Here is a 68,579-nt window from a genome sequence, read left to right on the forward strand (position 1 = left end):
AGCCTCCATAGCTGCTGCTATCTGTCTGCCATGTTCTCCCTCTCTAGCAGCTTTTAATATTCTGTTCTTATATTCAATTTCTGGGGCATTGATTATTACATGTTTGGGTGTAGATTTATTTTGGTTGTGGCTAATCGGAGTTCTATATACTTTAGTTATCTGTATGCTAATTTTTTCCTTATGGTTGGGAAATTTTCTGCTATTATGTTTTTTTAAATATCATTTGTGTTGCCACCTTCTTTCTCATATATACCTATCAATCTTTATAGTTTTTTTGCATCATCTTGCAGCTGTTGAATTGTTATTTCATGAGTCTTTGCTATTTTTAAAAGATCTTTCCTTTTCTGTTCACCAGCTGAAATCTTGCCTTTGAGGTCTGACAGCCAATCTTTATGTTCATTGAGGCAGTTTTGCCAGATTTTGATGGATTTTTTAATTTCCTGGATAACTCTTTGAATATGTTTCATGTGTTTTAATTCTTTCTTGTATTTTTCACTCAAGGTTTCCATTATTTTGTGGTGCTCCTCTATTTTTTAACTATGTTTTCTTTAGATGTGTTCAGCATTTCTTTCATTATGTTTATCATTTCTTCTTTTATCTGGGAGATTATTTCTGATCTGATCCTTTATAGCTTCGTGGAGTTGTTTATTTACTTCATTTGCTATCATTTCAAAAATTTCAGGCATGTGACTTAAACTTTCTTCTCTGTCTATGTCTCCTAGGCTTGTTTAGAATGGACTGGAGGTTTGAGATTGCATTTTGCTCTTTTGTTTTGTCATTTTTCTGTATTTCTTCTCTGTCTATGTCTCCTAGGCTTGTTTAGAATGGACTGGAGGTTTGAGATTGCATTTTGCTCTTTTGTTTTGTCATTTTTCTGTATTCCTCTGTTGCAGCTGAATGCAAAGTTTCAGTTGTTTCTTGGATTGAGGATGACTGTCTGTATAGGAGGGGGTTTCCTCAGCTGAGTGGAGGTCCTTAGGCAGGCATTACCAGGTCCCTAGGAGCAGTCAGAGGCTTCCCAAATGGGAGGAATATGCTAAGTATACTTTCAGCACTCCCCACATGGCACACTGACACTTCCCAGCAGCTTGAGGTTGCTGGACAGGGGCCTACTAGGTTCTGAGTGGCTTATCAAGGCTGAATGGCTAGATGGAATATGCTGTGCAGGACTTCAGCTCATGCCACGTGGCACACCAAAGCTCCCCAGCTGCTTGGAGTTGCTGGGTGGGACCCTACTAGGTTCTGCATGATGCACCAAGGCTGCATGGCTAGGTAGAGTTTGCTGTACAAGTTTTCAGTTTATGCCACATGGTGCACAAAAGCTCCCCAGTTATTTAGGGTCACTGGGTGAGGCCCCACCAGGATCTGAGCAATATATTAAGCTCCATGGCTCTTTGGGGTTTCTGGGAAGGGCCTTACCAGGTTCTGAGAAATGTACCAAGGCTGCATGGCTAGGTGAAGTTCACTGTTCAGGACTTCAGCTCATGCCACTCAGTGCATGGTGGCTCCCCATCTACATGGGGTCCCTGGTGGGGTACCAGGCTCCAAGTGACATACCAAGGCTGCACGACTATGTGGATTATGATGTGTAGGCTTTCATCTCACACTACAAGCTGCATCAAAGCTCCCCAGCTGCCCCAACAAGATGATTTAAAACATTTTGAGTTTGGCCAGAAAGGAAGCTACAGTAAAGCTATGGACTGCAAAGCTAGAGCTGAGGAAATCTCAATTGTTGAAAAGGAACAAGAGAATTTTTAAAATGTCCTGAAGGCATCACAAAAAGCAGCAAGTCTTGAACTTTTGCAGCCTCAAACCTGCAAAAGTGAAAGACTTTGCTTTGAGATGCAAGCTGCAGAGCACCATGTTCCAGAATGGTGGCAGTGGCCACATCAGGTTTCAGAATGGCAGCAGCATAGATAAGCTGTTCCTCAGAATCAGGTTCAGAGTGCTTATTGATCCAGGTACTTGATCCTCTACAGCCAAGAGAGAGGAAGGCCTGGCTACTGCTCCCACTGGCAGCAGACCTCAGCATCATCTACATGGCACTGGTTTTTAGGTGCATATAGAATGCACAGATTCTAAGGCTTCCACTACAATTACAGAAGGCCTAGGAGGTCAGGCAGTGTACTCTGAGAGGGCAGTATGTGAAGCTGTGAATGTGAAGCCAAAGATGCAGTGGAGACATCAGCAGTTTGGAGAAGTGTGGATCATCTAAAGGAAGGTTCAAGGAGGGAGCAAAGCCAGCCTAAGGGAAAAGCTGTGGGATCTGTAGCCACCAGAAGTGTTGTAGGGGTGGAACCACACAAGCTCTCTTTGGAGCACACAATTTGCCACAGATTGCTTCAGATGCTGAATGTGCAACTACAAGACTTACTGTTTGCCTTGCTGGATTTTGGACTTGCTTTGGTCCCAATGCTATGTATCCCCCTGTTGTACTCTTTGGAATGGGAATGTTTATCTTGTGGCATTGCATGTTGGAAATGTTTAACTTTGTTCAGGGGCTTGCAGCTAAGGTTTGCCTTACATCTTGGAGAAGACTTGGGACTTGGACTTTTCAGCAATGTTGAAACGGTTAGGACTTTGGAAACTTACAGATGGACTAAATGCCTTCTGCATAATGGGATGTGCATGAGTCTTTGGGGGGGCCTAGAACAAAATATTGTTTTTAATGTAATTAAATGTTGATAGACTTAATGCTGGTTCTTAAGGACTGTTAAACGTGTGTTATAATGTTCAAGTTGTGAAATGTTAAGAATAAGCATGTCTTGTATCTGGAAACAGGTTTAAAGAAATGTGTATGGTTGCCAAGTTGACAAGGAGTGGTTTGCTATGGTTGATACATTGTGTCAACTTGAGACTTTTAGAAATTTAATTAAGTGGTTCAGCAAAGGGCCAGGGTCCTTAATTTGTAGCAGCCTCAACCTGTGCAAGAGGAAGGCATGTAGCTGGTGTGACTGCTACACCCACACAAGGCAGGTGTAGCCTGCTTACAATATGAGAGAGGAGAAAAGGCTTGTTCCCTCACCCTTTTGCTCTAGCTGCTTTTGTTAGCTGCTGCCTTGAAGTGTTGTCTTGGTGCCATGCCATCCTGCTTTGGAGCCAGCTGATTATGGACTGAAACCTCCACAAACAGTGAGTTAAATAAACATTTCCTTCCTTCATTTTGGGTGTTGAGTATTTTGTTCCAGAAATGAGAGAAAAGTAACCAAGACACTATCTACCTATCATCTATTAGCATCAGTCATAGATCTATCTGATCATATATCTGTCAGTCTATGTAGTGTACCCAGCATGAACCTAGGGGAACGGTCAACTCTGAAGTGGTTCAACTAAAGAGATTGCCTAGCTTCCTTGGAAAATGTCAAAAGTCATTCATTTGAGCTTCACATGGTTAGCACTGGGAACCATTGAGGGTAGGTGACTTGTATCAGGTTTCACAAGTCAGAAAAGCAAGGACAAGAATTAGAGACATTCACTTTGGGCATCTGTCTAATGGTAGTACTACTTTTTTTGATTGCAGGGATAAATTTAACCCACAAGAAAATATGGAAGCACTGTTGGCTCCTCTTCTCTCACATACCAAATTCCATCTTTCAAGAAATCTACCTGGCCCTTTCTTTAAATTCTATCTACTTCAGCTACCTCTCATAACCTCCAGAGCTTTCTCCCTGGCCAGGCTCCCAACCTTCTTGAGCTCTTCACTGTAACCTCACCTGTAGTCTTCTCTCAAGGAAGCAACAAGTGTGACAGTGTTGACATATCGGCTGGCATCAGTTCTCTGTACACACCTTCCAGAGTGCCATGCTGAGCCTTCTGGAGCACATGTGGCTACCCTGTGGCTACTGCCCTCACTGATCTGTTGCACCCCCTTGGCTCTGTACTTGCCTGAACCCTTGCTCTGAAATTTTCCTTCTTCTTTTTTTAGTGTGAAACACGCAGACCTCCTTGTTTCCTCGGGAACAAATGTAGTCTTTTGCACTAGCTCTTTTCTTGGCCCATATAGCTCATACTCTCACACCTCAAACTTTTCCTGAGTATCACTTTTGCAGTGAGGCCACTTCTCACTGCTCTGTCGAAAGCATACTTCACTTTTCCCAGCTGCCAAGGTTCCCTATTTCTTATTTCTTTCCTGTTCCCATGGAACTTATTCCCATCTAATATAGAATATATTAACTTGCTAAGTGTATCATTGATCTCTTCCACTGGAATGCAAGGCCACAAATGTAGGTATCCTTGTCTATTTTACTTACAGACACATCTCAAGTTCATAGGAAGGTGGTTGGCATATAGATGGTGCTCAATAAATACCAGTTGACCAAAAAAGGAAACCAGCAGAGTCTGACCTGAGACAGGTTGTGCAGAGCCTTAGTTTTGTGTGCTGGTTTCTGCATTGCCCACTTTGTCAGAGAGTGTGCCTCTCACTTTTGGACACACTCAAACTCTTCCCTACTGTGCTTCTGTGGGCATCCATCTGGCCAAATAATAGATGGCATAATAGTTGTTTGCTTTTCTTTTTTTTCTTATGTATGTTTTTGTTAGCACATGTTTGCAATACATAACGATTACAGCCTTTGTGGAGAGTTGGTTCAGGTAAACAACACATCTTCATTCTTTTCTGTCCCCTTTCTGCTCTCATTCCTCCCTGCTCCTTAGAACTCTTGAGTTCCTCCCATTTGACAAAATCTCTATTTCCATTTTCTCTTCAATTCTCTCCTTTAAAAGTTTTTGCCACCCCCTATCCATCTCTTATTCCCTTTCCCATTTGAAAGAAGATCTTCCTACTTCATGTATCTATCCTTTATTTTGCTTATATTTTGGGCTTCTCATATATGAGAAAACATAGTATTTAAACTTGTGCAGCTGGTTTATTTCACTCAATAGCATGGTCTTGAGGTTCATTCATTTATCTATGCATATCTCACATTTATCTTCCTTCTGGCAAGGTAGTTCTCCATTGTGAATAGATATCTCATTTTCTTTATCCATTCATCTCTTGATGGATATAGAGGCTGCTTCCAAGGTTTAGTTATTGTAAATTGTGTTGCTATAAGCATGGGTATGCATGTATTATAATATGATGAGTTAAATTCTTTTGGGAAGAATCCCAGAAGGTAAGTAGTTTGGTCAAAGAGTTGCTTTTTTTTTTTTTAAATAGAAATCAATTTATAGGTATCTCCCTGTCCTGCCCCATTGACTTAGTTCACTCCCAGAGCTCTGTCCTGCAGACTCAGGGACAAGGCTATCTTGCTGATGCTCCCTAGATTCAAGTTGGGCCCCAAACTCTCTGTATTCATCTTACATTCTTCTCATACAAGGTGATTCTGTTATCTGTGTCTTCTGTGAGGAATGTATGTGTGTGTGTGTGTGTGTGTGTGTGTGTGTGTATGTGTGTGTGTGAGGAGGGTGTGTCTATCTATTTTCTTGTGCCTCCTTGCAAGCCTGTTTCTCTGAGGGGGACTTCAGAGGTTGTTTTTCATTTTTGTCTTCACTCACAGAAAACTTCACCCCAGGCCTGGGGGCTGGATGGTTTGGTAGGGGTTGTATTGTATTCTAGCAAAAGACAGGCATTTTCTCCTACTGCACCCCATTGCCAGGCTGTCCTGGGCATGGCACAGAGGTGTCCTGTATGTTGAGGAAGGAGGTGGGTCAAACAGCACCTGGCCTATGGCCTTGTCTTTGTGAGAGATCTCACACCCTGATAATTTCTCCAGGGAAGAATGCAGGTGAAGGTAGTCACAGGAAGGCTTTGAAGAATTCCTTTGCGTGTGCTGGCCTGGAAGCGTGGGACAGTGGGCTTGAGTGGGACACAGGACGCCTTGGTCTGCCCATGTGGGATAATGACCCCTTGTCCATTTACAGTGTTGGAGAGAGACTAGGGGCTTGAGATATGTCTAGGCCTGTGAGGTTGAAATATCAGGGGGCAGGTTTATTGTGATGCAGGCTGTCCTCGAGATGTCCATTAAAAAAGGCAGGTTTCATCTCTGCTCTCAGGCTGCCTAGCAGGAAGTTCCCATACTCATAAATAGTGTCCATAGCTTTCCCTGACCTTTTATGTGGTCAGAATTCCTTTCTGCTGCCTGATAAAAGGCAGATGCAACAACAGACCTTAGAGAGAGCTCTGGTTCTTCAGTCCCCTCCACCTTCCCTGGTCTGTCTGGGATAGCAGAGGCATGGCGAGCCGCTCCTACCGTGTCAGCTCTGGCTGTGGGGTCAGGAACTTCAGTTCCTCCTCTGCTGTTGTACCCAAGCCTGGGACTCATAGCAGCATTGGTGCTGTGTCCTACCATGGGGGCAGTGCTGGGGTGCCAAGCTATAGGCGCCTTGGGAACTTTGGTAGCCGGAGCATGTGCGTGGTGGGGTCACCTCAGATGGCAGTGAGTTACAGAAGGCCCCTACGCAGTGGTGGCAGCTTTGGTTACCGAGCAGGTGGCCTGTGTGGGCCCAGCCTTCCCTGCATCTCCACTGTGATGGTCAACGAGAGCCTCCTCACACCCCTCAACCTGGAGATTGACCCCAAGGCGCAATGCGTGAAACAGCAAGAGAAGGAGCAGATAAAGTGTCTTAACAATAAGTTTGCTGCCTTCATCGACAAGGTGGGTGTCCTGGATTGCACTGTTTCTGAACAAGGTGGGTCTGTGTGCTGTTCTCTGGGGATGTGGCTTAGGAAGGGGCAAGGGACTTGGATCCTGATGATAGGTAGGAGAGTGCGGGTGGGAGCACAGTTGTCTTAAGGAGATGCTGCCATCTTTGGCAAAGAGATAGGGGCTAGGACCACGAGGGGCCAGAGGCTCATTTTCTTCTTCTTGGTGGGGGCATTGCAGCAAGGCTATGAATCCTCAGTGCTTCTACTCAAGGCACCTTCCACCCCTGAACTGCAGATAGAAGACAATGAATTTAAAAATGTAGAGGCTGTGAAGAGCATGCTGAATTGCACTTTGCTCACAATGAAGTTTTCTGTTGTGTAGATACTGCTGATTTCCTTTAACCTAACGGTGCCGCTGTAAGTACTCACTATCTTTGGAGAACACCAGCCACTGATATTTAAGGGAGGAAAGGATTATCTTCCAGGGCTGACTGGTGTGATGCCCAGGGCCATAGACTGTGTAGGGAAGGATGGGCCAGGGTGATAGTGATGGGAGCTCTGGTCTCAGACAAACACCATCCTCAGCAAGTGTGCTGTACTTCCATTCTCAATACGCTACAGCCACTCTGCCCTTGCATTGTCATCATGAAGCTGATCGTGTGGCTAGGCAGTTTGTCTGTTGCATAGGACACACACCCAGAGCCAGGAAGGTGGATATCCAGCCCATGACTTGCTTATGGGCTGTGTGCCTTGGCAGGAGCTGCATCTGTGCACTGAGGGCCCTGAACATGCTGATGCAAAGAGATCTTTGCATATGGCCTTTTGGATGTCATCCATGGCTGCTGCTGTCTCTCTGTCTGGCTTTACCATCTCTGCGTTGCAGACTGCAGGAATACGGTTGGTTAGTACTGTAGAGCAGCAAGCGGGAGGGCTTCCCCAAGCCCTTGGCCTGCATGGTGACTCTCAAAGCAGGCACCTTTTGGATAATCAGGATTTTGTTTCCTTTCTCACAGGCATGGTCAGATGAAAGTTCTTTGTATGAAGTTTAAATTCCCAGGGGGTTAGGCTTGAGAGAGCATCATCTAGTTGGGGGCTGGCACTGGCAAACTTAGGTGCGTGCCTGGAAGGTCACATAAGTGCAGCCGAACAGAGAGGCAGGCTGGCCTGCTAGTCAGCACTAGCCTCAGGCTTTTACTGTTAGAAATTCTGATTTGTCAAAAGGGTCATAGATCCAGATTTTTGTCTTAAATCACGTAATTACTAAGTGTTGGCGACTGGTCAGGTTTCTATAGAACCGTGTGTAGGCCAAATAGGCCTCAGCTATGGGCCTGATAGAGCTGAACAGCTGCCAGTAACTAATTCCTGTGGTCTCAGTGTACAGTGAGGCTCAGAGGGAATGAGATAAAGTGGCCTGGGTGGTGGCACAGTTAGGGTGGCAGAGTTATTCTAGTAGGGGCAACCCATCTTGGGCTCCCATGACCAAGATCCAAATGAGAGGCATGGTACGTGTATATTTTTTTAATTGCAGCATACAAATTATCAGTTTAAAGGAACACACAGTTCCCTTCCTGTGAGGCTGACAGCTGCACGGGAGAGGGCTGTGTTTGTTTTTTGGAGATCCCAGAGAGAATCCGTTTCCAGAGGCATTCAAGCTTTTGGCAGAATTAAGGTCAAAGTTGTTGTAGGGTTTATGTCCCTGGTCCTTAGTAGCTAGCTACCAGAGATTGTTCCCAGTTTCTAAAGACTTCCCACAGTCCTTGGAAAGTGGCCCCTTCTTTATTCGTCTTCAGAGCCAGTAATAGTGGGTAAGCTCCTTCTCATGTGTCAAATTTTGTTCTGCCTCCATATGAGCATCTCATTGACTTTTGTGGCTTCCTCTTCCACCCTGAAGGAGTCCTGTGGTACCTTTTGCTCATCTGAATAATCCAGGGAAATCTCACATGTTCAAGTCCATAACCTTAATTTCAGCAATAAGAGTTCTTTTAAGGTCCTCATGTAATATAGGGCATAAGGGAATAGGGCATGTGTATCTCTGAGGAGTCATTGTCCCATCTGTCACATGGAGTCTGCAGGATGAGGTAGTGTTTCATTTGGTGCACAATGAGTGGACAACTGTAAGTTGTGCGTTCTTTCTAGAAGGTGAAGACAGGTAGAGGGAAGTTATATGGGGGATGATTATGATTTGCACTTTCAGATTTTGCCACCGATTTGACCTCTTTGAGAAGGTCACAGGTGGCTGCAGAGTATGGGCCATCCCAAGGGCTAAGAGGCCTCGGGGGACCAAGCCCCCTCCCCAGGGTCCTCATTGAGTCTCTTTCCTTCACCTTGACTGGCAGGTGCGCTTCTTGGAGCAGCAGAACAAGCTGCTGGAGACGAAGTGGCAGTTCTACCAGAACCGCGAGTGCTGCCAGAGCAACCTTGAGGGGCTGTTCCAGGGCTACATCCAGACACTGAGGCGAGAGATTGAATATGTAGAGGGTGATGCTGGGAAGCTGGCCTCGGAGCTCAATCATGTGCAGGAGCCGCTGGAGGGCTTCAAGAAGAAGTGAGCAGGACAGGGTGGAGGACAGTTATTGGGAGTGGTGTCGGTTTTAGATGAGGCTAAATGGCTGTCCTGGAGGCAGGGCTACAGAAGGTCGGGGTCACCCTGGTTCCTACCACCTGGTTCTACTTTACAGCCTATTTTGTTTTGCCTCAACTTCTGGCTCTCACAGCTCTTTCTAGGCACTAGGGTAAGAGTTGAAGAGAAGTAGAGTCCCAGCCTGAGAGGGATGGAATACACTCTCTAGGGCACAGACAGGGAGAGAGAGAGAGAGAGAGAGAGAGAGAGAGAGAGAGAGAGAGAGAGAGAGAGAGAATAAAACAAGAGGCCAAGGCCAGGAGGGCTGGAGAACAGACAGGAGCAGCCAACCCCAGGTATAAAGATAGAGGCAATGGGAGAGATTTCTTGAACGTAATCTGCCAATACCACTCAAGGTATTCAAGGACTTTAGATCATTTTCTCTTTTACTCGGCAGATAAACCATCAAGCTTTCCTTGTGCAAGGCTCCATAATTTAAATACAATGTAAATCTTTCATTTCAGCCTGGTTATTTAGTTTGGTCATTGTGTAATCTAAACTCACTATTAATATTCTCCTTTATACATTGTAAGATATGGACAGAATGAAAGGTGATTTTGACATTAATTGGTCCTGGTCATTTTAACCTTAGTTTTCTTCAGAGTTCTGGTCTTAGAAGATCAGGTTTTGCCAGTCAGAGGGACATAGCAAGGATATTTTCTTCCCTTGTAGTGAAGCAATGCAGATATCCTTTTCAGGGCCCAGGTCAAGGTGTACCTCCCGCTCTTGGCATGTGAGATCTGGTAATTATGGAACCAAGAGTTTATTATAAGTTGCAATTTCCCTGTAATTAAAACGTCGTAGGCACCACTCTCTGAGAACTCTGTCATCCTTGCTGACTGCTTCAGGGAGGAGATCCTATTGGCTTGGAGAAGGGGGCGAGACCAGTGGGGGAGAAATGCCCCTGAGCCATGGGTTACTTCCAGGAGGAACTCAAGTTCTGGTATATAGGGTCAGGAGGAACAGAAGTGGAGAGGGGCTGTCTTTAGAGAGCTTCATGTTTTGCTCAATTTTAGAGTTGAAAGACTCTGGAGAACATTTGTCTGCCTTTCACTTGGCCCACAAAATTTGCCTTATACCTCATCACATAGCAGGTGATTTAAACCGTGATACATCACTGGGCTCAGACTTTGCAGTAACTTCAGCCCAAGTGGCTTTTTGTTGGGTTCTTCTTGGCTAGGAAACAGAAGTTCAGAGAGGCCAAAGCTCTTCTCCAAAGACACACAGAAAATAAGCGGAAAGCCAGGGTGTTTTGCAGCCCTGGCCTCCAGCTGATCGGCTTTTCTCTTGTCTACTCTCTTCAGATATGAAGAGGAGCTGGCCCTCCGGGCCACAGCTGAGAATGAGTTTGTGCTGCTAAAAAAGGTGAGTGACTCCTGTCACATGGGGAAGAATGAAATGTTAAACACTGGAAACTCTGCTACTGGGTGGCCTGTCACATTCCCGTAAATCCAGTTGGTGGTGGCAACGACTTAAAACTCCTGACAGATGACAATGGGCTGGTTTGGCTGCAGAAGTCATGTTGACCACTATTTAGTACCCAGACTGTGTTGATGAGCGTTCTGGAGAAAAGAACCTCCTGGTGCAGTGCTGTTGGGCATCTTCTATGCAGCTGGGTTAGCTGAGATGTGCACTATGAAATCTGCCCTGCTCTGGCCTGGCCACAGCCTATTCCCACCATACTACATGGGGGTGGGGTGGCGTGCTGGCTGGTGGTTTTTAACTTGCTGAGATTTGTGAGTCTGTGTGCATTTAGTAGTGATGGCTGTCATTCAGTGCTATTAGAGAAGATGGAAACACCAGAGGGTAAAAAGCTACTCATGGAATTTTTTTTAAATTTCAAAGTGATGAGTAAAAGTATATGGATGTGTTCTTCAGCAAATAGCCTGCTTGCCAGCCTCTGTAATGTCAATTATTGTGGAACTGAAGGAGAGCTCATGAAAATCTGGTAGTGCAGGTCTCAGGCAGAAGAGTCAGCTTGCTTTACTCTAGGGACAGCTTGGCTGAGATGAAGCAGCCTGACTTTCTGGGCTACGATAATCAGGCTTTCTGTTCAGCAAGATCCTCAGGAGTGAAGAGGTGAATGGCTCTCCACTTCCCTTCCCCTGGCAGTCAGTTCTGCTGCATGCGATTTATCCCACAAGAGGGAATGTGAGGGGCAAACAGCAAAGAGAGCCCCAAAGGGGAAGACAAAGAGTCCAGGTTCCAGCTGTGAGTGCATTAGCCCTGCAATTTGGGGAGGAGGAGGAGGAGCATGCGCATTCCCCACCCTCTCTGGTCCATCTCCCTTAGGACATAGACAATGCTTTTCTGCTCAAATCAGACTTGGAAGCCAGGGTGGAACTGCTGATCAGGGAGATTGCCTTCCTGCGGTCCCTGTATGAGGAGGTAAGAGGATGGGGAGGGGAGATGGGAAGGGATCTCTTGAGCTGTGCCCTATCCTGGTTCCTGGGTTTTCTGGTAAGTTGGGCATTGCTTACCTTCTTAAGCCCTGAAGATCTTTCCTTCTATAACCAGAGGGTGTTCCTCTGGCTTCAGGCCTCCTTTCCAAATGGGAGCAGGTGAGGCTCTTCTTTGAAGATGATTAGAAAGACTGGCTTATCCCTTGTTCACTCAGCAGGACATAACACGAAGATTTGACAAGTCATTTATTGATTTGGCCATTGTAAAAACTCAACTAGAAAATCCAGAAGTTTCACTTTGGGTGTTCTCTGGTGGATTATATTGGCACAGATGGCTACAGCTGATCTGGTAGCTTGGTCCTTGAGGTGGAGCGATCCAGCCACTCTGCATATATCTAAACCTGTTTTGGTGATGCTGACCCAGGCACTAGTAGAATTCTCCCTCATACGTTGCATAGGCTCATAGCCCAAATTCCAGCCTTTTCCTTTAAAAGTCACGCTTTTACAATTGATGGTCATTTTCTAATTTTTTCTAAGGTGTCCTAGTTGGGGCGGTTTTGAGGATTGCCTGAGAGATGGGATGGGAGTAGGATTCATTGCCAAGGGCTGTGTGTTGTCTTCTACAGGAAAACTCCGTCCTTCAGTCACAAATCTCTGAAACCTCAGTGGTGGTGAAGATGGACAACAGCAGGGAGCTCAACATGGATGTGGTTGTGGCCGAGATCAAGGCTCAGTATGCTGACATTGCCAGTCGCAGCAGGGCTGAGGCTGAGGGCTGGTACCAGACCAAGGTAAATGGGAGGGCTGGGCTCCCCACAGAACAGGCAGGTGGCTATACCCCCGAAGCTCCCCTGGGACAGGTGCTCATGCACCGCAAAGGGGCTGTGGCTGGGAGCAGGGCAGGAGGTGCAACTGTGGCAGACGGTAGGCAGGTTGGCCAGCCTCTCCGGGGACATCACACTCTGTCCTTCAACTGCTCGGTCTATGTGTTGTCACACATCCTGCAGTGCCAGGAGATGAAGGCTACAGTGACCCAGCAGGGTGAGAACCTCCGCAAAAGCAAAGAGGAGCTGAACAAGCTGAACCGTGCGGTCCAGAGGCTGACGGCCGAGGTGGAGAACGCTAAGCAGCAGGTCAGGAACACTCAGACTCCACCTGGGACCTGTGCTTCTCATCTGGTTCTCCTTTGCTCCTATTTTTGGGGGCTGCTGCTATCTTTAGAGTGGTTTGCATTTTCACTGCGCCAGAGATTTTGCCATTTGGCTTCTTCCTGCATTTTTGGTCACCAGATTTTCCTCTTTTTGTAAACCTGGTAGATGTAAAATTGGAGTTTAATTGTTTTCATTTTGATTAACTGGTGATATGGAACTTCTCCTCACACACATACTCGTCATTGGTGTTTCTCATGCTAAGAATTGCCTATTTATATCATCTGCCCATTTTCTAGTGGGATTTCTGTCTTTTTGTTGTTGTTTTGGTGGCACTGGGGGTTGAACCCAAGACTTTTGCACGGAGTTACATCCCAGATCTTTATAAATTTTTAAAAGTTTTGAGACTGGGTCTCACTAAGTTGCCATAGTATCGAGGATGGGCCCAAACTTGCCATCTTCCTGTCTCCCAGATTAATGGCATTATAGACCTGAGCTCTCATGCTTGATTTTTGCCTTTTTTCTTGGTGACTTGCAACACCGCCTCATGTATTCTATATAGATTATGGCCTACAGTTAATTGACTTCTCAATCTGTTATAGTTAATTGACTTCTCAGTCTGTTGCTTGTCTGTTTGTCTGAAATCTTAAGCCTAATATGGCCAGGCGTATTGTTTCTTCCCTTAAGGGTTTATGGTTAGAAAGTCTTGAGATAGCAGAGATATCGTCTCATATTTTTGTCATCTATTACATTTATAAATTTACCTCTCACATCTTTACTCCATTTGAATTTTATTTTTTTATATACAGTGAAAAGGGTCCTAATTTAATTTTTCTTTCTTTTTTAAAAAAAATTTCTATACAGAGTAAGAAAACAAATAATGTGATCTCTTTCTCGGTACTACCTCTAGCACAATGCTGAGGTCACACACACACCTGGCTCATTTTCCATGCTCTCTCTTCTGTGTGGCTATTGAATGCAAGATACATCATCAGTAACTTGTTGCTCATTGTAACTAAATTAATGAAACACAAGAATGTGTCACTTTATGGAAGTGAATTAAAGAAGACTTGAATTGTTGTGCCTCTTAACCTTGCTGGTGTTCATTTGCATTCCACTGTGCTGTGTGATGGGAGCCGCTGTGCTGGGAGTTTCTCTTTCAGTGTGCTGAGCTCAAGGCCAAAGAATGAAACCCGTGTATGTGTGCATGTGTGTGTGCGCATGCGTGCGCTTCTGTGTGTGTGTGTGTGTGTGTGTGTGTGTGTATGCGTGTGCTTCTGTGTGTGTTTGTGGTGAGGTGAAACCATGTATGGAGATTTTAGAAAACCTGGGCTTGTCACTACATACTTGGAAAGCCCAGGACAAGTTGCATCTTCTCTGAATCTCAGTTTCTTCATCTGCTTAGTGGGAATCGTAATGCCTGTTCTGACAAGCCTGAAGGATAACTTTGAAGGTCAAACAAGACAGTACCTGTGAAAATGCCTTGTAAACTAATCCAGATATATGGCAGTAGCACTAATTATTATCTGTGCTATTCTAATGTTTATGTTTTCTCCCTCTAGGCTCCCGTGTAAAACTCAAGTGAATTTTACAGTGAAGTGGTACAAAAATAAAGAAAAAAAGCTCCAAATGAACTATTATTTCCCCATGTAGTTAATTTTCCAAGGATACATTTCATTTAAAAAGCATCAAGTTCAAAAATTGACCATTTTAAATGGAGGCAAAATTGGTGATCAAGACCGCTGGAAGCCCAGCAGCCACTCTCACAGGTCAAACCCTTTGCAAACTTCTTCCCTCCTCTCTTCCCCCACAGCGCTGTAAGCTGGAAGCTTCCATAGCTGGCGCAGAGCAGCAGGGTGAGGCAGCCCTCAGTGATGCCCGATGCAAGCTGGCCAGGCTGGAGGAGGCCCTGCAGAAGGCCAAGCGGGACATGGCCTGCCTGCTCAAGGAGTACCAGGAGGTGATGAACTCCAAGCTGGGCCTGGATGTGGAGATTGCCACTTACCACAAACTGCTGGAGGGCGAGGAGAGTCGGTGAGGATAGGGACTCGGAGGTCCCTTTACATTTCCACTCAGGACTGGAAGAGCCCAGTTGAATTATAGCTCTCCAGGCAGAGAATGTTCAGACTAAGATCAGTTCAAACTGATTATGGGATTCAATTATCCCCCCCCCCCATTTTATAGATAGGGAAGCTGAGTCCAGAGGGGGAATGTGTTTCCCCAGTATCAGAGCCAATTGATGGTACACTAAAAAAGACATGGGTCTGGTGCAAACATAGAGGAACTTGGTTCTGATGTTTCTCTTCCTCTTCCCCTGACCCCTGCAGGTTGTGTGAAGGTGTGAACTCAGTCAACATCTGTAAGTTGAGCATATGTAAGCTTGGCTCTCTTGGGTATCATCAATCTGGCCATCAGGTCACATCAAACTGAGGACCAACTCTATCTATGGGCACTGGGTGAAGAGGTCAGAGTTGGAGACTAGGAAATAAACAAACTGGTGATCCATGATATTTGGTCCCCATGTAGATTCATCTGGAGTGTCTGTGAAGCATGAGTAAATTAATGTGGCAAGTTCTGCCACCTTCACGGTTTCTATAAAACAGGTTTAGCCTTTCTGTTACACACAGAATACCCTTCCCATGGCCCCATGTTTTAATAAGAAATACAAAACTTATATTCTGATCACTCGGGGCCTCTGATCAGCTAGCAACCGTGATGGTTAGAATTCTACTGTGTACACAGCCCCTACGGCAGGCGTCTGCTTTTGACCATCCATTTCCTTCAGTTTTGTAGCACCCATATTTCTAGATGATTCCTCTGGTGTGATCTACCCATTTGTGCCCAAATTGTGCATGAACACATCTCAACACTAGTCTAGTCCAAGTAGAGTGAGATGTTCAATTTGCTACTCACGTTCCTTCAAGAAGCAGATGACAATGGGTTTAGGCATGTCTGTAATTTTACAAGTTTCATGTTGATGGTCCCTCAAAATATGAAGAGAATGAATCATTTGTGTAAGCAGACCCTGGGTCATACCGTGTCTGGTATGGGAGAGACTTCTGACCTGTCTCTTTCCACAGGTGTGAGCCGATCACAAGGTGGCGTGATCAGTGGGGATCTTGGTTCCAGTGTCTCACGGAGTGTGGGGGCTGTGGCCAGCAACAGTGTCCTGTGTTCCCCCTCTGTCATGGGGCCCTGCTCCAGTGCAAGGTCTGTGTGTTTTGCATAGACAGGCTGCACTCTAGACCAAGTAGGTCTTCTGGGGGCTGGGGGGAGAAAACTTTTTTCTTGTGACCCCAAAGCTACTTCACTGGCCATAGAAGTAGCTCTCCAGTTTCCTTCTTATTGGAGTTATGATTTACTTTTTGAATGTAAACCCTGGGCTTGGTAGGGAGCTGGGTGGGGGGGGTGTGCAACATGAGGGGTCATCTTTGGGAGGAGACTTTGCTCTTGATGTGAGGAGCTGTAGGTGCTGCCTCAGCATGGAGGGGACAGCAGAGGCAGTGGGGCTGAGGGAAATCCTTCACCTGATCTGAGAGATTGGATATTCTGGGAGTCCCCAAACTATTTGATATGACAGAATGAGAAGACTGGCTGAGGTTAATCAGTAGAATCCATGCTCTTGGTTGCTTGGAATTGTTCAGAATTCGCATGATTCCCCACAAGGCTCCTCCTTTATTCTTTTGATGTTCTTGATTAAATATTGATGGCTACAAGTTTTTCCTTACTGAATTCCTTTATTACTTTCCCCACTCACCCAGAGCCCTGATTGTTTTGGTGGTTGTCAGAGTATGACCCATGGGTGACCACCTGCATCTGGATCCCTTGGGGCTACTTGTCAAATATGCAGCTCCTGAGCTCCATCTAAAATGTGAAGTTAAGTCCAGCAAGCTTCTGGGAAATTGCTATACAATGCAGGGTGTGAGGACCACTATTTCTTGTGGGCAGAGGTAAGAGAAGGGTCAAATAATTTTAGAAATGGAGATGACTTTCCCTCTGATTCTCTCAGGATCATGTTAGTTCTTTTGCATCCTTCCTTTAATTATTCTGAAAGGTCAGATTCATATCCTGGTCCCCATACATACCAGCATAGGGTACATACAGTAAAGGCCAACAAGAGGAGGAGAAGGGATCCTGCATTCAATTTAGCACCTGCTAAGTGTTTGGCATGTAATATATGCATTTTACTCATGTTTTTATAGCAATAGCATTATTATCCCTTTTTATGGGCAAGAAAATTAAGATTGAAAGAAGTGACTTTACTAAGATCATAAATCTGGCCCAGAATGTCCACTCAGATTAGGTTTACATAGCTTTACTCTACATTCCCTGATTACTCCTTCAAGCTCAATGCTCTGGTTCCTCTGGTGCTGCTGGATGACGGTTTCTACTTGGTTTACTAGTTGTGAACATTTTAGGAATAAGAGATGGGAGAGGATATAGAGACTCTTGGTGTCTTAGTTACTTTATGTGCATCGCTGAGACAAAATACCTGATGCCCAAGTTGGGAAAGGAAAGGTTTATTTCTCACAGTTTTTGGAGGTTTCAGTCCACACTCAGTTGGCTCCCAGGCAGGTGGGCATGGCTGGGGCAAAGTTCATGGCGGCTGCAAACAGCAAGCTGGAACCAACAAAGAGAAAAACACACCTTCCTCCTGCCATTACATCACATCCTGGCTCCACCCCCTTGTGGGTGGAGCACTGACACCATCAACCAAAGCGCTAGACAATGAACGAATAACAAATGCACAATTCAAACTCATGAGACCTGAGGGACACAAACATAAACCATGACACTTGGGAACATTTGTGGAAATATTTTCTATAGCCCATGCTCTCCAAGAATCATGGACAGATCATGTAATAGGGTGGTTAAAACAGGTTTCTTCTGGGAGAACCCAGACTTGAAACCCAGACTTCTGATTGGAGGCCGCTTTTCTGATGGCCTGTACAGAGACCGTGGATTGGCGAAGTCAACGTCTAGCTTGTCCCTGGACTGACAGACCTGGGGGAGCCTGCCCAGAGTCTCCTTTGGTGCTGGGCGTCCCACTCTGGATGTGATGAGATGGAGATTGGGATTTCAGGTGGAAGGTTTTTTTCCCCTTCTTGTTTCAGGAAAACACTACTTCTCCCACTTTATTTTATTTGAGAGATTTTAGAAATGAGGTCTTTTTAAAGATAATTTTACCATAGGAATATATACTTGACTGAGACAGAGAGAAGCAGTTGAACAGTATTCCCTGGCACATGCAATCCTTCGGACACCTTCAGATTGTGTTCCCCAGGGCCTCATGGTCAGACTATTTGTTATAGGGAAATTCTTATTTTCTCCATACATACCAGCTTAGGGTACGAACAGGTTCAAATTAAGCCTTCTTAGATGAATTCACAACACATAGTAACAAGAGAACGAGCATAAAATTTACTAATATGCCAATGTGCATGGGAGCTACACACAAGGTAGAGACTCAAAGGAATGACCAGATGCTAAATAGCATTTTGAGCTACAGAAAGACAGAGGGGACTGAAACTCCTGGCGAGAAGTGGCAGTGAGTTATGGGAGGGTAAAGGGAAGAAATGTACTTCGGAGGAGTTGTCTTACTATACTGACAAAACCTCCCAGTAATCCTTCAGAGTGGCTTTCAGAAGAACAGATGAAAAGCCTGTTTCGGTGTTAGTGACCTTTAGTATTTTTCTTTTTTGGTAGTTAATATTTCCTGGTTATTTAATGAGATTCATAGGGAGAGGGTTTAAAATAATTCCATTTCTTTATCCTCTCTTTCTCCTCCTCCTTTTCATTTTTTAAAGAAAATTCTTTAGCCAGATAAAGGATTCAAGGAAGACCAAGAGGCATCGGGGTCAGGGAGGTTAGAACATTGATTCTAAGGCTTTTTCTAGTTTGGCAAGTCAAAGTGTCACCTTTTAGAGTATTTTTTTTTTCTTTTTGTGCTCTAGCACAATGCCTTGACTGGGAAGACTAAGTACATATTTCTTAGCAGTTCTGTGCCCCCTGGCCTTCCACCTCTCACATCAAGAGGCTCTCACAAGGGCCTGCATCCTGGGTGCAGCATGGTGTGAATCCCACCAAATTTGAGCACATGTAAAAGCAGGTTTAAAAGGCCACTGGTGTAACTCTGGGGAAGGAAGGGAGTCCCATACAGTGCTTGCTCCTGGAGTTGGGGAACATAAACTGGAGAAGGCCTGTGTTTCCTTTTTGATGATGGTGGTGCTGATGGTGATGGTGGCGGTGGCAGTGGTGGTGTTGATGGTGGTGATGATGGGGATTTTGGTGGTGACGTTTGTGGTGATGGTGATGATGATGACAGTGATGTTGATGGTGGTGATGGTAGTGGCGGTGATGATGATAATGGTCATGTTGGTGGTGGTGGTGTTAGTGGTAATGGTGATTCTGGTGGTGATGGTGGTGAATGGTGTGGTTTTATCAGTTTTCTTGATTTTTTAATGCCTAAATGGATCCGTATGTGTTGCCCCTACCCTATTCCATGCCTTGGCTTTTTACCTTTCACAATCCCTGCTCAGTAGCAACAGAGTAATTATGGTGGTCACATTGCCCCCCAATTCCCTTGAGTTAATTGGAGGCAGGAAAGTTGCATGAAGCAATGTTAAGTAACCCTTTCCTCACTGCTGTTTCTTCCAGGCAGATCCCCACACCCAAGGAGAGCCGAACTCAGGTCCTAGTTTCTCTAGCATTTAATGAACAGAACACATGGTACAGCCTCCACCCCCGCCGTAACATTCTTATTCCCAGAGAGAAGCAGTGGTGTGAATAAGCTAGATGAGGGGTAATTCCCAGATAGTTATTTCCATGTCCGTATGAAACACAGTTTCTAGTTTTCTTGATAATTAGTGAACTTGTATTTCTTACTATGCTTAGCTCAGGTGAGTAGTTATACAAAGTTATACTTCCTGAAATTCTAGAAATTGGAGCAGGAAACAATCAAAGATACTAGGCTCAAAAAAACAAATGTCTTGGGAGTGTTTGTGAGGATGATTGAGACAGAGGCTTGGTGGAAGAGTCTTAATGGCTTAGAGGGGAAAAGAGAAAACAGCCAAGCCCATTTATCTACTGTTTAGGAGGGACTAATATCTACACTTTTTTTTCTTCAGTACTGGGATTTGAACTAGGGTCTTTGCAGTGAGCTACATTCCCAGTCTTTTTTATTTGGAGACAAGTCTCTTGCATAGGCTGGGCTTGAACTTTGGAATTATTGAACTTCCTGCCTTAGCCTCCTAGAGTGCTGAGATTACAGGAATGCAGTCCTGAACCTAACTCATACTTTTGAATCCTTTGGAAAGTGTTTTGGAAAAGTATCAAAGATTTAAATAAGAATTGACTAGAGAGTTCCGATTTCTCTGGTGAAGATGTTAGTTTGGCTTGTTATGTTTCACAGGAAAGTGAGCTTAGGAAAGAGACTGGAACTTGCTCACAGATCCTCTTTTGACTTGGAACATTTACTCTTCTGACTTTTCCTTGATCTTTCAATTTCAGATCACTTGACTTTGTTGAAATTGTTTTCCTCATAAAACTGCGACCCTTAGTTACTTGGATTGCCCCTGTTGCCTCCTTCAGGGAACCGAGCTTTTATAACGAGAGGGCTGAGGGAGTCCCAGAGTGTTTTGAACCAGAAGAGCTGGCTCTGGATCTTTGAGTGGGTTGTAAAGTGGGGCTGGGAGATGTGCCTGTACTTGGAAGCCAAGGGCACCCCTGGCTGGCTAAATTGGTTGATGATCTTTGTACACTAAGCATAAAAACATATTAAAAATCTTATTGATATCTTCCAGATCTTGGTGTCTTATTTTTTGTGTACTGGATTTGACATTTTACTTTTTTTGGCCCTGATCTGTGGTGACATCAAGTTGTTTTCCCCCAACATGACTCTTTCTAGCCACCCAGAATGAAGAAGTTGGCAGAGCTGCAAAGGATTCAACTTTCTCATCTTAGAGATCCCCCTCCCCAAAGCAGGGGAGCTCATATCTGGTCTAAGCCAGAAGCCTTGGGAGGATTGGGCTCAAATCTACAACTTCTGACTTCTTAGCCTATGACATTTAGCCTTTCTTTTGGATGAATGATGCACCCAAAGTTGAATATTGTTCTATTGTGATCATATGCAGGTCCTTTGGGCACAGAGAGCCAGGAAAAAGGAGGGGGCAGGCAGGAGACTCAGAGGAGGCCTGGCTGATGTCACTTGCAAACTTTAAATGAACCAGTAGTGTGAGGACTTAGAAGAAGCCAATAGAGGGTCTGGAATGAGGTTGCAGCCAAATGCATAAGGCTTTAACTTTTCTGGGAAAGAGGCTGGGTGATAGGGAGGACATTAGAGTGGCAGATAGGCTAGTGGACAGACATTACCCAACAATAGTGAATCTCATTGTTTTCCCCTAATGGAAAAATGGAACTGAGTCCAAGAGAGCTGGATGTCTATAGTTCCTGTCCTCTACAACACATCCCAGGCCTGGGATGTCTTAAGGCTTCTTCCTGGGATCTCATAGAGATTCAAAGTCAAGAGGAGGCACTTTCTGTCTTCCAGAAACTTTAGCTTGATACAGGCTTAGATGTGCTCACTGACATCCCTGGCCCAGAGCCACAGAACAGGACCAGAGATCCTCAGGATCCTAGGGCCGTGTGTGTGTGTGTGTGTGTGTGTGTGTGTGTGTGTGTGCACGCGCGCGTGGTTAGGCACAGACAACAAAGAAGACTGTTGATCAAAGGCCAATGAGAGGAGGAATGTGGACTGGCTTATACAGCCCGATAGGATGGGAGAGAGAGTAGTCCTGGGAGCCTCAGAGTATGAACTTGTACCTTTGGATGGAGTCCAGGTCTAGGAGGATCCTTGCTGGGCAGAGGGGTTGGACAGGCTGATGAGTAGGTGGGAAAGAGGTGATGGAAGGAGTTGGCTCTGGCATAAGAGGTCTACACTTGTGCTGGAATGTGGTTTGGAGTAGAGTTCAGGCTGCTGAGCCGTGGAGGCCAAGGAGGAAGACTTTAGGGGAACTGGGGCCGTCATCCAGGCCTACATGTACTAAGGACCAACTAGAATCAGGCTAAGGAGTAGGACAGGAAGAGGTGGAGTCACTAGGGAAGCGCTGGATGGGGCTGGACTAGAATTGGTGAGTTGGTGTTGGGAAGAGAACAGAGACACTGTAGCTCACAAGACCATGTATACTTGCATTGCAGCAGCATTTATTGAAACACAGATTGGGACAACTCAGAAGACAACTCACTCACAGACATAACCAGAGGGGGACCCAGGAAATGGCCTTATGTTCTCATTTACCAGCTTTGCACTGGACAGACCCCTCCTGCATCTAGCAGAGGGACATCTGGAACAGCCGTGGAGTCTTTGAAATGTATAAAGGTGCATTGTCTCCAAAGTGTCCTATCAGGAGGCTATAGGCAAAAGGATTCTCATGAAAATGAGCCTCTCCACTGCAGATCACATGAGGAGTTTGGGCTGGAGTAGGGTCATTTAGAGGCAAGCAGGGAAGTAGAGAGACAAGCAAACACAACCAAGAATAAACTGGCAGTGTTGGCCATCTACTGGGGATGGGACACTTCTCTGATTCCCAGTTTGTGGGAGCTTTGGCTAGGTGGCTATAAACACACCTTGACTCAAGGAAAGGCAAGCTCCCACACTGTCCCAGCCATTTTGGGTGACTGATAGCATCCCAGAGAGCCTGGTGGATAACACACACTGGTCACAAGGGTCTGGAGACAAAGTTGGAGTTAAGCAAAGGGCTGGGAGTGAACCTTCTAACTGAAGTGGGGAGAACTAGGGAGCAACTCCCTAAAATGAGAAGGTGGAGGAGAGTGACCCAAGGGTCTTCCCTCTAGGAACATCTGGAAGATTCTGGAAGCAAGCACACATTTTCCATTCATGCACCACTCAGTGCCAGGGAAGACTGAAGTGAGGCAGAGGTCCCCACGCTATGCAAAGCGCACCGACCGACTGCTCCCACAGCTGAAGCTGGAGGCACGGGGCTGGCAGGGACTGCAAGAGTCTGGGGCCATCACCGTGATGCTGCCCCCAGTTGCAGAGGGGCCAGAGGTGATCTGGCGCCCTGGAGTGGTGCCAAATGTGAGGCCTCCACAGGTGACTCCACCACGGGAGCTGCTGACACCTGTAAAAGGGAAGACATGCGAGGTGAGGAGCTCGCTGGGGTCTCCCTCAATCTGTGATAGACCCTGGGTCATCACATTGCAGGAATCACCTTCTCCTCTTCCTTTAGTGGTCAGTGACAGAAGACCTGGTGCTTGAACCTCACCACATATCTAGAGGAAGTTAGCACTGGGGGACCCATTTCCATGGCCTGCAGTTTGCTGTGGCTGCCAGTAAGGGGCGCTCAACTCTTTCCTCCACTTTACTTGGTCTCCAGTGAGGGGCCCAGAGGACCAGAGGCTCTTTGTCAGTGGGGAGAACATTCCGGGATCAATGGATTAGGCCAGTGGGTTCAGCTTCATCTACCACTAAACCCAGTTTCTAAGGGAATTTCAAGCAGATACTTACAGACATTCACGGAGCCCACGCCCTCGCACAGCCTGGGGGAGAAGAAACTCCATTAGTTTTAGGGCCTGAGCTGAATTCATTGAGACAGATGGTTGCTTGGGGACAGAAAGGGTCATCCTGTTCCTGTGTGTGTAGTCAGAAAGGGTTCCCCCAAATCTGTGTTCAGTGAGCTCCTTCTTTTGTGGCTCTTCACACATGGATGCCAGCACTTCCGGTTCCCAGCAGTAGGGGATGAGATCATGGTGTCTGTGTGCTGCCTCAGGTCTGAGTGCTTACCCTACCCCAGTGCCAATGGTTTCACAGCCAGGACGATGGAACCAAGCTCTCCAGGGTGTGTGTCAGGGCCCAGTGGTGAAGTAGAGCTATTTGCCTACGGGTTGCATTGTCAGTACTGTGCCTAAGCCCATGTGGCGGGTGCAGCCCCACACAGACGCTGCATGACAAGCATTGGTTGTCGAAGTGCAGGAACTGGGTTCAGGTCCCAGCTCTTCTGCTTAGTAACTGTAGTTATGAGCAGGGCACTGAACACTAAGGCTATTTCTATATCTTTGGTTGGGGAAAAAGAACACCTACTTCATTGAATTGTGAGGATTACCAAAAAGCACATTTAGCACAGAATCAGCATTTGATGGCTTGTTACTACTTTTGAAGCTGCTAGCCTGATTAGCATTACAGGTCACACTGGGGCTCAAGATGGGTCACTCTAGAAGGATCAGGGATCCATGTTCTCCCATCCAAGTACTCACTAGATCCAGTTCTGCTTATCTGCTAGGATTGGGTACATTCAGGGCAATATGACTCTAGACTAGACCACTCCCCTCAACTTTCACAAGGTTTTCCTTAGCCTCACCTGTGCTCCTCTCCCTCCAGCAGGCGCCTGTAGGTGGCGATCTCGATGTCCAGGCCCAGCTTGGAGTTCATCACCTCCTGGTACTCCTTGAGCAGGCAGGCCATATCCTGCTTGGCCTTCTGCAGGGCTCCCTCCAGCTCAGCCAGTTTGCAGCGGGCATCGTTGAGGGTTGCTTCACCCTGCTGCTCTGCCTCGGCCACAGCAGCTTCCAGCTTGGCTCTCTATGAGGTGGATACATGAAGATAAGAGAGAGAAAGAGAGCCTAGCTCATCCAAGGAGACAGAGCTGGGATGGGGTACAGGGGTAGAGTCTTAGAGGGCATGTTTGGTCCATGCCGGGTAGTTATAAGGCTGTGGACATGAGGAAGTGAAGGGCAGGCTTTATACCATCTCTCCCTCATGGTTGTTATAGGGCTGCCAAAGAAAGGCTCCATTGCTTTTTGGAAACCAGTGTTAGGGCTCATTCCAGCTCAAGTGCTGTGTGCTGGTGGGGAGCTCTTGCCCTAGGTCTGGGTCACTGTTATTTGACTGTGCGGTCTGAGCTGAGCCTCTGCTCTCCTGTGGGCAAAGGGCCTGGTGTTACAGGCCACCCGTGCTGGGCGTTTGAGTCTTCCCTGTAACCTGCCTGGCACTTGGCATTCTCTATCTCGGCTGTCAGCCTCTGGATGATGCGGTTCAGCTCATTGATCTCCTCCTTGGTGCGACGCAGGGTCTCCCCATGGCGGATCACCGTGGCCTTCATCTCTTCACACTACAGAAAGCAGAGATGCTCATGAGACTTAGGATGGGACATCACGCTCCTTTAAACACCTTCAGTGACTTAGAGGTGCAGGTTGTATAGGGTTCAGCTCATGGAACCACTCATGGTGACTGTGGCCTGTTACATCAACCCTTTCTAATCATCGTCAGGGTAAAAGAATCTTTTCTAATAGAATCCCTCCCGTTGCCATGCCTAGGAGGCTGGTGTCCTGAGCCATTCACCTTGGTGCGGTACCAGGACTCAGCCTCGGCCCGGGTGCGGCTGGCAACATCATCATACTGAGCCTTGATCTCGGCAACAACACAGTCCATGTTCAGGTCCCGGCTGTTGTCCATCTTGACGATCACTGAGGTGTCTGAGATGTGGGCTTGAAGAACACGAATCTCCTATGGGACCAACAGCCAGTGCATTTGAGTCTGGTGTCTCACCTGAGCCATGTGCCCCACCTCTGGAGACATGTTCACTCCCTGGAGGCCACTGGCCAGGCATGGCACATGACTCCCACCCCTACTACTTTCATTCATGCACAAGTCCACTACAAAGCTACAGAGCTCTAGAGGGCCTTGGCCCTTATCTGGGGACAGCCTCTGATCTAACACGGACAAACTGAGGCCCACAGTGTGAAAAAGGCCTGATCCAAAGGCACCCACTAGGGGGGCTAAATGCCAGGCAGGGTGATCTGTTCACTAGTTAAGCCCCTCCCCATGCAGTGACCTACCCCTGGCCAAATACACACACTTTTGTACCTATCTATAGACCAAGACCCACAGAGATCACTGCAAAGATGTGCTCACTCTAGTTTTCAGAGCTGCTCATAGACACAAAAGAGACAAGCATACGTGCTTTCCATAATTCTCACACATGTGAACAGAAACGTGATGTTTAGGTGCACACAACATGCTCTGGACTGTGGGCCCTCTCATATGTGTGTGTGGTCTTTTCTCATATATCACACTGGCAACCACAGGACTCACAGACACTCTGTTCCCCTCCCACACCTTACTGGTTGGCAGGTGTCCCTCACCTCTTCATAGAGGCGCTTCAGGAAGCTTGACTCCTCCACTAGCGCCTCCACATTGGCCTCCAGGTCTGATTTGCGCAGGTAGGCACAGTCCACATCCTGAGGTGGAGCGAGGAAGAGGAGCATGCATAGGGAGGAGATGCAGGAGGGTGCTTGGTCAGCATGGTGATGGTGCCCCACCCTGGAGGTGGCACTGATGGGTCCCCTCCCTCCTTCCCTTGCAACCAGCCCTCTTACTTACCTTCTTTAGAACCACAAACTCATTTTCTGCTGTGGCTCTCAGAGCTACCTCCTCTTCGTACCTGGGCATGGAAGAGAGAAGGGCTGGAGCTGATAGTGTGGACCTTAAACTCCACCACAGTTCCTGGCCAAGTCTTCCAGGATCTAAAGGGATACCTTCTCCACCTGTCACCTTGACTTCTCCATGATCTACTTGTGTATCATTCATAGGCTAGCCCTCCTCCCAGCCAGGATTCACACCTCCCAACTGGGAGGAGATCAGGGTGTATTCCTCAGGTCTAGTACTGGCTGTATATCCTAGAGAGTGAATGCCATTGGTGGGGAAGGCACAGAATTCACTGCACACGAGAAGAGGGTAGGAAAGAGGCAGATAGGACTCTGCTGAGCTCCTTTTTTCACTCCCTTGAATACTATTTTGAAGATTCACGGGAACTTTGAGAACTATAGGGAACCTTAGAAATTTGCGGGGGGTGTAAATTTCAGAGGAAAGCTCCTGTGGGTCTCTGGCAGCCTGGTTAAAGAGTGGAAGGCAGAACTTTCCAGCCTTCCTCTGAGTTGGTCAGCACACTCACTTCTTCTTGAAGCCCTCCAAAACCTCCTGCACGTGGTTGAGCTCTGCGGCCAGCCTCCCGCCATCGGCCTCCACACACTCGGCCTCCCGCCTCAGCGTCTGCACGTAGCCCTCAAACAGCGGCTCCAGGTTGCTCTGGCAGCACTCACGGTTCTGGTAGAACTGCCATTTAGTCTCCAGCAGCTTGTTCTGCTGCTCCAGGAAGCGCACCTGTTCATGGGAGGGAGGAAAGACTTAGTGGAGAACAAGGGGAGGCATCTGGTTTTTGGATGTTAGCTGAGCAGGGCTGAGCTATGGGGTTGAGGGTTTAAGATCCAAGGGACCCCATTCCTAGGCTCCAGGGAGGCAGCTGTGAGTGTGAGAGACAGTGACCCAGGCTTAGTGCAAAGACAAAGGTCTAGTCCATGTCCCAGTTCTGCCACTTGAAGTGGGCAAATTTGATACTGGGTTTTCTAAAGTAGAGATAACGGTGATAGAGTTGTTGGGAAGACAGAGCCAGTTAATACACGCAAAGTACCCAGAACCACCCCTAACTGTCAATCAGTTCAGTTACTGAAATAACCAGCTGTCCTTCATTTACTCATTCATGCAACAAACTCGTATTGAATATTCACATAGATATGTCTACATCCAGGGCATCTTTCCATAGATTTCAGTTACCACGATACTGTGAGGGGATATTTGTCCCATGTTACAGATGGGGGGACTGAGACTGCTGAGGTATGAAACAACCAGCTCATGGTAGGTGATAAAGTAAGAATTTCATGTCCCTTGAGTCTCTGTCTACTGCCTTCACATGCCCACAATATTTCTGAACAGCTCACGTAAACAAGGCTCCAATTTACTATTGAAAAATGAAGGTAACACATACGCCATTGAGTCATACTGAGGATTAACTATGATCACTACAGAATAAGTGATAACAGGATAGTCACACTCTCAACCCCCAGATTCCTGATCCAACAAGGCTGGTCCTTTTCTCTTCCCACACCTCACTGGGAAGCAGCCTCCCGGCTGTGCAGCCAACCTCCCCGGCTACATCCCAGCCCTCCATCCATAAAGAGGCTGCCAAGCCTGGGTTGGCTAACTATTCCACCTCTTCACCTACTCCCGTCTTTGGAAAATAGTAACAGCTGTCATTTACTGAGAGCTGTTATTTGCCAGCATTTTCCATGCACAAGCGCATCAGCCCTCACCACAAGCTGGTGAGGTGAGTCCTTGCTGTCCAGAGGGACAGACTGCTCCTGGTCTCCTTGTTGAATGGCTCAGCAAGGACTTGGGGAGCAAAGTGTCCAGAGCCCACGCCACCACTTCTGCTGCTGCCTGGGCCATAATCCATAGTGCTTTTTGTTCTGTTATCTTCTACTCTCCCCACACTCAATCATCATTCCAGTTTCCTGGGGACAGCTCTGTCACTGCTGTGTATCTTGTCGGCTGAAACACAATCACCCTTTAGGGCACAGACTCAATTTCTAGGCCATGCCTGGACTTCCACAAACTTAGCTAAAGTTAAGTGATGACAGTCATCTTCCTAGCTGTACTGGTCTGCATTTCCTCCCTCTGATGTCTCAGACCTGGCAGACTGGGCCCTTCTGTAGTGATAGGCAGGGTTGAGGTCTTCTCTGGACCATTTCTGGTCTCACTGACCTTGTCGATGAAGGCAGCGAACCTGCTGTTGAGGCACTTGATCTGCTCCTTCTCCTCGTGCTTCACGCACTGCGCATTGGGGTCGATCTCCAGGTTGAGGGGTGTGAGGAGGCTCTCGTTGACCGACACGCTGGTGATGCAGGGCGGGCTGGGGCCGCACACGCCTCCAGAGCGGTAACCGAAGCTACGCCCGCAGGACCCGCTGCGGAAGCCCCCAACGGCCATGCGGGGCCCATAGGAGCTGGGGTTACAGAGGCTGCGGCTGCTGAAGCCAGTCAGCCCCCGGTAGCAGGACACCCCTCGGTAGGGGGCGGCGGTGATGCAACATCGGTTGCCGGTTCTAGGGGCCACAGCTGAGCAGGAGCTGAAGTTTCTGGTGACCCCACATCCTGAGCTGATTCTGTAGGAGCGGCAGGACATCCTTTGGGTCTGAGCGGAGTCTGAGCAGTTGTGGAGGTTGGTGTGGACTGCCAAGTGCCAGGCTTAGGGTTCTCCTGGTCTCTGATCCTCCCGGGTCCTTTTATTGGTGGGGAGAGCTGGCGTTGGCTGCATAAAAGGAGTGAAAAGGCATTTTATGTTGTTTATTGGCTTGGGGAGTTTGCCAGCAACTCCCAAGGACTCGTCTTAAAGGTGAGCTCAGCAGTGAGTTGGGCTCCGTAAAAGTATTGAAGATGTTATTAGGGACATTGTACGTTTGCACTTTTCATCTTCAAAGCTGGTTTACATACATTAAGTAATTAATTTTGCAGTCTCTCTGTGAGAGAGCTGCAACCCACACTGGGAGACAGATTTGAACTCCACAACAGTGCGGGGGTGGGTGGATTTGGGATACTAGTGGAGGCCATTGTCTCGTGGGAGAGGTTCTGGGTCCTAGGCTGGGTGAACCCTGGAAATTATTGCTTCTATCTACCTGGCTCTTTGTAGGACACAGTCTCAAGTATATCACTGTCTTGAGGTGATAGAACAATAGTATGCACAGGCATCCAGGAATCATGGACTGGAAAGTGGTTCAGAGGGTCCTTCTGCTCATGCTATTTCCAGAGACATGGAACAGATGGTCATTTGGAACTTTCTGGGGTTCAGCCCAGAGGGCTTTGTTTCACTTGTCATCGAGCAAAAGTACAAACCACTCACTTTTCAGTGGTTACAGTAATGAGCACTTGTGGGTAGTGGGGGAGACTTCCGTTCAGCCGCTTTCTTTCATGTGAGCAAAATGATGGAGAATGCCCTTTTAAGCTTGCTCTAGACACCTTCCCTTTGTTCTTTAGGAAGAAACAGGTCCTGTGAGTCTTTCCTTCTTTCAAGACCCTGGTGGAGGAGGAGTTACTGTAGTTTGCCTCGCCAACCCAGAACTGTCACCTAAGACGAATTCCTGGAGACTGCTCTGCCCAAGGTGGGAGTGGGACGTGGCCCTGTCTAGCTGAGAAAGCTCTGATACCTGGTATCTGGCTCCTGGGGACTCTAGGTTCCTTGGCCTTCTAGTGTCTCTGATTCCTTGTGTGTTTTGGGTCCTTGTGAAGGTAATAAAGCTATTCTTTTCATGTTTATTCAGCACGGACCATGAGGATGTGGTCTCTTCCCCCTGACCTCACTGTTGTTCCTGTTGAAAGCATCCCTATTGCCCTGACACCAGCAGAGAGTGGGCCTGTTCGTGGCTGCCCGTGGCCTCCATCTCTCCTGCACATTACAACTCCTTTACCCTTTCACGTGTTCCTTTAATGTTTTCTTAGCCTGATTTCACACACATAAAAATTTTAGGTGGAGTCTGGGGGGATGGAGAGTGAACACCGTATTGGGGGAGCACAGGAGACTACTACTAGGCCCCACCCGGGATGGTGACTCTGCTCCTGAGGTGTGTTCTAGGGCTTTGGACAGTGAATTTGCAGACTGACTGCTGGATAGGTTGAAGCTGGTGTGCTGAGGGCCAGATTCAGGAGGCACACATGGCAAAGCATGGGAGACAGTGGAACGTTAAACTCCCCTTGTGTCCAGAAGCCATGCACCCTTGCAATTTGGTGACAATGATTGAGCTAGAACCATTTCTCTCTTTGTGGGCAGTAGGGAGTGATATTTTGTTCCAGTGGGAGACTCTGTCCCAGCAAGGGTCTGGGTTTGCTGCTTCCCCTTGCCACACACACACACACCCACACCCACCCCCCCCCACCCCTCCTCCACTTGGATTGGGGTCTGGGAAACAGGGTAGGCATTCATGAGACACAAGGACAGCCCTACTGTTTTCAGGTACTGGAGTGGGGCCAAAAGCCTGGAACAAGGGTGCATCTGGCTGTGCCAGTGTGTGGGGAGTGAGGAAACACTGGCCGTGTATTCGGTGTGCTCTTGCTGCATCTCGTGTGCTAAGCCGAGGGATGGTTGAGTGCTCAGGTTGGCCACCGAGTCTGGGTTCAGGAAAAGAAAAGAAGGAGTCTGACTGTTTCTGGCTTGTCCCAAGGGTCCCAGAGTGGGTGAGAACCTCACAGCCAGGTCAGTCTGGGACAGCTCTCCTAGAGACACCTGGGCTTTGCTGTGTGGTTCTACTCTAGGGAGGCACAGAGACTCATATTCCCTGCCTAGTTCTGCCCATTGTCCGACTGATGGGGGGGTGGTGAGACCTAGGTCCTTGCCCTGAGGGTCAGGCTCTTCTGGAGGCTGGATGGAAGCTCCTTTCACTGGCCTCATCCTCACTCACTGCCCATCTGCACCCTGTTGATTTCCTGCACTGAACCTCTCTCTTCACCTCTAAGCCATCTCTCTAGTCATACCTTTGTCTGAAATGTTCCAGAAAAATCCCTTGTGAACTAGTCTGCCAGAGGTTGTGATTTCTCCTCCTTAGTGTTTCATGAAGCATCCTCTCTGGGTCTTCTCCAGAAACTCCCAATGATCTTCCCTGTCCAGGAGGGACAGGAGGGCATGAATTCCCAACCTGTTTCCAAGACCCCATTCCAAGCAGAGGAGGGATGTGTGTGTGTGCGCGCGCGCGTGTGTGTGTGTGTGTGTGTGCATGCGTGCACACACCTGCATTTTGGGACAAAGAAAAGCAGCAAACACAGACCCTTGCTGGCACTGTCTTAGGTGCTGTCACCCATCACCCTCTGGTCCAGTTCCCTGCTGGTCCCACAACCTTGGAGACACCACCCCCTGTGAGAATATCTACTTAGGAATCCATGCCTTTCTCACAACTCAAGATGCTCCCAAGAGGCCATTTCCAGGTGGTCTCCAACAGCTAATTGGGAGGGTTTCCCTGTTCAACCTGCAGTTCCTGCGAGTCTGAGACTCCCTCTGAGTCTGCTCCACTCCGCACAGCACACACGCTGGGTCTCTTTGGCTGCACCACTCGCATCTCAGCCCACTCAGGACTCATCCAGCCTCCTCTTGCATTTGGCTCATGCTGGAGTGCCTTGGGTTAATTGCTCTTCCTGTAAGAGGGTCACTGCCTCCTTCTCTTCTGCTCTTTCTCCTGTGCTAATCAGTGCCCTTGCTTCCAGGAAGACTTCCTGGATGTGCCAGCAGGTAAGAGAACCCTGAGGCCTCCCCTAACTTTGCGTGTCCTTAGAGCTGGCTATGGACCTTCCCAGCTTTGCATTTGTATCTTCCTTGGCTTTTACAAGCTCTCCTGACTGGAGGGCTGTCCTGAGTCAACCCTGATGGTTGACAAGCCCTGATGAGGTCCCAAGCAGGACCTCATTGCCTACCCACATAGAATCAGCTATATGGAATTGGGCACAGCTCTTCCATTCTCCTGGCCACACTTTCATTATGCACCCAGTCCTGTACCACCTGCCTCTGCTCTTAATGGGTTTTCTGAGCCCTGTGACCATTCCTTTGGTTTTTATAGGCTGGGGAATGACTCAGAGTCCCTGTGTGGGAGGAATGAAGGTTGAAAAACAAGGAGCAGCAGGATGAACAACTGTCTCGTCCCCAGAGTGCCCACACTGCTCCTGGCCTGCCTCTCCTTTCTTCTCACAGTTTCCGTACCCAGATCTCCAGGAAGCTGCACTGTGCTCCTGAACTCTGCCCGCCTGGCTTCCTGCGGGCACTTTCCCTGTTGGCTTTGCTGTCCCTGCAGCTGGTCTGAGTCCGAGCAGACATTCAGTCAACACGGAATTTCTCATTTCAGAATTGGACTGCATTCATAGTTTTGAAAATGTTCATCTCAGTGCTGTGGGGAAAAAGGAACACTTTTCCACTCTTTGTGGGAGTGTAGACTGGTGCAACCACTGTGGAAATCAGTATGTGGGAATCAAAAAACTAGGACTGGAAGTCCCATTCAATTCAGCTATTCCCCTCCTGGGTATTTTCCTAAAAAAATTGAAAATTTCATGTCACAGCAATATATGTACACCCATGTTTATAGCAGCACAGTTTGTAATAGCTAAATCTTGGAAACAACCAAAATGTCCATCAGCCACAGGGTGGATGAAAAAGATGTGGTATTTTTCTACAATGGAATATTACTCAGCTATAAAAAAGATGATCTTGAGGCTTTTATAGGAAAATGGAGGCAACTTGAAACTATCTTCATAAGTGAAATAAATCAGACTCACACTTGTAAATATTGTATTGTCTCTCTAAATTATAATAAAAAACTGAAAAAGTAATAAGATCCAAAATGTACAATAGATACTGTAATAATGGAAGGGAAAGGAAATGCTCAAAAAGAAAGAACAGCATGTAGGTATACACATATAACTGTATAAATGTTTAAGTATGCAAGATAGATGACCATACTACTAATTCTCTGTTAGTTCATCAGAAAAATAGTTTGTGCTGTCATTGCTTATTTGTTCATATTTTATGCTTTGATTTTATAACTTAAGCAACCATTTCTAAGACAAAAATGTATAATATATTAACTAGTGTTGATTTCTATTTTTTGAAATTCTGTATTATTTCTACTCTTTTTTCTGTTTTTGCTTTTTAAAAATAAAACAATTTTTTAAAAAGAAAATAATTATCTTGTCTTTTTAGCAGTAGAACCATTTCCCTTAGGAGCAAAGCAACTACACAAAGCCATAAAATTGTCCCTGAGTATCTATGGGGGATTGGTTTTAGCACCACCAGGATACCAAAACCCAAAGATGTTCAAGTCCCTTGTATACAATGGTGTACAGTATTGCACATAGTTTACATACCTGGTGCAATATAAGTGCTGGGTAGTAACCGTTATACTGTTTTGTTTAGAGGATCACAATAAGGAAAAGAAGTCTGTAATGTTCAGTAAGACACAATTTTTCCCCGTCTGCCTTTGGTTGAATCTATGGGCATGAAATCGTGGTACTGATGAGGACGGTCTATTTGCTTCTGTAAGTGGCTATAGATGCGGGAGATTGTTACACTAGTCTCTTTGTTTGCTGCTTGCCCCTACACTGCATTCCCTGCACAGGAAAGTGAGCTGGTAACATATTAAGTTGGGCTGCTCCAATGCCCCAGAGACCTCATCTGGAGTTTCAGTGTTGGCCTGTGATGCCTAGTTTTGCTTTGCCCTGTTGCTAACTCTCTCACTTGGTTTCTTTCCTCAGATCTCCTGCCTTCAGCAACCTTGCTATTCCCTGATCACATCAGACACACTCCTGCCTCAGGGCCTTTACACAGGCTATCCCTTCTGCCGTGTTCTCCCCTCTCATCCGTGTGACTTATGCTCTTGCCTCCTGTGGGTCTGTGTTCAATAACATTTCTCTGACCCTTCTTGTGAATTAGCAACCTGCCTTCCTACCCCAGGACATTTTCCATCTGGCTTATTGTGCTGTGATCTATTTCTTTATTCCTTGGTACTTAAGCCTTTCTAGCACACTCTAGAATTTACTTATTTATTCTACTTAGCTATGATCTTCTGTCTCTCCTCTCACTCTCAAATAAACTTCACTTTACCTATTTTGTTAATGGACGAGTCTTAACTACTACAATAGCATTGGGAATAAGGTAGGTACTCAGTAAATATTTGCTGACTGGTTGAATGTATGCATGTCCAAATGAATGGGTATCTCAGAGTCTACAGGTATCGGAGGTTTGGCAGAAAATGCCATGCTGTGGGAAGCCGTGGTCCTTGAGCCCAAGGAGCACATCTTGTTTGGAAATCACAGGAATTAGTGCCTCCTCCTTCCTATGGTTCTTTCTTGCTTCAAGACTGTGGTTTTCTGAGCACCTTTGGAAATAAAGACTGATAGAAATATGGAATGATGAGAACAAAACTGCATTAAGTTGTGATAGATTGATTTCTTTAGAAATTTCATTTTTATTAGTACATGTTTGTGATGCACGATTGCATTATTGTGGGTAGTTGCTGTACATACACATATATATGCATATGTGACAAATCTTTGTTGTAATGTTTGCATCCTAAATACAATTTCAGTGGATAAAAAAGTTGAAGATACCAACCTGTCTTCTCCCCTCCGCAAATCACAATGTCCTGCTCTGCTTTTAGCTTACTTTGTAAACGTCCTGCATCTTCTTTCCTGCAGTTAGTGGCCAGAAGAGGGCAGCAAAGCTCCATGATGGCTCTGGCAAAAGCTGCTCAGTGGCAGAGGCCAGAGGGACTGGGAGCAGTCTATCAACTCTTGTTCCCACATGTGGATGGTGCTGGGTTGGGGCAGCTAGGCTGCTGCTGGCAGCCTTCACCTCCTACTAATAAAAATGGGAACACCACTACAGCCACCTTCAAATCAAGAGCAAGCATTTATTGTGCACCGACTACAGGCTGCAGGCAAGAACTCTTAAGTAGTTACAAGTTGCATGTCTTTGCCACATAGACTCTCTGAAGTAGGAGACATTTTCACATTTTACAAAAGAGGCAAGAGGGTTGTTGAGATTAATGACAAGCAGAAAAGCATGGCAGTGATGGGCGTGGGCACAAGGTCAGAGGTTTCTTCCTTCCACCACTTTTTAAACTTCCTAGGCCTTAGTTTTGTCATATGTGAACTATATGTAATGGAGAATGCTTCTCCCTTGTGATGGTGCACTTGAACCAACTACACTACAAGTAATTATTAATTTGGCTTTATTTAGGTTCATTATTATTTATTTTCAATTTATTCTCATTTTCTGATTTTTGTTTCTCTATTGCTCCTTTTGCACCTTCTTGGATTACTTGAATATTTAAAAAGCATTCCCTTTAACTTATCTATTGATTTTGAGTATATGCTATTGTTTTTTAGTGGCTACTCCAGACATTGAATGTGCAAGATCTCATCTTTCAGGGCCTATGTAGAGCTAATATTTTATCATGTACATTACTTTCTTCCCTGTGTTACAGAGATCAGACATAATACATCTGCATACCTCAAAACCCCATTCAATCAAATGATTTTTTGTTTTCAATAGTCATATATTTTAAAGAATATAAGAAGCAAAATAGTTTTTCCTATTTATCCAGGTATTTATGGTTTCTACTGCCCTCCCTTTATCCCTGGGGTTCCACGCTCCTCTCTGGTATCCTTTCTCTTCCCTTTCAAATATCTCAGACCTTTCCAAGAAGGTCTGCAGGTGACATATTCTCCTAGTTTTCTTTCATCAAGAATATCTTTGTTTCGTTTTGTCTTTGCTTCTGAAGGACGTTTTTGCTGATGATAGAATTCTGTATTTATAGGGCTGCAGCCTGTCTCGGGATTACAACTCTTATCTAGCATGCATGCATGAGGCCCTGGCTCCTCATGTCAGAGACAGCAGTCTCTTCTGGAGTTTTATTATCATTGGTGTTGTGCAGCCCTATACTCAGATTTACCTTTAAGACAAAGCTATGAGAGAAAACAGAAGGATATGGAAACAGAAGGAAACACCTGCCATGTTTTCTGGCCTACTAGGGCCCTTTTCCCTGGTTCTTTTTGGAGGAAAGGTGGGTTTTTCATGAGAGCTTTAACTGCTCATGCTGATGCTTCACAAGCCCACAGTTGGGGGCTTACCCTCAGCTCAAGGCAGCAGAGTAAAGAGGAAACAAAGGTCCGAGTCGCTTTCCCGAGCCTTGTCTTCTCATTACTGACTTGCCTGCATTTGGTTACTTTTCAGGATCTTCAAAGAGTTGTTCTGAATTTTTTTTTTTTTTTGTATCGGGAATCAAACTCAGGACCTTGCATTTCCAGGCAGGTTCTGTGCTGCTGAGCTATATCCTCTCACTTGAATTTTATCTACAGCTTTTAGTTCTAATTAGTGGGAGACAGGAACTGTGATATGCTCACTTTATGAAGTTAACGTGTGTTTGCGCGTACACGAGCGTGTGTTGTGTGTGCAGATGTGCACATTCACTAAAGATTGAACTCAGGGCTTCACATATGCAGGTAATATGCTGACCACTGAACTCTACTCCTAATCCCTTGACTTCATTTTAGCCGGACATTCTGGCTGCTTTTTTGAGGGCTAACTGAAGGGGGATGAGAGGGAAAGCAGAGGCCAGTTAGGAGGCTACTACATTCAATCAAGATTGATAGCAGTTTGGGCCCTTGGCAAAAGGGGGCGATGAGACATGGTTGGATTCTGAATATTATTTGAAGGCTGAGGTGACCAGGTTTACTGATGGATTAAATATGGGGGTATAAGAGAAAAGGAGGGGTTAGAGGGTGCTCCATGGCCTTTTGGCTTAAGCAGCTTAGTGGAGCTGCCATCAGTGTGGGAGGAGCAGCCTGGAGAGGGAAGGAGGAAGACGAAGAGCTTGTTTCCACCTGTTTAGTTTGCAGTGCCCACAATGAGCAGATTGTGTATACTGGCCTGCAGCTAAAGTGCTGTCTGGGCTGGGGATATAAGTGTGTGGATGGCATTTCGGGCCGTGGGACTGACCATGTGATCACCCCTGGGGTGGAGGGTGGAGAGGTAAGAGAAACAGCCTAATGGTTGGAGTCCGGGGCTCAGTGCAGATATTTACTATCTGTCTCCAGAGCTGGAAGAAAGTCCATGCAAACTGGAGGTGTCAGTCTACATCCAGTTGGGAGGAGCATAGCACCAGACAGTGACTTGAACAGGGAATGCTTAATGCAGTAATATTAGGGGTTGACACGTAATATAGTAATATGAGGGACTTGTTAGTGAGAAGAACACTCTAAGGAATATGGCAACAGCAGGCATAAGGACCGGCTACTCCTCCAGCATAGTGCTATGCTGGAGGACCTGAGAGTCAAGCCGGGAGCCATATCTCATGCGAAGGAGCACAGCCCCTCCCATCAGATGCCAGAGCAGCAGAACTTGCTGGAAATCATCTGCCCAGAGTCACTAAAAATCAACCTTGCTGGGTGTGGGGGGAGGATTTTCACAAAGAAGTATCTGGAAGTACTTGATTTGGAAATTGCCAAGAAGGATGCTGGCTGTGGCCAGATGGTACTCAGGCCCTCTGTGATTTGGGAATCTGGTGCTGGAGAGACCAAAAGGGGCTTACTGAGGGACCCTCTCACTGATTGCTGTTAAAAACTCTAGATAAAATTCAAGGGCATCTACCTGAAGTTCTTTTTTTTTTTTTTTAGATTTTATTTAAGGAGAAAAAGAAAAAAAACAGAAATAGGGTACAAGTTATACAGAATTTCAGAAAAAATAAACAGTAGGAAATCACTAGTTAACAGATTACATATTGTTATCTTAGAAATAGTTTTTCAAGTTACAAAATTAAAGCATATAAAGTGGACTTTCAAACAGTGAGACTGTAAACAGTTCTGTTCAATGATCCAACAAAACTCAGTAATATGGTTATCTACTTATACACTTAAATATATATGCAGTTATATCCTTTAGAGCACTTTCTTTTCCTTTCTTTTGTACAATGACAATTACACATTTTGGGTTTTATTACTCCCACAGTACCTGAAGATTTTGAAAATCAGGCAGATCAGTGTCTCTCTGATGCCTGTTGATAAAGCTTACCATTGGACCAGATGGCAAAACAAGCAATTTTAGGGGATCAGATCCATTTTCACAGAGGAGGCAGCTGAGGGTGAACCTGCAACTCAGGCAATGAACTTATTGCTGGCACGGGGTAGATGCAGGTCTGGCTGAGAGAGGGGGAGGCATTGAGGCCACATGGCACAGCCTTGATGGTGCTGCCCTGGAGAGGACTGTGTGGCCTCGCATGTGGGAATGAATTAGGAAGTCAGGAGCTCCCAGAAAGCAGGAGGGCTGATGGCAGCTGCACCCAGGACCATGTTTGCATGCTTAGAGCTATACACAGAGCATCTCCTTCTCCTCAGGGTGCTGCCTGCAGTCAGGACAAGGCAGAAGACACAAGAATGAAAGATGGTTTCCTGTTCTCTGAGAAGCCAGTCCTGGGGAGGCTGCAGCACAGGAGACGACTGTGTGCCCTCATGGACCTGTGTCCACATGGCTGATTCTGACCTGGCTTGGCAGATCCCCAGTTGGAATATCTTGCCCTGTTGAATGGTCATACTCAATTCTAGGAGCTTTCTATAACCTCTTGGTTTTGAACATGTTATGGCCTCTACTTGAGACACCTCTTCCTGCTTAGTATGGCTGGCTCATCATTTTTCACATCTCTGCTAAGACAGCACATCATTCACGAAGCTTCTTTTAATGATGCCCTGAGTCTGCATGGGGCCTCTCTGTGCACTGAGACATGGGTTTGACTCTTAACAGTGTATTTTATGCATCAAGCCCTAATTGCTGTATATCTGTCTGCCAATCAGACTGGACTGGGAGCTCTTTGAGGGCAAGCGTTGAGTCATGTTCCCAACTATTTTCCCAGCCTCACAGCTAACAGATAGCACTTACTGTGTATTCGCTGAGTAAATGAATAAGAGATAACAGGCTGGAAGAGGGGTTATAGATGGGGTGGCAGAGGTGCAAGTGTGTGGGCAGATCATATAAGGCTTGAATGCCATGTTAAAGAGTTTGGGCTACATTTGGAAGGCAACGGGGAGTCAGTGAGGGCCATAAGCAGAGGAAGCCGTGATTAATTCGCCTTGTGAGAAAGAGCTCTCTGGCAGTGCTGGGACAAATGAGTTGGGTGGGGAAAGAAAGTTCAGGATGTCTCTCTAGTATGGCTCAGAGCCAGGCATGGGGTGGGACTTGGGAATAGGTGACAGGGTCCACGCTGGCCAGAAGGGGGCACTCTGAGGTGTAAGGTGATGCCTGGAGAACAGGAGGTCCTTCCATCCCTGCTTTCAGAGCCTTCGCTCCTGTCTCCCTGCCTTGCAGAATCTTGAGCCCTTAATGGAAGGGCCCCTGGCCTGTTTCCTCAGTGCCTTCCCCAGCCCCAGACACCAGTCTCTGCTCTCCGTTGGCAAGACTTCAGTAGGGTGAGACAGTGGCCTCCCCATCCCCGGGGCATTTGGAACGACAGGCTACGGTTTTTAGCAGGTTAGCTTGGCAAGTTTATTGAAAACCCAGGAACACAAAGAGCAGTACAAACAGGCATCCACGCCCACCCCGCCACCCCCCAAGCCTCCCTGGAAACAGCAGACTCAAACCTGCTGTGGCAACAGGGCAGAGGGATGGAGGGTGGGCAGCCACCTCTCCACCCGCCTTGGGATGAGCTGCAGAGAAGGGAAACCAATAACACAGGAAGCAAGACAGTGACATGCAACGCCTGGGAGAAGAACCACTGGGCACCTCGGGATCTCTGGGCCTCTGAGGACTACAGGTCCTTTGCGGCCAGGAAGAGAGGGAAAGAATTGTCTCCTGCTAAGGAAGGAAAGAGAAGAGAGCCAGAGACCACGGGCCAAGGATGTGTCTGCAGTGCATTCTCCTCATTACTCTAGAACCAAGGTGGCCGTGGTGTCAGCACATATGCTTTGGCTTGAAATGGCTCCTTTTCTCCCCCAGAGTGTTACTTTCTATAGCTGCACTGACTCTGCTTATTAAGAGCAGTGATCCCAGTGAAGGAAACTGGGAATTAGGCTGAAGCCAGTCTGACTGTAGTTAGAGCATCCATAGGGTGAAAAGTCCTCCAAGAGGGCCTGGCCCAGGCATGGCAGTACTGGGGGAAAGCATTGGAGAGCATCCTGGCAGGAGGGCTGGCTGGAGACCTCGCAGGCCCGAAGTCTGCATACCTCAAGGGATAGAATCAGGGGACATTTGGCAGGTTCTTCTCCCGGCGGCAGTGGTTGTCTGGGACTTGGCTCTCAGTGTCTGGTCCGGCAGGAGGTGGTGGTGGATGAGAAGCGGACACTGGAGCTACGGCTGCCCCGGCCACCACTGCAGCTGCTAAAGTTGCCCTCAGTGGGCAGTGGGCAGGGAACACTGGGGACGCAGGCCTCATCCACAATCATAGAGCCACCTCGGACCCCACCTAGGCTTGAGCTGCTGGAAGTCAGGACCCCTCCGGTAGTGTGGATGCTGCTACTGCCACCCAAGAAGGTGACGCCACGGGAGAGGGTGGAGCTGGAGAGCAAAGGCTCAGGCCCACACACCACACCACCCCGGGAGCTGCTCACAGCTGCAGAGAAGAGACCATCAGAGAGTCAGCGCTGCTTTTCTTTCTCCTATGTGGGTGGCCCAAATTATACCTACACTAAAATCAAACCCAGATTACAGTGGAGGAGTTCAGCCAATCTCCCTGATGTCTGCATATGTCCATACTTGACTGTCATTTATCTATGGTCAAAGTGGGTTGGGTTACGGGATGCAGGCGGTGAGTTGACTGTGCAGGCTGCTGGAGCAGTAGCCACCATAAAGCCAAGTATCTTTAACTTTCCACTATGCTGTGCCTTCTGTTTCCCTGGACCAGCACCCAGGAAAGCTTGTCAATATGAACCCCTTGTTAGCTTCCTCCTGTCCCACTGGGGGCTCCGTTGTGTTGACCTCTGTACACAGTGAACAGAATCCAACTAACCCTTGCTTAGACAACTGCTGCCCGCATGCTCTTCTCTGTTGTCTCCTCTCACTGGAGTTCTTCTTGCCACCCATGATCTCTGCTCTATTTTGACCTGCTGCAAAAGGCTACTGCTTGCTGCCCCCCGCCCCCCTGGGGGGGCCTCTCCTCTGAGCATGGGTGGTTTTATCCAGCAGACTCACCCACGTTAGTACTCAGTTTCACCGTGCACATGGGCACATTTGTGTTTTGAAGGCTAGAGATGTGGGTTTAGGTTCTGGCTGGTTTTGTGACTTTCAGCACATCCTGTCTTTTTCTCTGAGCAAATCAAGCTGAGGTGCCAATGCTTGCCCCTCCCCACAGGGGCCCTTCTAGAATTAGGGTGGCAGTGCCTAAACTCACCTTCTCAAGAAGATTGAAATCTTAGCGAGCACTGTAAATCTTAGCAAAGATTTACAGTGTCCTGCATGCTTTGGACACAACTAGTTCTTTAAAAATCTACTTTGAAAACCTGCTAGAGAGGGAGCATCTGTTTAACTTTGACTCATCACTGCCATCAGGGGGTGTGAGATCTCCTTGACACAGCCTTTCAATTCTTTCTAAGATTCTGGGATGGTTCCCCTGAAAGATGGGGCTACTCAGAGCAAAAATGTTGATTCTCCTCTAAGGCTCTCTCTTACCATGAAGGTACTTGGACTCCTTTGCTCTGAGGAGCTCTCTGATCTCAGGGAAGGTTGCTCCCAGTCTAGGAGACAGATGCTCCCTACACCTCGTCACCATCTCAGAAGCCTCCTGACCCCAATATGAGTTTACAGGGAAAACTGAAGAACAGAGAAATGTAAAGAGGAAAAGACTTAAGTTACTCACATATGTTTACTGGTCCAACACCTTCGCAGATCCTAGAGGGAGAAAGAAATGAATTGGTTCCTGGGTCTTGTCCTTCCCCCAACCTGCTTACTTTAAAAAGCCTTTCTTATTTCAGTGGACCAGCAGTTCTCAGCCCTGGCTGTACACGTCTGGAGGGCTTTGAAAAATGACACATTCTTAGAGCCCACACCAAAATTATGAATTAAAATACTTGAGGCCCCAGGTGTAATCCCAGCTACCTAGAAAGTTGAGACAGGAGAAGAACAAGTTTAAGGCTGGCCTGGGCAATTGGCAAGACTCTGTTTTAAAATAAAAAAATTTAAAAGGGCCTGGGGTTTTAGCTGAGTGGTAGAAAACTTGCCTAGCACTGGTTCCACAAAAAAATTTGAGGAAGTGTATTATTACTGTTCTTGTTTTAATGAATTACTTAGCAAGCAAAACTCCCCATGAGATGGTGCAGCTTGCCCTTGAGAACACAGATCTGGAATGGCCTTCTAAACCCCCGACAAAGACAGCTGACTAATGTTTGCAGAAAATGTATCACTGTCTGTACAGACTGCCCATTTGAGCAGGCTTCCCCTGGACTTCCCCTTCTTCTCTTAAGTGATTAATCTTTCTAGACGCCCACGCCAGACCTCATCTCCTCCTGCTGCCCCAGGGGTTCTCACCGGATCTCCTCGCCTTCCAGCAACCGCCTGTAGGTGGCGATCTCGATATCTAGGCCCAACTTGGCATTCATGAGTTCCTGGTACTCCCGTAGCTGCCGCGCCATGTCCTGCTTGGCCTGCTGCAGGGCACCCTCCAGGTTTGCCAGCTTGCACTTGGCGTCTTTGAGGGCTGCCTCGCCCTGCTGCTCAGCCTCAGCCACCGCAGCTTCTAGCTTGACCCGCTGCAGAAAGAGTAGTTTACAATGAGCTTTGGCTGCATTCTAGAGATCACAGATGAGCAGATACGGAGCTTTCGGTGGCTGCTCAGTTCCCACCCCACTGACTTTGCTCTTGCTGTTCTATGCTACTCTGAGACCCATGGGGTCCAGAGAGTTGCCTGTTCTTTCTTCCTTCCCTCACCCTCTTGGGAGCCATACGCTTTTCCTTCTACGTGGGACACTTTGCTTCTGTTTTGTATTTTCTTCTCCTAGGAAGACTTCCTGGATGAATCCTCTATTTCTGGATCTTGGTGGGTCCCTTACCTTATTAGACTGAGGCTCCCCCAAAGATAGGGGCCCTGCCTGTCTTTCCTCAGTGACTTTATCTTTTTTTTTGCCTACCTGAGTCTTGGTATGCTCAATCTCTGCCTTCAGCCTCTGAATCAGCCGAGTCAGCTCATTGATTTCATTCCGTGTGTTACGTAAGTTGTCACAGTGCTGGCCAGCAGTCACCCGCATCTCTTCATACTAGGGAGAAGTAAGTGTTTTGAGGACTCAGAGTCAGATCAAGACTAGTGAGCTCCACAGAGCTGAAGTCTCAGACTCCCCCTCGGTCCACCCTGCTGTGTGTGAGCCCTCCTTGCCCCAGCTCTTCCCGCTTCCTTTCCCCAGCCTCTTTGTGCCCACCTTGGTCTGGTACAAGGCCTCAGCTTCAGCTCGGCTGCGCCTGGCCACCTCCTCATACTGTGCCTTGACCTCAGCAATGATCCCATCCATGTTCAGGTCTCGGCTGTTGTCCATCTTCACAATGACTGATGTATCTGAGATGTGTGACTGCAGCAACTGGATTTCCTACGTTGGAGGAGCAGCAGATAAGATGAGCTCAGAGACCCCTCTGTGTCTGGGACTCTGCCACAGGATCCCCATGTGGTAGTGTCAGGCAGAAAACATTGCTTATTGCTTTAGTATAAAGCAAGACCTTCAGTTTGGAAAAAGCCAGGTTTGAGGACTATTTCAGTTAGAATCTTTGCTACAAGATTGGAGATGCCCTCCCACACTGTTAGATGGATGTTAAGACCAGGGAGGCCTAGGAGCTTAGTAGGGGGACCGAGAGCCATGCTAAAGATTCCTTTGGCTTACCCAAAAGTGCCTGTGCTGGTTATGGTGCATTGAGAGTAAACTATATTTTAAAACATGGCAGTATAGGAATTTCTATATCCCAAGTCCTTCATAGAACTGGGAGACTGGAGTTGGCTGACAAGAAAGCACTCAATCTCTTCTCTTAGAGCTAGAAATTTAGCTCAGGTTGGATCTATTTCTGACCAAACAGGGTGCCTATGAAGTGAAGGATAGCTAGATGGTTTGGCAAATTAGATCAAACTTTTCTTACACTTCCTGATAAGTCAGTTTTCTAGACTCATTTGGTCAGTAGGTAGGAAGTGCCATTTCTAAACATCAATGTTTAGATTGGTCAATGAGGATTTGGATTACAGATGCAAGGGATCATACATAGGCCTGAGCCAGGCTCTGAGAGGCTGGCCTCCTTCACATTCTCCACTTGCAGGTACATCAACATGGAGAATAAAGATGCTTGATTCCAGACTAAGCCTTCATGGGGTTGAGGCCCAGTATTGGTCTCCTTCGATGGCTTCAAGAAGATACCTCACCTCCAAGTACAGTGCTTTCAGGAAGTCAATTTCCTGAGTTAGGGTATCCACATTGGCTTCCAGATCAGATTTATTCAAGAAAGCTGTATCTACATCCTGCATAAAAGAGAGAAGAATAAAATATTCATTACCTCTGCTCCATTTACCCTTCCCACCTAGCCAGGGTCTGCAGATGAGTGGGAAGACCCTCCTCTCCCATGGGGCCAACTCTTGCAAACTGTTGCTCTTCTTACCACAGTGTGAAAATGCACAGTGGCTGCTGGGTATTCTTTAATGCTTATTTAAAAGAAAAAAAATCTGGATAATTCATGATACTTCATTACAAACTCATCTTTTTGGGTCTCTTCTCTTATATCACCTAATCCTAAACAATCTGAGGCCAAATCAGAACACTGAAGGGAATCTCATGTCATCTTCGAAGTTGCACTGTCTTTGTGTGAGTGGTGTTAGATTCCACAGTTTCTGAGGGGATGGTCTGAGGACATTTTTCCATCTGAAAAATTTGTCTGGACCTATTGCTCTTCCTTACCTTCTTCAGAGCCACGAACTCGTTCTCAGCATTGGCTCGGAATCCCACCTCCTCTTCATATCTGGCATGATAAACAGGAGCAGGGTGAGTTTTCTAAACTGGGTCAGTTACCCCTAAAGTCCCCAGTGAGCCTCTTAACACCCTTCTAGTCCACTGGGGAATGTGACTTCCTGTTGCTATCACATAATACTATCCCTCTGGTCTTATCTTTAAGATCCTTTAAGAGCCAGTGGTCATCAGTTCCCCTGAATCCTTTTTATTTTTTCAACTTGGATTTGGAGTCTGAAGATCTGGGCCAATAGTGTACTCCTTTGCCAGAAATGACTTTGAACCACTGCACTTGACCATAGAGGATATAGAACCCAGCTCAATGCTGGATATGGGTAACTGTTTTCAAAACCAGAGGGCTGCATTTCTGGGGTCAACTTGCCTCTTCCCACCAGAAGTATTAGGGACAAATTCTGCCTAGTTCCAAAACTTTGTTTTTCTTGGGACCCACAGGGAGCCATCCCTCCCAATATCGCTGCCTCCCATGCTGTCTTCAGGTTGGGTATTATGACCAATATTTGGCCCAGAACCTTTTAACTGTGTTTCATTTCAGGTGAGTTGCTGTTTTGGGGCCAGCTCATGTGTGTCCCTCGTGTGTGTCACTTACTTCTTCTTGAAGCCCTCAAGGATATCCTGCATGTGGTTCCTCTCGGCCTGCAGACGGGCCTGGTCACTGACCAGTACATCCAGCTGCCTCCTCAGGTTGGTGAGGTAGTTTTCGAAGAGAGGCTCCAGGTTGCTCCTGGTACATTTCTGTTCTTGTAGGAAGCTCCACTTGGTCTCTAGCAACTTATTCTGTTGCTCTAGAAACCTCACCTAAATCAACAGGGACAAAGAAAAAAAATGGCATTTGAAGTGGTTGGTAGGGCTAGCAATGACTCTATCACTGGTGACAGTTTTCTTGCCTCTGATAACTTTCATCCCTCTTTTAACTCAGTAGAAGCTGGAAGATCAGATCTGTGCCTGCCTCTTCATTTTCAGCCAGGCTTGGCTAAAAATAGAGGTGCTGAGGCAAAGCACTTCAGGCCCCTGTGTCCCCCAGGGCACACACTGTTCATTGGAGAGGTAGAAAGATTAATTCTGCTTAAGCTGGAATTTGTCTGAAAAATCAATACCAGCCACCTCTGGCACAGCATGAGGAGCCAAGGAAAGTACATTGGGGTGGACTGTGCCATGAGGAAGGGAGATTCTGTGATTGTAAACTGCAACCTCCATCTCAGATACTCCCTCAGCTGAGATGTGTATACCTGAAGGGAAATGACAGCCCATTTCCCTCAGCCTCCTATTAAAGTCAAGGACACTGGAGCTCAGAGGTTGCTTTCCAGCCTATGCCTCTGTCCGCATGTTGGCTTCCTCTGTGGGATGGTAGTTTTTTTGCACAAGTCATATCGCTGGCCCTCTACAGCAGCCTGGAGATGATTGTTCCCTATGTTTTCCTCAATCTAGGAATCCTGGTGGATCTTGGTACCTGCTGTGAGGGGTGTGAATTCTTGCCTTTTTAGATAAGAATTTTTCAATTCTGTTTCCCCTTTTCTAGGCCTGAACAGTTGAGGCAACCCAGCCTCGGAAACTAGGAGAACTTTATAAAGAGCATAAGGGTCTCAAAAGAGAAACCCTTTAAACTTATACCACCTGAATCCTGGCTGAAGTGTAAATGTTGCTAGCCTGTGCAAGAAATACTGCTAGGGGAGCAGATAGTAGGCCTTAGTGTGCCCAGAGGCTGTCTGGTTTATCTGGGTGTTCCTTTTCCCTCCAGAAGAAATAACCAGTGCCAGCCTATCTCACCATATGCAAGTTCCCCTGGCTTGTCCTTGCTCAGTGGCAGAACAACCCAGACCTCATACCTCAGTGCCTTTGCTGGACATCTCCAGGATATGGTGCCAAAGGCAATGTCCCCAACCTGGACCAGCTCTTCTTAAGGGAAAGAGCACTTTAGTCCACTTTAATGCTTTTCTTCCCAAGCCCAGAGATCCAGCTATCATAGTTACCTTGTCAATGAAGGAGGCAAACTTGTTGTTGAGAGTCTTGATCTGCTCTTTCTCATCCTTCTTCACCCTCTGGGCATTAGGGTCAATCTCCAAGTTGAGAGGGGTCAGCAGACTCTGGTTAACAGTCACAGCTGTGATAGATGGAGCTGCCGGGCCTCCAACACCAACTCCAGCTCTGTAGCCAAAGCCAGGCCCACCAAAACCATAGCCAAGGCCACTGCCGGCTCCAAACCCCAGACCAACATTGCTGCCGGCTCTAAATCCCAGACCAACACCACTACCAAAGGCCACACCACTGCCAGCACCAAAGCCAACTCCACAGTAGAAGGGACGAGGACCCACAGCTGCTGTCCGGGGTGAGTAAGATCCAAAGTTGATGACACTCCGACTACCAAAGCCACCCCGGCCCCGGAAGCCAGACCCACTCCTGCAGGAGACAGAGCTGGCCCCGAAGTGATTCTGTGGGGTCACTGCTGAGCAAGAGCTGAAGTTGCCCACCCGGCGACTGGAGCTGACTCTGTAGGAGCGGCAAGACATGATGACTTCCTGGTGACAGCCAAGGAGCAAGTGTAGAGTGGGGAGAGCAGAAGCTGGAAGTCCCTTTGAGACTAGTGGATCCTTCTCACCCTTTTTATGTGTGTAGAGACCAGAGGATTGGCCCCATAAAAACGAAAAAGCCATTTGAAGGCATTTATGAGCTTGGGTAGTGAGCAGAAACTCTTCGTGCCTGTAACCTCCTTAACAATGAACTAACTCAGACACACCTATTCTCATCAGGATGAGGACTGCAGCAGCAGACCTATAAACATTAAAAACACATAAACACATAAACATTACGGTTCGATCTTTTCTCATAAGTCTACCACAATTGCCATTACAGGGGCATTAATTTGCTGTGGTCATAAATCCAAAGACTTTTTCACTGCAAGCATGGCTAACCACCAGAAAGTTAGGATGGAACAGTTCCAGCCAGAGGCTCCCAAAGGATGCATTGATGTAGATTTAATACCTTAAAGAGAGGAGGGGTGTACAAAGGAGAAGCAGGATCTGCTCAGCTCCAAGGAAGAAACTGTATGGGAAGAACTGTGGGATATGGTGTCTCTGTAGACAGATTAAATAATCAATAAACTTTCTGCAGTTTCATCTATCCTCTGTGTTCTAGTTTGGCTGTTCACATAAGAGCAAATCTATAGCAGTGCTCATTTGGGCCAGTGGAGACACATCTCTGATTTGAGAGGCTGAAAGGAGTTTCATTTATTTGGCAGTAATTGAGTGCCTACTCTGTACCAGGTCACACACAGGTTACTGTGTGTAAAGATACCACCTGATCTAGAGTCATACCCTCAGCAAGCGTACCACAGGACTGATTTAAGGTTAGGTCCATACAGACTTCTTAAATCATTGGTTAAGACCCAGAGATGCAAAGCGAGAAGCACCTGGAAAGAAAATGAAAGTGGATATTGTTATTAACACCGTAGATGGATATTGGATATTGGATGTAGGTGGATAATGGATATTGTTAACAACATCATAGGGGGCTGGGGATTTAGCTCAGCGGCGTAAGCACCTGCCTTGCAAGCAGGCAGTCGTGAGTTCGATCCCTAGTACCGATAAAAAAACAAAAAAGACAAAAAAAATTATACAAACAACATCATAGATGTTCAGAACCCAGACGTAAGCCGGTGTTTACTTTTTAATCTATGGCGTGGTTTGTCTTTCCTGTCCTGTGCCTGTGATAATCTTTGTTTGACTAGATGCTGGATCCTTTCAGATGCTTTAGATTCTGATTGGAAGAAGATATGTGGATTTGACAGGAGGTATCTAGCTCAGGTAGGCACCCTTGTATTTTTTATGGACGCAGCTACCTAAAAAAGACACAAAAATAAAGAACTATAGAACCTTTGTCAAGATCATACACAGCCTCTGTGTTGCTGAGTTCAGTGGTCTGTTCTCAGCCCTCATTTCTCCAGACTTACTGGCAGTATTCGACATAATGTACAAGCCCATTTCCTTGACACTTTTCATTTATAAACAATATATCCTCCCAATTTCTTGCCACCTTTTTAGTTTTCTTGGCTAGTTCCTCCCCATGTCCTTAATCTCTCCCCACACCTGAGCATCCCTGGGCTCAGCCCTTGTACCTTTTCTCATCTTTGCCTGCACTCATACCTTGGAAACATCACACAGGCTTGTGCCTTTAGATATTCTCTGCCCATCAAAGACTGCCAAGGCATATCTCTACCCTACACATCCTTCCTCCATGTTCCTCCTGTACAGTTTGAATAAATATCTCTATTTCATATCAGATAAGCACCCTAAATTTAGCATATCCCAAAGGATTTCCTACTCATTCCTATAAATACTTGCCCACATCACTATCCCTGAAGTAGCTCAGGTCAAAAATCTTAGTGTCATCCTTTTATTCCTTGTTTTTGCCATATCCTCCATCCCATGCATTGACAAATCTATCTTCAGAATCTGTATGACTACTTCTGTCATCTCCCTGCTCCCATGTTGGCCCATATCCTTCCTCTTTGCCTCCCGAGACCCACCAAAGTTTCTTTCTAGCTAGTTTCCCAGCTTTCTCCTGTACCTTTTCCAGTTTTTCTCAATACCACAGCCAGGGGCATCCTTGAAAAACCTGTTAGTGATGAGGGGAGGGTCATCATTTATTTGCTCAAAGCCTTCAGAGGCAAGGCTATGCCGCACTCTCCACAGAGAGCCTCCCGCATTCTGACCTCGCGTCCCACCACCTGTCCTACTATTTACTGTGCTCTGGCCATCTGGCCTCCTGCTTGTTCATAGAACAGACAGGCACAGTCGTGCCACAGACTTATCACTTTTTGTTTTCACTGCTGTGAACATTTTCCCTCATACAACCCCACGGCCCAAACTCCTTCAACTCTTTTGGGTCTCTGTTCATATGTCCTCTTTTCTACCCCTACTAGTGCTCCTTGTCCTATACACTCATTGTCACCTGTCCCCTCTCCTTAGTAAACTTGACATCTAGGTCCTTTCTTGCCTATTTTACCTGTCTTCCCTGGCTGGAATATAAGCTCTGGGAAGCAGGACTGTTTTAAGTTCTCCTGTTCATAAAGCTGGCACAAGGTAGGCGTACTACCCAGTTTTGTTGAATGACTGAATACACTGCAGAGTTTGAAAGCAGAAGGACAAAGGGAGAGATGGGCGGCGTGCGAGGTTTTGCAGACATTTCGGGAAAAGGAGATTCCAGTCACGAAGGAGGTAGGAACAGCCCTGGAGCAGTGGGACAGAGGATCAGGCAGAAACCCAGTGGGGCAGAAACGCAGACATTCACAGGAGGATTGGTCTAGTTTTCCCTCCACTTTTGACCTCTCAGACTTCAATCTGTCTTCTTGGTGGAAAAGCCATGCCGCTCCTCTTGGGGAAGGCAAGGGGTCCCAGGAGACTGGAAAGGAGACCAGAGGACCCCTGCTGAGGTGCAAAGGGGGAAAAGTATGAGACGGTATAAAGGGGTCACCATGATACAGACTTTGGAGTCAAGTGGACCCAGGTTTAATCCCAGTTTTGGTGTGACGTTGGATAGTGATGGTCTGAGGTCTGATAGCATTCTGCTCCAGGTAAGTGCTGTATGTAATAATCAATAAGGAGTTCTTATATGTAGAGACCCTAAAAACAATGACACTACTAACTACAAGTCCACCTGCTTTCTGTGATTGCCAGGCACCAGCCATTTTAAATAATGATAATCAAATACGACCCTGATTCATGGTACATCGGTGACCGTGGGAGAATTTCTCAACCTCGCTGAGCCCCAGTTCTGTCCTGTGTGATATGGAATTAGATCTACTTCACCATGTTTTGGGATGCAGCATGGACTTACTGGGTTGTGTCCCGAGTAGGTCCGAAGCTGTCCCTATGTTCCATTTGCCTCCTCCTTCATACCTTCTTCTCTGCCCTTTTTTCTTCCTCTGGCTCAATCCTCTCTGCACTTCTCAGCAGTCCTCCCTTGTCCTTGATCCTGTCCCACACCCCATGCCCTGTGGCTGGGGTGCTCATTACCCCATTAGGCGGCATTCCTGGGCTTTCCCCATCTGTTTCCTCGAATCCTGAGCAGGCTGAGTAGGGTGGGGGTGATTGAGACCAGTCAAGCATAACCCTGTCACAATCAGCACTTTAGAGTTCTGAGACATTATTTCGCCAGATGATGCATAGCACAACCCTCAGTCATTTTCTAGGGGGTGGTAGATGGAGGGGGGAGGAGTTGTCCTGGCAACTCTGGGCTGGTTTTGCTGCTCTGACAGTTTCTTCCTGCTGTCGTCAGCCAGCTTGAGTATAATCCTGGAGATCTGGCTGAGCCCACGGTGGCTCCTCAGTGGGGTGACTGTGCATCCTCTGCTGGGTCATCTGGATGCTATCTGCCGAGGAGGGAGGAAGAGAGGAGGAAGGAGAGGCCCGCCCAGTGGTAACCCCCTCCAGTTGGATGAGCCTGTGGCTGGGTGTGTGGTTATGTGTGGGAAGACAGACCTGAGGGGAAGCCCAGGTGCTGAGAAGGCTTTACTGAAAGCTGCCTTCTCCGAGTGCTTCCGTTTTGCCTGGGGACAAGTTTGTGCAGGAGACAGCACTGTCTGGGAAGTCTTTCATGCTGAGACCCGCACCTGTTGGGGGAAGCCAGTTAGAGTCCTCAACAGGAGACCAGGGCAGAGGGGAGGCTGCTCTGCTCTTGCCCAAACTTCTACCTCTGCCTTTTCGTGCTACTGTTCAGAATCCAAAATCTTTCCCCAGCGGAGATAAATCACTCCCTCTTGCTGAATGTCCCCCAGCTCTGGGAAGGGTATTTCAGGTTTTGTCAGTCTCTCACATTGCCTCTGGTCACCTGTCCAGAGCAAAAGTATTGCTCCTGACAGGCAGCGAGCTTTCTCTGAGTGCTCCCGTGTGCCCGACACTGTGTTAAGTGCTGGCATTTGGGCAGCTCCCTTCCTGCTATCAGACCCAGTGACCCTGGGCTCATGGTGCCATTTTTGAAGCCATTGGCCCTAATGCTTGGAAACTCCAGTGAGGAAGGCAGTGGGTCACAGAGGTGACTATGTGGAGAGAGGCACTGGGGGCAGAGGAGAGGGGTCTGGTAGGGGCCCCTGGAGCAGGGAAGGCCTCACAGGGAAAGAACTGTCTGAACAAGAGCAAGAGAGAACAGGGGATGAGGAAGTGGCAGACACAGAAGAAAGGCTCCATCCTGGGTCCTCCCATCCTCTTGATGCCATTGTCCATCCTCCCTCATCTAGGACATTTTTCCAGGGGCTTGTATTCTCCAGGAAGATTCTGGAAGCTCTGGCTTTTTGCAGATGTTTTTGCTGTCTATTAGAGGGCAGTGGGCTGTGACACTTCTTCCTGTTCCCTAGCGCCCGGTGGGGCAGGCCAGAGAAGTGTCAGAAGTGTCGGGGAGTTGAATGGAACTAGCACATTGAGAACACTGGGCCACCACTAGGAGGCACTTAAGTCCCACCTGCCTTGAGTCATCTCCCTTGTGGGAAAGGGAGAAACAGTGAGGAGAAGGGGTGTCCCAGGTAGATGTTCTGGAGAGGACATGCCCAAGCCCCTGAGCTTGTGTCCAGGCCTGAGATGTGACATTCCACTGTTGCGATGAGTAGTGTTGGCAATGGTTCCCGTGTCCTCCCTTTCCCACTAGACATTCTAGGAACCTGCAAGCTCTAAAATCAAAACCTCAAACAGATAGTCCCCAGGCCAGAGCCTCCATCTGGGGGAGGCAATTGTCTTTATTTCTACCTTATTTTTAGTCAAACACATAAGTGGTGTTATTTCCCAGGCTTCAGGTAATCATCTGTGGGATAGAGGTGGTTGATCTCCCTGGTATCTGTTTTTGCTGACTCAAGGTCAAAGCTTCCCTATCATTTCCAGAGCCCTGAGGTATTAGTCAGCAGGGAGCTTAGCTTCTCCAGGGCCAGGTCCGGAGCAATGAGGCTTCAAGTGGGAACTGAAGCTCTGAGGCCATTCCCTGGCTCCTTCCCCCGTACTTGGAGATTGATCTCTGAGTCACAGGCCCTGGGGCTCTGGGTCCGGGGCCACATAGCCCTCTATCTGGAGTCTCCTGGTCTGGCCACCTTCCCTTCACAGTCCCACAGGTCTTGAGGATTCAGGCTTGCCTGCCACCTACTGGAGAGCATTCCATGTCTGTGACTGAAGCGGCCCCTCAGTTCTGTCTCCCAGGACCCTCCACCTTGCCACCCCATGGAAATCACACAGCTGTAACTTCATGTCCCAGGTCTGGATCTCTGCTGGGTTGTAGCTCCTTGGGCTGGGGCCAGCTCCCACCTCCTCTAACAGCATTATTAAGACTCAATTCCCATTACCATGCAATTTATTCATTTAGAATTACAATCTAGTTATACTTACAGGTTTTATAACCATCACCACAGTCAGTTTTGAAACACTCTTATCACCCCCAAAAGAAACCTTTAGGCATCCCCCTAAGTCCCATCTCTCCCTCTTACCACCCTTAAAAGACTGCACTACTCAGCTTTCTGTTTCTACAAATTCTTTTGTTCCTGGACATTCTGTGCATTTATAATGTGAGTGGAATCATGTATTGAATGAACAGATTCATTCATTCTCTTATGATCAGATTTCATAATGCTTTCAGATTCACTCATGAGGTGGCATGTATCAGCTCCACTCTTTTCTATAGTCAAAGTAATATTCCATTCTATGACTGTGCTACATTTTATTTACTTGCGTTCATCCGTTGGTAGGTATTTGAGCTGTTTCTACTTTTTTTTAGCTGTTATGAGTAAAATTTCAAGTTTGTATGGAGTCAGATTCTTTTCTTTTGGATATATGTATAGGATAGAATTGCTGACAGAAGATTTTGTGTACCAGCCTGGCTGTTCCCCACTGTTCCATTGCTTATGCTGGGCCCTGGTACTGGACCTACTGTGCCTATGGGGCTGTCTCATTCTGCTGCCAGCCGTGGATGGCTTGACCCAAACAGGGCTTGATAATTTCCTACTATATGAATGAAAAATAAACATATGGGTTGTTTTGAGCATGTTGCCCATGAACCTGTAAGTCTACGGTTCTTTTCTTTTTTTTTAAGGGTTCTTTTCTTGCAGTCTTCCTTGTGAGTCTCTCTTTGACCTCCTTCCCAGCATAGCCATTAGTTGCTACGTGTCATTCTCATATGTTTTTGGCATTGTTATTTACGATTCAATTATTTATGATTCCTCAGTGAGGCTGAGAGTTCCTCCAGGGGTAAGCGGCATCTTTGTCATCTCTGTCTTGGCAGGGGGTGGGTGCTCTGTGTGACTGTAGGGTGGGGGAGGCTCATCCTGACTTTTAGGAGGGGCCTTGTAAGGGGCAGAAATCCCTTTTGAGGGGAGCTGTTTCTGGGATCACTGAGGCAACAGGGAAAGGTACAGGGGACTCAGAGATCGTGGAATACATTCACTGACACTAAATCTTGCCTCCAACCCTGAAATTCTTTACATGGGAAGAGGAGGTTGAGTGTCCTGGTCCTTTTCATGGTAGACAGTCACCTTTCTTCACTGCTTGCTCCAAGTCAGTCTGTTCAGGCCCTGGGAATAGTCTGGGACAGAGGACACAGGCCAGAGTTTGGGGGTTGCTAAATCCTAGTGTGATAGGGGGCCCATGGATTTTCTCTAGACCATATGCAGGAGCCCATGTATCAATGAGGTCTCTGTGCAATAGATGTGGCTTTTAAAAGCCACAAATGATTTGTGACTATTGGGGTGTGATGTGCAGGTTTTAAATACCATTTTTATGGGGCCATATTTGTCCCACAGGTCACTTATAAATCATTAACAAGTCATTTTTGCATTGCTGTAGCAACTTTTATTTCCATTCCCAAGGCTCCAATCTTCAAAGGCTGCTCCTAATTCCCCTTAGGCTTATTGCATATCCTATATAGAGAAGAGGTGGGTAATCTCCATTCTTACAGTGTTAAATAGAATCTGTTTACTGGGAACAGAGAACCCAGAGGTTCCAGGCAGAGAAATTGAATCCAAAGTGGGTGGGCCTTGTAGGAAAGTATCCTGGAAGGTGGAGTCAGCCCAGTGTTCCCTTTTCCCTATCCTAGTTCTAAGCCAGAGCTTCCAAGTTGCTAATTCAGCCATACAGACCCATAATAAGGAAATCTATGCTGTGGTCAGACTAAAGGCCCAAACAAGAGAACAAAAGAGGAAGGAGCAGGAACTGGGTGACCGTGTACAGTGAGGGTGAGAATTGATTCCATTGAGCAAATGTCAGTTCTTGATTCTCCATCTGTCTAGTAACTATTCCATTTCCTTTGTTTTAAACACTTCCCACCATCATCTGCCAATATAAGCTCAGGATACAGACTTACTTTCATAGTTTAGGGTCAGTATACCAAGCAAGTAAATCTGTATTCCAAAGAACACCTCTTGAGTTTTGTCTCGGAAGGACATTGTCAGATTCTGAGTGATCCTGAAATTTTGGCATGGCTTTTGAAAATCAGGATGGAATTTTGGAGGATTTTAGTGTTTGTAATAGTGCTTGTTTCCAGTGGGTGCTAAAAGAAGTTCACCTTTCTTAGGTGCACGACAATCAGAGGGCAGAAAGATGGTAAGCTGGGTTGGGGGTGGGAAGGAATGGTTGGCTTTGTGGGGAAACTGCCATCGACCTCCCACAAAGTAGAACTGTGGCATGTCCACTTAATCTCCAGCACAGCCGTGGTTGGGACTACTGACAATCTTTTGGCCATGCTGGGGCTGACGTTCATCAGGAGCAATGCATCCTCTTTCTCTGCATCTCATCCCATCCCAAGGACCCCCTTGGAAAGGTGGCTTTTGAAGGTAAGGATGAACCTGAGGAGCAGCTTAGTTTCCAGTGGAAATCCCAAGGGGACCTGGAGTCAATATGGGAAGGTGGGCTTTTGAAGTAACATTCAGGGATTGTCCCCTGGGTTTCCAGCCTTTGGGTCAGTGCTATTAGTGGTTGCAGGAGCTGCCCCCAGCCCCCAGCTTCATGCTAGAGAGCCTCCCACTCCCACAGGCCACAAGCCCCTGGGGCTCACAGGGGATGTAGAGTTCCCCAGTGGCCATCATGCTGCAGCCCCCGCTGCTCCTGAGGACGCTGGTGCTCCCTGTGCAGTACTCGGACCTCAGCACAGGTGTGCTGACCGCACATGGCTCAAACAGGATGGCACCTTTGGAACTGCTCACGGCTGTGGGGACAAAGAGTGAGACTCAGGGCCCCACCCCACATAGCTCTGAGAAAGCTGTCCTGAAACATCTCCTCGAAGGCCATTACTCTCACCTATAGCCACTGGCATTAAAAGATACTCCATCCCAGCAACAACTCCACCTCTTCCCATCCTAGCCACATCCAGAACTTGAAAGTGGCCCCTGTTCTCCTCGCCTTTCCCTGGAGGCTTATCGAGGTCAGGTCTGATGTCTGTTTTACTTCCTCCAGGTCTCTCCTGAGCCTGCTTCAAATCTTTGCACTCTAGCAAAACACTGTCTTGTCAGGGTGGCTCTTGGAGACCTTGGGGACCATGCTGTGCATGTGTTCATAGTTGCAACCCCCCAAAGATACGGATAGACCGGCCAGAGAACTTCTCCATCAACCCAAGGCTCATAGCAGATAAGGCCCCTCCTGTTGGGTAGGGAGGCCCCTGATGGCCTGGTGGAGGGTGTGGGCTTTTGTGCCAGGCAGATCAGCTCCTAAGCCCAGTACCTCTTGGGGTGGCTCATCTACTTACAGATGTTCACTGGCCCAATGCCTTCACACAGCCTGAGAAGAGGAAGGAGAAGACAAAAGATGTTCATTAGAGAGATTCAAGGAGCACCTCCATTTTTTTTTTTTTATCCTTACCTTGCAGAGGAGGAGGGCTTAGGTCTTTCTGGGTTTTCCTTGATTGGTGACTGAGTAAACAGCCTAAGTGCTAGAGAGCAGACACCTTTGGTGCCTCTCTTCATTCAAGCTTACCTGTGCTCTTCGCCCTCCAGCAGGCGCCTGTAGGTGGCGATCTCGATGTCCAGGCCCAGCTTGGAGTTCATCACCTCCTGGTACTCCTTGAGCAGGCAGGCCATGTCCTGCTTGGCCTTCTGCAGGGCCTCCTCCAGCCCGGCCAGCTTGCACTTGGCATCATTGAGGGCCGCCTCACCCTGCTGCTCTGCCTCAGCTATGGCCGCCTCGAGTTTGCAGCGCTGGAGGGGAGGATACCGCAAGGCATTGCAGGGAACCCAGAGGTCTATGCCAGACCCTCAGAAGAGCAGGGAAAACACATGGTGGTACCTGCCAGGTCCACATGTGCTGTGGATTTCACCCTAGGAGTGTGACATCTGGCTCCTCCTAGGAAGTGGAAGCCATGTTCTGTCTAAAACTCTGGAGGGGAACCCGAGACTTTTAGATATGCTCAGTAATTAAGAGGGTAGGTGGGTTGGAGGTCTAATAAATTTTAAGTGCCTGCCTGGTCTTCACTAGCTTAGAAGAAAAGCATGGATCTGATTTTATGAGCAGCTCAGGGTTGCCTTGAAGTTCACAGTTAGAGGTTTAGAGTCTGAGTTTGAAGGGACGTGGAGAATATCTTTCCTCTACCTGCTGTGACTTCATCTTTGACAAGAGGCCACCTGGCTGCTGTTGGGAACCTGGTTGTTTTCTGAGGTTCATTGCTACTGATAGTGGTCAGCCTGTATAGACAGAGCTTGCTTCCTCCGAAGCGAGGTGGGCCAGGTTTGTCCCCTTGCCAGCTGCACTCACTGCAGGGGTTGGACCTGCTCACATTGCCCTGATCTCTTGGTTGGGGTCTCATCGGCCCTGCTTGTCTCACCTGGGCCTTCACAGTCTCAGTGTCTTGTTGCAGCCGCTGGATCAGCTTGTTCATTTCCAGGATCTCATTCTTGCGGCGGCAGAGGTTGTCACTGTGGTTACCAGCTGTCACCTGCAGCTCCTCGTACTGCCGGGACATACAGGTCAGAACCCAGTCCCTGCACCATGGCATTGCTGGGCCCCTGACTCACTGCTCCCAGGCTCCTTCCGCCTCTCTGGCTTCTTCTACTTGCCCTGCTTCCCATCCCCTTCTCACTGATGATCAGGTGTGGGGTTTTGATGTGGCTGCTCCCCATTTCCATCTCGCCCCTTTGCTCTAAGCCTCAGGCTTGTTATGTTCCCCTCCAAACTCTAAGATCTTTCCTCTCTGCCACAGAGCCCAAGGGCTCCCTGCCTTTTAGATGCTGCTATAGACCTTGGAAGGGGTTTCTGTGTTCAGGCTGCAATGCTAACAGATCAAGGACTCAAAATGACCAAAAAAAAAAAAAGAGTGCAATGTTATGTCCTACTTTGGCCTACTTTTTTTTTGCCTTTTGCCTTTAAATCCAATTTCTGAAGAGTAGTTATATACAAATTACACTTGTAGAATTTTAAAACTCAGCCAACTTTAGATTTTTTGATAATTTGTAGGGACATCTTGTCCAGTAAATACACAATAGGACATAGGTATACTCTTTGGTTCTTTCATTATTTGGTTACTGTGGGAAGTCAGAAGTTGTCTAACTAATATTTACTCTTTTCTACTTAAAACAGAGCCCTGTGAGTTCAGATAAAAGACTGTTTCTTGGTCTTCTTTCCCTCCTTCTTTTTCTCCTTCTCCTTCTCTTTCTCCTCCTTCTCCTTCTCCTCCACCTACTCCTCCTCCTTCTTCTTCTGCCCCCTTCTTCCTCCTCCTCCTCTTCCTCCTCCTCCTCCTTTTTTGTCTTTTTGAGATACAATCTCACTATAAAGTTTAGGCTGGCCTTGAGCTCACTTTGTAGTCCACCCCGGCTTCAAACTCACAACAATCATCCTGCCTCAGCCTCCTAAGCACTGGAATTATAGGCGTACACCATCATGCCTGGCTTCTTGACCTTCTGATCAAAGAGATTTATTACCAATGCTGGATAGAGCTTCTAGGAAAGTTCTTTCAGTGGGAATGACTCAGTTGGCATGTTTCTTCTTTGTGCTTCTCCTCTTTCCCTGCATAGCATGAGTGTGTGTATTACAGGTATTGAAGCTATCTCAGGATATGAGGCAACCATGAACGTGAAAAGCCATGTTAAAGATGGCAGAACACTCCTGTGTCTGGGCAATATATTTTTGTACTTTGTTATCTAAGAAAAAAGTAAGTTTGTTACTGGGGATGGAACTCATGACCTCATGCTTACAGGCAAGCACTTGTGCTGCTGAGCTATATCCCAGGCCCTAAACTGAATTTGTCTTAACTATTGTTTTAAAAACTTCTTATTCTTATGGCTAAATACAATCCTTAACTAATAGAAATAATCTTTACCATTCTGTGGATGGGAAGATCAGTTTCTGTTACTGGAGCTCATCTGACTGGTGGGTGGCCCAGGGAAAGCCAGAGGAACAGCCTGCTGGGTGCAACCCGGTCTGTACTTAGCCACAGCTGAGCCCGCAGGGCTGACTCCTGCCAGGGTTTGTAACTTCTGATTACCTAGATCTTCAGACCATAGGCAGAGTGTCACTGGAGGCACTCGATGTACAGGGGCATCCATGACCTCAGCAAAAAGCCCAGTATTAGCGCAGCTCTGCAGAGGTACTGGATCTGGCCACAGGTAGGTTGTGCAGCCCGATGTCCCTCACAGCACATGCAACCCAGTTATCACACTTTTTGCCTCACACCCTGGCTCCTGTGGCTCCCCAGGTAGGCACATTCTTCTCCCATTCTCTGCTTATTGACATCTTCCTTGTCCTTCAAGAGCGGATCGAATGACCATGCCTCTGTCTTTCCAGACCCAATTTGTGTTTTTTGTTAACTCCCTGGACCTGCTACCTGACTTGGCATGCTCCTGTACTGGTTGGTCATACCTCCCACAACCCCAGTAACCTTTCTGAGAACACAGGTGGTCTAAGTTCCAGTATCCTCAGTGCCACCTGCATCCTTCCCTGGCTACTGTCTGGATGCTTGTGGTCCCCTTAGTCTTCACCCTGGTTTATTTTCTCAGTAGCACGCATCAACATCTACCATACATCCTTTCTACTTACTGGCTTTGTTTCTTGTCTACTGTCCTCAGCCCCAGAAGATGATGATATGAGTGACTGCTGTCTGTTCTGCTCCCTCCTGAATCCCCAGCTCTAGTACTGAGCTTGGCACATGGTGAGTGTCCAACAAACAGTTGCTAGCTGAATGTACTAACCAGTAATGATTGCATGTGAGATGGCTTTTGCAGGCAGGGAAGTGGTACAAAGATAATAGTATTTGTTAAATAGAATTGCCCAGAAGGCTCCCCCTGCCTCCCAGCAAGCCCCTAATTGCCAAGTCTGGGCCACCTTAATTACTGTTTTTGCCCCACCATTAGTCACCATCCCATGCTACTAGCTTCCTTCCTTGCCCAGAGGCATCTCCTTCATCATCTTCAATTATATGTACTGGGTATGTATGTTCCTCAGAGAAACATCTGATGAGTCTTTGGGTAAATACACTAGGGTCCCAACACCCTGGTCACCCTAGTGACAGGCCTGGGTTGTCTGTTTCCTTCCTACATAATCTACAAGGACCTGGCCTGAGGCCCAGCTGAAACAACAAGGCTGGGATTTATGGGATTTCCTGATGCTGTGGTGTGGCCACAGTCTTCATTAGTTCTGTATTCGTTACTTCCTGCAGCAGAAGGCATCTAAAGGCCCTCCCCTACCCCTCTCCCATTCTCCATTCCTTTCCTGCATCTCCCCCTATCCCAGCCTTGTCCCTCTGCATCCTAGCCTCACCTGGCGCTGGTACCAGGCCTCCAGTTCGATTTTGCTGCGTCTGGAGATTTCTTCATACTGCATCTTGATTTCATTAATGATGTCATCCATGTCCAGATCCCGGCTGTTGTCCATCTCCACAATGACTGATGTCTCAGAGATCTGAGACTGTAGTAGCGAGATCTCCTGGGGAGAAGAAGGAATGAGAGGATGGGGCAGTGAGCAGAGAGAGAGCCCATTCCAACCTCTGCCCATAGAAGATTTGTAGAGTTGGGCTGTAACTGTTCCCAGACTTCCATGGTCAAGGTGCTTCTTGTCCCCTTCTTATAGTGACTTGAACTTTCCCAGAGGGGTCTGAGAGCCAAAGAGCTGGGAGTCCACCTTCTAGTAATCTCACCCGCTGAGTACCGGCCTTCCCGCTAGGACTGCTTCCTGAGCTTCTCATGGAAACACAGTACTGGGCACATGCTCCCCACCCTCCAGCTCTTTTAGCACGGTTTCCGGCCCACTACCCAGAAGGCAGCATGGCTGTAGTTACCTCTTCAAACAAATTTTTCAAGAAGTTCTTCTCCAGCTCTAGAGCCTCCACATTGGTTTCCAGATCAGCTTTCACTAAGAAGGCTGTGTCCACATCCTGCAACAGGGCAAGGATGGAATCATGACCCAGTGCTGGAGCATGGAGGAACCATGTCTCTTCCAAGTAGACACATCTCTGGCCAGCTGGCTGCAGGCAGTGGGTGTAGGCTCTCCTCTCTGCACGGAGGCCCATGTGAAAATGCAGGGAGTGATGCAGCCATAGTGGGAGGGAGATGTTCCCAGTCCCGGGGTACTCTTAAAGGGGAAGGATTGGATGGGAGGAGTCTGAAATGTGGGTCATCAGAGCTTTTGCAGAACTTGACCTGGAAATATCTGGCTACATATCTGAGGAATCGGGGCAATTGTTTTCAACTTTGGAACTTTGAGTCAGAGTTTTATTGTCTTTGACTTGCATTAGCCACATTTCCAACTGCTTGGGAAGATACAGACTTATCTAGCTTTGGTCAATGAGTGGTCAATGAGTTGGGGGTGAGGCAGGCCAGTATCTGCCCTTTGCAAGTGGGCTGGGTTGAGGGAGAAGAGTGGCTTTTGTCTCTGCTAGGGTAATGGAGCTGGTGTAGGAGTCTGAGGGGTAAGGATCCTTGGGTGAGTGGGTGGACTGTGGACACATCTGGACACAGTTCCATATCCTCCCACCTCCCTGTGCCGCCTCCTCACCTTCTTTAGGGCAACAAACTCATTTTCAGCACAAGGACGCAGGGAAAGCTCCTCTTCATACCTGATAGGATGATGGAGAGTTTGTCATTGGGTGTGTAAAAGTTTGGAAGGGATCTGGGATCAGACCTTTGGGGGCCACTATGCTGTTTTTGACTGACTGCCCTATTTCTAGACACCTGTTGTTCCTCCTCCATTTAAGACAGGTGATTATTACTAGAGCTTCTCACAGCCACCTTCCAAGCTTATGTCCTCCCACTCCCGTTTCTGCAATGAATCATCCTCTGGGAGGTCCTCTTGAGGCTACCAGCATTCCCTCTTGCTATGGAGGAAGCCCTTTCACCTCGTTGTTTCCTTTGGGAATTTAAGAGAGATGGTGCTGCTGACCTGTCCATCTTTGCCAAGGTATCCTGAACTGACTGCAGCCCATGAAATTTCTTGTGCAAAACGTGGCAAGCATGGCCAGGACCGCAGTCTGGTGGCAAAAGTAGCAATTACCCACTTGACCAGACTCACAGAGGCAGCCTAACTATGTCCCCAAGCTCCTTTGCCCACTCATTGCCCACCTTGAGGTTCAGGGATTTACTCTGGCGAGAGTGATTCATTTGGCGAACAGTGTCCATCCATAGAAGTTTCTCTGTGCTTCTGCATGCCCATTTCTCTTTTGCCTAGCAGAGTCTGCCCAGCTGTAGTGCTGGGCTCCAGAGTTTACTGCCTTTCTTTGGATTCCCCCTGTCACTTGCTAGTCATGGGTAAGTGGGTTGTGGGACTTGACATCTGCACCTCATCTTTTACCTGTCTTTGTCTGCTAGAGTTGTCCCCTCACTTGGCATCCCCTAGCCCTTCTTTGCATCTACTCCTTTCCTTTTTCATTTCTGAGGTCTACTCTGGATTCCACTTCTAGAAGAAACCATTGCAAGGGACATCATCTCTCAAGGCCCCCACCCGATGACTTCTCCTGTGGGAAGCCCTCCCCAGCTCCCTCCACTCATCCTGTCTCAGGACTCCTCTCTGCATTGTCCTACTTATAGGTGTCCACATTTAAGTGCAACTGGCCTGTGTATACTGGACTGGAGCATCTTGAGAGAAGGGGTCACTTTCCTCTTTCTAGAGCATCGTACTTCCCAGTGCAGTGTCTAGCACTGAGGACTGTGGTTGACACTCATGGTGTGAATGTCTCCAACATAGCTCAATTTCATCGACACATCCTCTGAAAACTGCTGCTCTCAGTATATGTGCAGTTTCTCCCCAGCAACATAGACTCCCTCAGGGTGCTGGCTCAAGAGCAGTTTTACTCAGGAACCCCCAGGAGGCAACAAATCTGGGCCTCAGTCCCTTGCAACCATTGAAGCTACTTGGCTGGCAACTCTTCATTAATGTGTGCCTGTGAGACACCTTCTCCAGGCTGTGATCAGACCTGCAGCTTCACTGGGGAGGACATGCAGGGTGGGATTGACAATGTAAATCTCAAAGCACTGGGGTTGGAGATAGAAGCAGTTGAGTGCACGATAACAGGGAGGGGTGGATGACAAAGATCTTAGATCATTTCTAGCTGTGTGATGGGCAGGGATGGGGAGGCAGGCAGTCAAGGGTGAGAGAAAAAGTGAGCTTGCTGGATGGGCAAGGGGAAATACCCGGAGGGTTTATCAGGTGGAAGGAAGAGCAGGCATCAAAGCTTGGTGAGAAGAGCCCTAGGATCCATTGGGGGACTAGAAAACAATTCTGGGTTTGTGAATGGAAGATGAGGCGGAACAGGCAGGTAGCTTAGAGCAGACAACGGGCTCCAAAAATGGCAAGTAAAAGAGTGTGTTTTACACTGAGAGATTTTGAGGGCCTTGTGTAGGCAGAGAAATGGAGGAGGTGAAGACAAATGCAGAATTGTGGAGCTGGGAGCACCATCTACATAATAAATGCTGTGCTCAGCCTATGTTATCCCACATAATTGTTCTTCCCCTACTGAGCTTGATGTACCATTTTACACATGGAAAACCAAGGCCCAGATCCTGTATCTCCCCCTAGATCCCTTTGTGAGGTGAAAACATAGCCAACTCACTTTTTTTGGTAGCCCTCCAGTGCATCTTGGACACTGCAGAGCTCTGCCTCCAGCCTCCCGTGCTCCCCGGACACACAATCCAGTTCCCTCCGCAGGGTACAGATGTAGCCCTCGAAGAGGGGCTCCATGTTGCTCTGGCAGCACCTCTGCTGCCGCATGAAGTTCCACTTGGTCTCCAGCAGCTTGTTCTTCTGCTCCAGAAACCTCACCTGTGGCCAAAAATGAAGCATCACCAGGAGGTAGGAGTCCTGGGGACTTTATCTTAGAGAGGGTAGTAGGATGACTTTGTGCCCTCTCCCAAAACTGGAATGTGCAAAAGTTAAGGTCTGCATAGTTTGAGACCTATGGCTGTCTCTGTGTCTCCTCTACCTGGGGGGAACTTGGAGGGCCCCCATTTTCCACTTGGGCTGTATAAGTACAGTGCTGCTCCATGGGGCTTGGAGCAGGTTCGTGTTCCAGCTCTGTCTGCCTGCCTCTGGCTAGACTTGTGACTTTGGCTCACTCTTCTTCCTAATGAGCCTCTTTGGGATGCACTCCACCAACCTGCCCACTAACGTAAGACTGTGCTGCTTGGGAGTCCATGTTTTTTTTTTTTTATTGTTGTTGTTTCTTTTTTTGCAGTCTAGGGGCACTTAGGGAAGAAGGTCACCTCAAAGATTGTATCTTAGGACTGTCAGCTCTCTTCACCTATTCCGTCCCATTCCATGATGCCTGAGAGATATACAGGTCACACAGTGACATGGGCAGCTACAGGCTCCTCTCCAGATTTGTGTATTGGCACCAAGATTAAAAGAAATTGAGTTGGCCCTGGCCATCTAGTTTGTCACTGGTAAAGGGATGATGGCTGCAAGTCTTTCCCTTGGGATTTCCAATACTGAGCCTTGCCTTTTGTGACAGCTGCACTCCTGGAGGAAATTTGCCCTACTTCTGGTGAACACCACATCAACAGGACCCTCCCAGCCTTACTGAAAGGGGTGTGGCATCATTGATGGGCAGGATCCACATTCTTGGAATGGGGTTACAACCAGAAATTTGTAAACCTTACAAATAAAATCATACGTGAACAGGATCTTTTGTGAAGCAGGTTTTTTACAGCCTACTTCCTCCATTTCTACCAGTTTCTTGAACCCTTCCCCACGAGGCAGTAGAATCCTCAGGGTTGAGCAGGGAGTGACTTATACAGGGATTCGATCACAGGAGTAGAGCCAGCACCAGGTCTCAGTACACTGATTTATGTCCCAGCAGCTTTGGGGTCACCAGAAATACCACATCTCTCGACATGAATCCTAACTACTTCAAGAGCTTCCCTGGCAAGGGGAGACAGGCCTGGGGGCAGCTGATGGGTAACAGACCAGTTAAATGCCTTTAAAGGTAGCATACTGCCCTTCTCTGAGGCTTTCTGCAGCTCTGGATCTGGGGCTGACAGCTGTAAGACTCCAGCAAAGGCCATTTTGCATCCCTACCCATGACTGCGCTACTTTTTCCTCTTCTGACTTTTAAGCTGATGGCAAATTTTGAGATCACAGTGTCCAAAACTCCTGCCTTCAAACTTGACTCTTGAGGCAGCTCAGGCACATAGAAGGTGGTCCTATGTTAAGGCGTCACCAGGAAGTGTACTTCTCAGACTCTGGTCATTCTTTTCAGTTTCTCTTACAGTCTGACCTAAAGTACCCTCGGTGATTTTCCCAGATAAAACCTAGAGAGAAACAATCCACTAAAACAAGACTGCGAAGCAGAAGCTTTCAGTGCTGAGCTTGATCTAACCAGCTTTCAACAATGAATACTGGCGGAATTCTAGAGAGGCCAGCAGACAAATGGTCACTTCTCTGCTGTCAGCACTTGTCCTTCACACAGGTATCTCTGTGGTGGATTTTTTCCCCGCTGCCTTGATGCTTTGGGCCTTCTCTCTTACCTTGTTGATGAAGGATGCAAAGCGATTATTGAGGCCCTTGATCTGCTCCTTCTCATCCATTTTCACCCTCTGTATTGTTGGATCAATCTCCAGTTCCAGTGGGACCAGAAGACTCTCATTAATGGTGACAGGAGTGATGCAAGCAGAAGGTCCACAGGTAGCCCCAACTCGATAACCAAAGCTGGGCAGGCCACATCTAGAGGCGACCCGAGGTCTGCCAAAACCCACATTGCACAGGCTCCGGGAACCAAGGCAGCCCAGGACTCGGAGACTCCCACCGCTGTTAGGCCTGCAGGGCCCCTTGTTCACTTCATAGTGGGTGACCATCCGGGGCATGACAGCTGAGCATGAGCTGAAACTCCTACTGCCACACCTGGAGCCCATCTGGAAGGAGCGGCACGACATGGCAGGAGTGACAGCCAGAGAGATGGAGCCCTAGAGGGGAGAACAGGGGGTAGCAATGACCAAGTCATGCCCCAGCTTCTCCTTTTTTATATGGCAGTGGACTGGAGGGCTGCACTGGGTCAAACCCCAGATCACCATTAAATTAGGTTTATGAGCTTGGGATATTAGTGGCTGCTAAGTAGCAGGGTGGATAATTAGGGTAGCAAAGAGCAAAGGAAGGAGCCAATGGTCAATGCTGGTGGCACCTATAAAAATTCTATTTGTCCTTTTTCCTTGTTTATGGAAGCAATGAAAGGGGGCAGCTAGAATACTATATTTGACCTATCTAGTATCTCAGCCTTGAGGAAAGAGGGAATGGAGCTTTATCATTTCATAGGTGGGAAGGGGACTGAATTATACACCCTGGGTTCCCTGGGCTTAGAGAGCAAGCCTATCTCTGTGCCTTCCTCCAGGTCCCCCAGACCCAAGAGTCCCTGGGACCTCCTCAGTGGGCCCAGAAATTCTCAGGGTAAAGGGCTTTTGGGACAGGAGAAGTCTCTCTTCCACAGGCTGGTCCTTGTCCTTCTTAGGATTATGGGCTCTGGGTCTGGTGCAATGCCCCAGCCCTGACATTCTGTGTTTCACCTGGAGTCTCCCTGAGTAGATGGAGCCTTTTGTGGCCTGTACATATGTGTAGGGACAACAGTTGCCCCAGAAATGCTTCAGGTGAGATTCAGGCTTTCTTTCTAGTACCATGTCACAGACAAAGGTCTTTGCAGATATCTGCAGCCCCTCTTTTCCTATTTTTCCTCTTTTTGCCCCTCCCAGCAGTGTAACCTCTGCTGGGATGACCAGCCTTGCCCTTGAATTCTGTTTCCAGGCTGAAATCAAGCCAGTAATAATAGTTACTGACTGGGGATTTATTATGCGTCAGACCACCCTGAGTGCATCTATTATCTCATTTGATTCTTAGGAGAATGCTATGACGTAGATACTATTTTACAGAAAAGGAAGATGAGGAGCAGAATTGGGAACTGCTGTGTCCTCACGTTGCCTAGTTTTTGGTGTAAGGCAAGGGCTGAATTCTGTACCTTCTGATCTCACCATGCTCCACTGGGTCTAGAGGGCAGAGGCCTGAGGTGGGGTTGGTGAATCTGCTGCCTACATGCTTTGTGCTCCTCTCATTTCCCACCTGTAGATTGGAGATGGAACTCAGATGTTCTTGTTCCTTGGAAAGTCCCAGTCTAATTATGCCATTTCATACTGTTCCTCTTTATCATAGTGGTTTGGGTCATGGAGTAAGGATTATATTGAACAACCTGGGAGACAGTGGGAAGCAGAGGGAGGGATGGGTTGGGGTGTTGTCTTAGTCACTTTTCCCACCAAAATACCTAACATTTGCAACATGAAGGAGGAGAGGTTTATTTGGCTCCGAGTTGCAGAGCATTCAGCCCGTGATGAGTTGGCTCCCAGGCAGAAACATCATGGTGCAATGACATAGCCGAGAAAAACTGCTCAATTGATGACATTCAGGATTCAGAGAGGAGAGAAATTGCCAAGAGGAAGGGGTCAGGGACCGGATTTAGTCTCCAAGGACATGGCCCCATTCCCTACTTCTTCCCATCAGGCCCCATTTCTTTTTAGCTATGAACTCATTCATAGGTTAAACCAGTCAATGCAATTTGTGCCCTAACAACTTCATCTCTCCAGGGACCTTTTAATCTAGGCAAGCTGAGAATCAAGATCAACCATCACAGGTGAAGTTTCCTGATATCAGGGAAGAAGAGCCTCATTCTGCTCTAGGAGCCTAGGAAGTGGTGTGAATGGCTATGCAGTATGAGAAGCCTGACCAAAAAGCAAACTCCCGCTAGGCAGGATAAGTGAAAAATCTGGCAGGGTTATTAGGACTGGGTCCAGTGGAGCAATGCAGACACACAGAGCTCCTCAACCTTATCCAGGCCCCATAATGGTATCAGTGATCATATTGGGAATCTGGAATCCCGGGACCTGAATTTAGGATTAGACGATAATGTGCTTCAGTGGGTTCAAAAAGCAAATCTTCCCATGGCCCACCAGTTCTGAGGCTGCCTCTGGGTATAATAGAGAATGCTGACTCAGTTAAGACCTAGTGTGATCAGCAACACTTTATTGAATCTACTTCAGGAGATAGGCAAGCATAAGAAAACAAGTACTTTGGAAG

General features: G+C 47.4%; 4 protein-coding genes across 6 annotated transcripts; 1 reads left to right on the forward strand and 3 right to left on the reverse strand.

Moving 5' to 3' along the window:
* The first annotated feature begins 6,124 nt into the window (after positions 1–6,124).
* LOC100731496 (keratin, type II cuticular Hb5-like) lies at positions 6,125–16,469 on the forward strand. 2 transcript variants are annotated; one of them, XM_013159539.3, is made up of 9 exons: positions 6,125–6,593; positions 8,920–9,128; positions 10,508–10,568; positions 11,496–11,591; positions 12,232–12,396; positions 12,613–12,738; positions 14,567–14,787; positions 15,081–15,112; positions 15,834–16,469. In XM_013159539.3, the coding sequence occupies exons 1-9, from the start codon at positions 6,171–6,173 to the stop codon at positions 15,980–15,982; spliced, it is 1,482 nt and encodes a 493-aa protein (XP_013014993.1). In that variant the 5' UTR covers positions 6,125–6,170; the 3' UTR covers positions 15,983–16,469. The 2 variants fall into 2 exon arrangements, with proteins under 2 accessions (XP_013014993.1, XP_063110875.1); XM_063254805.1 differs by lacking the exon at positions 12,613–12,738.
* A 5,463-nt stretch (positions 16,470–21,932) lies between these two features.
* On the reverse strand, positions 21,933–28,878 carry LOC100714144 (keratin, type II cuticular Hb5). Of its 2 annotated transcripts, none has more exons than XM_003475766.2 (9): positions 28,367–28,878; positions 26,721–26,929; positions 26,150–26,210; positions 25,912–26,007; positions 25,109–25,273; positions 24,749–24,878; positions 24,129–24,345; positions 23,279–23,310; positions 21,933–22,892 (listed from the first exon to the last, which is right to left on the reverse strand). In XM_003475766.2, the coding sequence occupies exons 1-9, from the start codon at positions 28,784–28,786 to the stop codon at positions 22,699–22,701; spliced, it is 1,524 nt and encodes a 507-aa protein (XP_003475814.1). In that variant the 5' UTR covers positions 28,787–28,878; the 3' UTR covers positions 21,933–22,698. The 2 variants fall into 2 exon arrangements, with proteins under 2 accessions (XP_003475814.1, XP_005006514.1); XM_005006457.2 differs by having other exon boundaries at positions 24,129–24,349; positions 24,753–24,878; positions 28,367–28,876.
* A 10,761-nt stretch (positions 28,879–39,639) lies between these two features.
* Krt84 (keratin 84) lies at positions 39,640–47,655 on the reverse strand. The gene is made up of 9 exons (XM_003475765.3): positions 47,067–47,655; positions 45,686–45,894; positions 45,031–45,091; positions 44,502–44,597; positions 43,522–43,686; positions 43,237–43,362; positions 42,638–42,858; positions 41,970–42,001; positions 39,640–40,727 (listed from the first exon to the last, which is right to left on the reverse strand). Exons 1-9 carry the CDS (start codon positions 47,601–47,603, stop codon positions 40,414–40,416), a joined length of 1,761 nt encoding a protein of 586 aa, XP_003475813.1. The 5' UTR covers positions 47,604–47,655; the 3' UTR covers positions 39,640–40,413.
* A 7,233-nt stretch (positions 47,656–54,888) lies between these two features.
* Positions 54,889–66,442, reverse strand: Krt82 (keratin 82). Its single transcript, XM_003475764.2, has 9 exons — positions 65,996–66,442; positions 64,084–64,292; positions 62,034–62,094; positions 61,318–61,413; positions 60,801–60,965; positions 57,871–57,996; positions 57,027–57,247; positions 56,800–56,831; positions 54,889–56,262 (listed from the first exon to the last, which is right to left on the reverse strand). The coding sequence occupies exons 1-9, from the start codon at positions 66,398–66,400 to the stop codon at positions 56,027–56,029; spliced, it is 1,551 nt and encodes a 516-aa protein (XP_003475812.1). The 5' UTR covers positions 66,401–66,442; the 3' UTR covers positions 54,889–56,026.
* Positions 66,443–68,579: the final 2,137 nt, after the last annotated feature.

Source organism: Cavia porcellus, unplaced genomic scaffold (assembly GCF_034190915.1).
Source record: "Cavia porcellus strain 051 isolate PalLab524CR breed Dunkin Hartley unplaced genomic scaffold, mCavPor4.1 scaffold_8, whole genome shotgun sequence".
In the NCBI taxonomy this organism is placed as follows: Eukaryota; Metazoa; Chordata; class Mammalia; order Rodentia; family Caviidae; genus Cavia; species Cavia porcellus.

Bases quoted from the DNA above. Each gene is read 5' to 3' on its own strand.
- LOC100731496 (XM_013159539.3), top strand. From the start codon at position 6,171: ATGGCGAGCCGCTCCTACCGTGTCAGCTCTGGCTGTGGGGTCAGGAAC. The intron at 6,594-8,919 runs GTGGGTGTCCTG...CTTGACTGGCAG, and splicing joins TTGCTGCCTTCATCGACAAG to GTGCGCTTCTTGGAGCAGCA. The intron at 9,129-10,507 runs GTGAGCAGGACA...TACTCTCTTCAG, and splicing joins CTGGAGGGCTTCAAGAAGAA to ATATGAAGAGGAGCTGGCCC.
- LOC100714144 (XM_003475766.2), bottom strand. From the start codon at position 28,786: ATGTCCTGCCGCTCCTACAGAATCAGCTCAGGATGTGGGGTCACCAGA. The intron at 26,008-26,149 runs GTAAGTAAGAGG...GCTCCACCTCAG, and splicing joins AGTTTGTGGTTCTAAAGAAG to GATGTGGACTGTGCCTACCT. The intron at 24,879-25,108 runs GTGAATGGCTCA...TGCTTTCTGTAG, and splicing joins AGTCCTGGTACCGCACCAAG to TGTGAAGAGATGAAGGCCAC.
- Krt84 (XM_003475765.3), bottom strand. From the start codon at position 47,603: ATGTCTTGCCGCTCCTACAGAGTCAGCTCCAGTCGCCGGGTGGGCAAC. The intron at 43,363-43,521 runs GTGGGCACAAAG...ACTTCTCCCTAG, and splicing joins AGGCCTTGTACCAGACCAAG to TATGAAGAGATGCGGGTGAC. The intron at 40,728-41,969 runs GTGAGTAACTTA...TCTTCTCTGCAG, and splicing joins TGTTGGACCAGTAAACATAT to CTGTGAGCAGCTCCCGGGGT.
- Krt82 (XM_003475764.2), bottom strand. From the start codon at position 66,400: ATGTCGTGCCGCTCCTTCCAGATGGGCTCCAGGTGTGGCAGTAGGAGT. The intron at 61,414-62,033 runs GTGAGGAGGCGG...GCCCTGTTGCAG, and splicing joins AGTTTGTTGCCCTAAAGAAG to GATGTGGACACAGCCTTCTT. The intron at 56,263-56,799 runs GTAAGTAGATGA...TTGTCCCCACAG, and splicing joins CATTGGGCCAGTGAACATCT to CCGTGAGCAGTTCCAAAGGT.